The sequence below is a fragment of the Hordeum vulgare genome, chromosome 7H (assembly GCF_904849725.1).
Source record: "Hordeum vulgare subsp. vulgare chromosome 7H, MorexV3_pseudomolecules_assembly, whole genome shotgun sequence".
NCBI lineage: Eukaryota > Viridiplantae > Streptophyta > Magnoliopsida > Poales > Poaceae > Hordeum > Hordeum vulgare.
The window spans coordinates 434,350,364-434,422,452 of record NC_058524.1 but is presented as its reverse complement, the minus strand read 5'-3'; the positions used below and the strand labels follow the sequence as shown (position 1 = coordinate 434,422,452).

The following is a 72,089-nucleotide window of genomic DNA, read 5'->3' as shown; positions in this document are numbered from 1 at the left end:
GGCCCTGTTGAGCTTGCCGATCATCGCCCCCCTGCAGTAGGTGTGCTCGCCTTTTACAACCTTGGGCTTGACGTTGAGCACTTTCAGCCACAGGTCAAAGTGGGTTTGGACCCGCAAGTAGGCCTTGCAGACCGTAACGAAAGCGAAAAGGTGGGTGATGGAATTCAGGGGGAGATCGTGGAAATCAAGACCATAGTAAAACATGATCCCCTGAACGAATGGGTGAAGTGGGAATCTTAAGCCTCTAATGAAATGAGGAACAAAAACCACTCCTTCCCCATCTCTAGGGGTGGGGATGACCTGATCCTTCTCAGGGGCGTGATGGACTATGTTCTTTGGGAGGTATCCACGACTCTTTAACTCCAAAATGTCTTTTTCAGAGACATATGTGACCTCCCACTTGCCCTTGGAACTGGCGTTGGCCACTGTCGGACTGGTGAAGGGATTCAAGAGCTCGGGAGGAGAAGGAAAGCTGGCATGCTGGAGATTTGGGGGCAGGGAACGGCGATGGTCAACAAGATCTGAGGTGTGTGAGGAGGCAGAGGTGGCGTTTTTTACCTTATATAACTCATCAGAATACTTAGAGCCTCGCAGCTGCACCATAAACTCCACCACTTCCCCAACAAAATCGTAATTATGGGTGCGTGGGATAAACCTAAATCATAACCATATCCGTGGAAAAGGGGGGCATGATCTCCATGATGGGACGTGTCAATACAATGGTCTCAAACCGCTATTTAAAAAAATGGGCCCTGGATAACTACGGCCTTTCAAATTAGGAGAAGATGCTGCTCGGTGTTAAACGGTAGGCCTCACAAGTCGGAACACTCATGACATCATCAATGGAGGAGGAATTCAGCATTGGAGGCTAGTTCAAGGGCTACTGAGGGAGTCCGGGATTAGGGGGTCCTTGGGCCGCCTTCTTGTCCATATGGGCCGGACTCTCTGGCATGTTCAACCGTTAAGACCCGTGTTGGATTCCAGGTGGACTCTTCCGAAAACTTGGCGTGCAATCCAAGGAGATATAGGCTTCGACATACTCCCTCTCTATTGTAACTGACTTTTTGTAAACCCTGACACCCCTAGTGTCTATATAAGCCAAGGGGTCATAGCTTGCAACATAGCTTAAGGTGGTTACGGTTAGGGTTTAGATGACAACATTGATCTCGTGGTAGATCAACTCTGTACTCTGTACTACCTCATCAATAACAACAAGAGCAGGACGTAGGGTTCTACCTCCATCAAGAGGGACCGAACTTGGGTAAACATCGTCCCCATTGTCTCCTATTACCATCGACCTTAGATCCACAGTTTGGACCCCTACTCAAGATCAGCCGGTTTTGACAACAACACATGTGCTTCCTTAAAGTTTTAAGTAATCTCTTTTCTTCATGCTGTGAAAGGTTAGCACTGATAATAACAGTATATATCTTATTTTCATAAGGATAAGAATATTTCAAGGTATCAGGTAAAGCCTTAAGCTCAAACACGGGATCTCCTTTGGGTGGAGGAGGATCACCTAAAATATCAACTCATAAGTTGTGCTTAAGGATAGGTTGTTGATCAAGGAATATCATATCTATTCCATTCCTTTCATTCAAATGCATATCATTCTCATGGTCTAGTAAATATTGTTCTAGTGGATCGGTAGGAGGTACATCAATAGAAGCAAGACCAATTATTTCATCCTTATTAGGAAATTCCTTTTCATGTGGTTGTTCACTAAACTTGGAGAAATTAAACTCATGAGACATATCACCAAATCTCACTTTGACCTTCTCGGTAGCACAGTTAATTTCAGCATTAACAGTATTCAAGAAAGGTCTACCGAATATGATGGGACAAATGTTATCTTGTTTTGAACCAAGTACTAAAAAATCAGTGGCGTACTTGACTTTTCCACATAAGACTTCAAAATCTCTAACAATCCCAAGTGGTGAAATAGTATCACGCTTTGCAAGTTTAATAGTGACATTATATCTTCAATCGAAGAGGGTGCTATATCGTGCATAATTTCTTGATATAATGTAAAACATATAGCACTAATACTAGCACCAATATCATAGAGGCTATGATAGCAATGATCTCCAATTTTAAATGAGATAACATGCGTGCCTACCATTGGTTTATTTTTATCCAGTTCATCTCGTTTGATTCTATCAGGTTTTGCAATTCTAGCAGCTTCATCACAGAGGTAAATAACCTGCTCATCAATGTTATTAACTAGGAGATCTTTAACTATAACAACATTAGGCTCAACATTTATTTGTTCAGAAGATTTAGGTGTCCTAACATGACTTTTATTAACCACTGTTGTAGCCTTAGCATGTTCTTTAATCCTAACTAGAAAAGGAGGTTTCTCAATGTAAGTAGTAGGAACAATTGGATCAACATGGTTAACAATTATTTCTTCCTTCTTAATTTTAATAGGTTCATCGGGTAATTTTTCAATGGGAGGATGATATTTAAACCACTTCTCCTTGGGAAGATCAATATAGGTAGCAAAATATTCATAGAAAGTAGCTACTATCTCAGAGTCAAGACTATATTTATTGCTAAACTCATGAAAAGGAGAAGTTTCCATGAAAGATTTAATGCAATCGAAATTAAGCTTTACACCTGACACTTTACCTTCATCGAGTTCCCAATCTTCAGAGTTGCGTTTATTTTTTCTAGAAGATCCCACCTGAATTCAATAGTCACCTTCATATAGGAACCAGGAGCACAAGAATCGAATAATGTTTGATCATCATGAGAAATCCGAGCATAAATTTTTGTATAATCAATTCTCTTGAGAGCTCATGGTTGGGGCAAGTATGCATGATGGATTTAAGCCTCCCCCAAGATCGAGTGATACTTTCTCCTTCACGAGGTTAGCAATTATAGATAAAATTCCAATCATGATGAATTAGATGCATAGGATAAAACTTCTAATGAAATTCCAACTTCAAGCGATTCTAATATCATTCAATAGCATGTACCACATTAGTGCTTTTCCCTCCAAAGATAAAGGGAAAACTTTCTTATTAACCTTGTCTCTGGGTAGACCTGAAAGCTTAAACAATCCACAAATCTCATCGACATATATCAAATGGTAATCCAGATGACTTGAACCGTTATAAGGATTAGCCAACAGTTTCTCTACCATACCCGAAGGAATATCATAATAGATATTTTCAGTAGTTCAGTAGGTTGAGGAAAATTTTCCTCAACTTTCATTCGAGGCGAAGATGCCCCGAACAAGCCACTCAAAGGGTGACCATTCATAGTGACAAGCAACGGTAAATTTTAGCACGTGTCGAAAATGTTTCCTTACCAATTTCCAGTAACCAAAGGCGCTTCACTCCCCGACAATGGCACTAGAAAAGAGTCTTGATGACCGACAAGTATAGGGGATCAATTGTAGTCCTTTCAATAAGTAAGAGTGTCAAACCCAACGAGGAGCAGAAGGAAATGATAAGTGGTTTCTAGCAAGGTTTTCTCTGCAAGTATTGTAAGTAACAGTGATGGATAGTTTTATAACAAGATGATTCATAAGAAGTGAAAAGTAACAACAGTAGAAAAGGTGCAGCAAGGTAGCCCAATCCTTTTTGTAGCAAAGGATAGGCCTCAAAGTACTCTTATATAAAAGCAAGAGCTCCCGAGGACACATGGGAATTTCTGTCTACTCATGTTCATCATATTGAGTTGATTCGTGTTCGCTACTTTTATAATTTGATATGTGTGTGGACCGGAGCTAAGGTGTCAATCTTACTTGAAGAACCAACCAACCAACCTATGATTACCCCCTCTCGCAATCATCCGCAACTATCAAAGAAGAATTAAGATAAACCTAACCATAGCATTAAACGTGTGGATCCAAATCAGCCCCTCATGAAGCAACACATAAACAGGGGTTTAAGCTTCTGTCACTCTAGAAACCCTTCTTCTATCTGTTACTTCACAATGACTTCCCTTAGTCCCATAACATAGTGAAGTTGCATCTAGAAGATGTTCACATGACACCATTAAGAGAAGTAACAACATACATATCATCAAAATATCGAACGAATACCAACTTCATATGATTTCTTATAACAAGACTTCTCCCATGTACTCAGGAACAATAGTTACTACTCACTCCTCATCAACATGTTAAAGATTAGAGGTGTAATAATGAAAATTAAGGATCTGAACATAATATCTTCCACCAAGTAATCCAATAAGCATCAACTACAAGATGTAATCAACAGAACTAGTAACCCACAGCTTCCAATCAAAGGTTTTGGGACAAAGATTGAATACAAGATATGAAATACAGTTGGAGATGAGATTGTGCTAGTGAATATGTTGATGGATATTGGTCCTCCCATGAAGGAGGAAGCGTTGGTGATAACGATGGCTTCGATTTCCCCCTTCCAGAGGGAATTTTCCCCGACAGAGTCTCTGTGCCGGAGAGCAAAAGGGCCTCTGCCCAGGTTTCCGCCTTGAGATGGTGGCGCTTCGTCCCAAAATATTTTTTATGATTTTTTTTCTAGGTCAAAACACGTCATATAGTAGAATATGGTCACGAGAGGGCCAGCAGGGGCCCACAAGGCATCACGGCGAGGCGAGGGGGTGGTCGTGCCCTGTTGCCTTGTGGACAGCAGGTGGCCCCCCTCTGGTATATTTCTGGCCCAATAATTTTCAAATATTCCAAAAAAAATCTCCATGAATTTTTAGGTCATTTGAAGAAAGATTATTTTTTTGTCTTTTTCTCGGTTTCCCGGTCCAGAATTCTAGTTTCCATATATTTACCTTTCACTGATGTACCTTGCATATTGAGAGAGAAAGGACATAAGAATTGTATGATAATAAGAGATAATGGATAGGAATAACGCAAATATTAATAGTAATTCATGGTGTAAAATGGACGTATTACTCGGTTACAACGAGTTACTAGGGTTTTGGCTTGGAGTTTGTCAAGGGAAAACTTGGTACGGCCGAAGTAGGAATTCTTGGTGGCACCAAATTTGACTTTAGCGGTTTCGACAAAAAAAGTTGTGGAAGAATTGTTGAGGATTTTGGGTGGCTAATCTCTAAGCACTTGAGCAACCAGATCATCATAGATACCTCGTCCCCTTTTAATACAATTGGATTTCCTATGGACTCGAATGTGATTTTTCACATAAATATAAAATGTAGAGTCTTGAAGCTTTTGCCAATTGATGTTCCAAGCATCTAGGGAATCTCCTCATAATCCTAGTCAATCCATCTTTTGAACTTTTCCCGAAATATACTTGATAGATTCATTAGTCCAATGAAATATATATTGTCATTAATTACCAAAACCACCTAGGTAGATGGTGTGCTTTCAATCTCCCCATTTTTGGTAATTGATGACGACATATAGATCAAAGCTTCGACATAAAATATAATCAATGTATAGCATCGTCACTTTGAGAAGTATGTGATAAGCAAGAGCTCCCCCTAAATTTGTCCATTATTTGAAATTTGCGTTTGAATGCAAATGCATCATCGATTAGGATCATGGGTTACTCTTCCATGTCACATAGATCTTGGTGGTGCGCATAAATGATATGAATGGATTGCAATGCACATAACACCAAACATGAGTAGATGATAATCATATGAATCTCACAAGGATAGGAAATAGTAACATCAATCACAAAGCATATGATCAAACACAACAAAGTTTAAGATGAACAAAAGGTAGGCCAAATGTTTTCAAAGTCAAAGAGAAGCATCAAAATCCACTCTCTCCCTCTCTCTCTTGAAGCCCTATGATCTATAGAACTTCTCCCCCTTTGGCAAAAACTTACCAAAAAGCTCGAAAGTATAGAGCTAAGTGTCATTATGGGCATGATCTCCCCCATGGGGCAATGAAGCTGCTCCAGTAGTCGTGGAAGGAGTCGATATGAGAGCAGCAGATCCTGAGCAGGCTATAAGCTGCATCTGGTGCAGGCACTAAAGGTCTCAAACCCTGAGCAGGCACAGCAGCAGATCAAGCCTGATTCCTGAACCGAGTCTTCACTGACAATGTAGGGCTCTCATGATCATCATCTCAGTTGGGCAAAGGAACTCCATCTACCTCTTGCTTCAGTTGGTTGACCGTGGTGGTCACCTTAGTCACCTTGTTTTCAAGGTCATGAAACTTCATCTCCACAATCCTCTTAAGGCTCTTCTGGTTCAGCAGCGGCTCATTGATATTCTTCTCCATACCCTGAATGGTACTGACTAGATAGGCCATCTGATCGCTCTTTCTCTTTAGGACTGAGGCACTAGTGGCTATGGTTGCCTTTGCCTTTGCAGTAGATGAAGTGGGATGAGATGGATCCATCACCATGACATTATCCCCAAAATTTGGCTGAAGGGGCAGATGTGGTCGATCAAGCAGATAGAGGCTCTTTCTAACTTTGGAGTTGATGAGCATCTGAACATATGGAGCATATCCACATGATCTCTTCTGATCGGCAGCAATCCTCTTGACGGTCTCGGCAATGAGATCCATCACTCTGATCCTGGTGTGGTTGTCCATGTGATGCAACATGTTGATTGAATATACACGCATCATATTATCATCTCCAGATTTGGCCATCAAGGTGTGCCTCAAAATAGTGTTCGAGGTAGTAAGTCCTGCTTGCAGAAAGTAAACTGACCCAAACTTTGTGAGTCTTCACATAATCCTTTGGGATGGGATTGTACATGTTTGCCATAGAATTGTGATTCATCTTCTACTGTGAGTAGACATCCAAATCTCTCTCCTGCATGTTTGGGACTCCTAAGATGGTAGCCCACTCATGAATGGTAGACTGGTACCTGGTGCCTTCACTCATCCACACTATCCTTCCATATGGATAGAAACATGCAGTGGAGTAGAATTGCATGATAAGTTCATCATTCCATGCAGTCATTTCCTTGCCCATGAACTCGTCAAGGTCTATCATCTTGAAGATCTCCTGGACATGGGGGAAGTAGTCCTCATTTGACTTGATGTACTTCTAATCAACAAACCTCATATCACTTGCTACAGGGTTCTTGTCAAGCTAGACAGTCTCATAGGAGTCATGCTGCTCCTCGGTATGAAAGCAAGCATTAACATTAGTCCTTATCCTTACACCATAGGGATCACTGGCTCTCCATCTCCTAAGTCATTGATCCTTCCTCTCCTTCATGTTTTCTACCACTCGATGATCATCATTACGGTCTGGCACATGAGATATAAGCTTCCTCACCACAACACCATCCTCATCCTCATGAGTTGGAGGAGGTGGGGCATCCCTACAAGTTGTGCCCTTGTTCTTATCTGCCGCAGAAATATCTCTAGTTGTTCTCTTGAGCTTTGGGGCTTTCTTGGCTTTGGCAGGTGGCTTGCTTGGCATAGCATCAACCATAAGTTTCCTCCTATTGAAATTCTTGGAGAGAAAGGAAAACTAAAAAGCTTCTCAGAGTAGGAATTTGATCAATCGCTATCAATGCCAGGAGGCAGATCCAGATTCGTGGTAACAAGAACCTTTTCTGAGAAGAGTCAAGCGAGGATGGGGAATGGGCCAAGCCGATCCGTTGTTGGCTCTGAAAGTGCATTTTCTAGTTCGAAAGAAGCTGAATCCGGGTGCAAATGGGATTCCAAATGATTATTCATTCTATCAACAATATTTCCCGAACTGGCCCACTTCCGTGTAGAGAGGAAAGTAGGAGATTTATCGTAAGGATTATACGTGATTTTCCCATTATGTCCGACAGTGAAGGCTGTGAAGTTTCAACAGCCTGAGTTAACCCTGGTTCGGTAACCTTTCTAGCGCCCAGGTATCCACTTTTGACAGGAGGTTTAGCAGCAGCCTCTTCCTCATCTTCCTCTTCGTGAGCATACTCCAGAGTGGAAGGGTGCACAATAGCTTTGACAAACCTTCTCCTTTGCCTCTTCTACCCTGACTTCTTAGCCGAGACCATGGTTCTCCATGTTCCACTTGGTTCCTCTCAAGATAGAGACAACCGTCTCTTGGTAGCAACTGAATGAGGAACCTTTCTAGCACTAACTCTTTCCTTTCTTTCTTGATGGTTCTTGGATGTCACTTCATCTAGAATGAAATTTGCATCCTCCACATTTGAGTTCCTTGGCTTCCTAGCCCTTGTGGATGCCTTGGGAAGGTCATGGGATCTAGGAGTTCCTGGGTCCTCAGAGCTAGCCTCTGGACTAGTGTCTATTTCAAGGTCCACACTCTCCTCTTTGAGATCATGTTGGTTGTCATCAGATCCTGGCATGATTGAGCATTGGCCCTATGAAATAGATATGGAGGAGTAGAATGTATGTGCATCAAAAAAATCAGAAGTTTTTGCAAGTTTGACCTCAAAAAGTTAGTCTTAGGTATTCACAATATGAAATTCGATTCCACCGAGTTTTAGGTTTTAGAATACCCTAGGCAACAAACAATAGCAACACAGACTTGGACACACATATTCGGTTTCACCAAATTGCGACTCGATCTCACCAAAGTTGTGCTTAGAAATCAAAAAAGTCATTTCGGTGACACCGATAGGAACTTTCAGTTTCACCGAGAAGTCCTTATTTTGTGGATTAACCCACGTCGGTGACACCGAGACGTTTCGACTCGGTGACTCCGAGATTGCATATTGTGGAGACCTAAAATCTGGAATTCTTTGTTCGACCTATTCTAAGGAGTTTTTGAGTGGATGGGATCATTGAAAAAACGTGGCTAGAGATGCAACAAAACCTAATGCACATGAATTAAAGTTTGGAGCGCATGAGGGGTCGAAGATCTACCTAACTTGGTGGATCTTTTCTAAGGTGGCAACGACGGTGAAGATTATGTTGGCGGCAACGGATTCTTGCACAGAGGGCGCGTGGGAGAAGACGGAGATCGTCCAGAGACACGGGCGGCAACAGGAGTGGAGTACGAGATTCCTGGGTTTGAAGGAATTTTCAAAGTCCTGACCCCCGGATTTATATACCCACTTGCTGCTGGTGACACCGAGAAAGTGATTTTGGTTCAATCAAGATGAATAACTGCATGTTGATAGAACTACTCGACGGCGTCGAAATTTCTAGATCAGTTGAACCGAGGTAGAAAGCCAGATCAACCCAAGTGCCTCAGTGGAACTTATTTTGCAGTACTGGTCACACCAAGAAACACTTGGGAGGTTTTGGAAGTGAGCCCTTATTGAATCGGTGGCTCCGAGTGCTCCTCATCCGGAGGGTCCGAAAATTGCATGCTCAAATTTTGTGATGAAGCATGAATAGAATTTGAGACAAGAAATCATAGATATCTAGAGGGGGTACCTAGGAATTCTTGTACATCCAATTGGCCAGAAAAATACAAGCCAAAAAATAACAAGAATTGGATGTCCTCGAATGAAGAAATAAATGCATACCAACATGCTTAGACAATAAGATGTCAATTAGAATATGTCAAACATGCAAAACCACTCTAGTATCTACCAAGCACTTTTGAGATGATGGAGGCATCTATATATAAGTACATTGACTTAAGTAGCCAAGCAAGAGTGCTTGATCATAGGTCATACTCATCGTTTAGGCACAAGTGGAGTTGCCACTTTTAAGTAAAGCTTTCAATGTGTTCACATCATTTGAGATGCTTATACTCAAGTCATAGAGTAAGGCTCCCCCTTGATGTGATATACCCTTTTAGAGGGATAAACTAACCTTGGGTTTTGTCGTGGAAGACTTCATGGAGGTGAAGTAGTAGTGGATGCTCTTTGTTGATGAAGATTATCTTGAATTGGGAGCTATCCTTGTTGTTTCGTACTCTTCTCACCTACATGAGTTAGTCACACACAAGGAACAAATACAAGGATATCTATGGACATGGAGTGAAGCACATGTTTCATGATGTCCATTGATACATTAATTACCTTGTCCCTTGATTACCAACGAGGGAATTTGTGACTACTTTAACTATTGCATAAGGTTGGAGTTGATTGCAAATAGTCTTGCCAAAAATGAGTGTGAGTGAATTTTCTTGCCGGAGTCACCCCTGAAGAACTTCTCTAGTTTTTCTTCTTAGGGACACACGTCAACTTGATGGGGATCCTTGGAGTTGAAGTAGCACTTTATGAAGTAGAGTTAGTGGTGGCTTTGGGAATCCACTTGACCATGGCTTGAGGTTCTTCCTCAAATGAGTCAATCTCCTCTTGAAGCTTGTCTTTTCCCTTGATCTTGTGGTCTTGTGGTGGAAGATCATCTTGAGATTTTGTTCCCTAAGAGAGAGCGGGGTCATACTTCTCCTTTTGGGGAACAAACTTGGTCTTGGGGTATTGATCTTCTTCCCATTCAACTCCATCGGCGTTGAACTTTTGTTCAAAACCAACACCTTGGTTCTTCCGGTGCCATCCTTGCTTGCGCACAATCTCCTCAAATTGCTTACTTCTGGCAAGACTCCTCTAGACACCTTTCTCTTTAATTCCTTTCAATAAATCATTTTCTTGATCAAGTGTAACTTGGCTAAGAGAATCATTAGTGGAATCTATAGAACTACTAGAAGCAACATCATTTGATTTAGCATTTTTATTGTTGTTACTAGATGAAGAACCTCTCTTTCCTTTGTTACTAGTTTGCATAGATTTAACTTGTGGAACAAAAGTAGACAAAGTTAATTGTTTGATAAGATAAGAAGAACTCTTCTTTCAAAGATCGCCATTTATAGCTTTAATAAACTCATGCTCTTGTTCTAAATTTAGCTTCTCAGAGCGTAACCTCTCATGAGTTCTTAGAAGCTCTCTATGATCTTCTTGACTAGATTCATGAGATAACTTAAGAGTTTTTGGTTCTTTAGTTAGGTGCTCAATCTCCTTCTTATCATCACCACGTGACTTATCTTGACTAGCATGATTATTATCAAGTTCATTTTGACTAACATCACTAGTTTATCAAAGAGAAAGTCATCATCTCCTAATAAGTCATCCTCGTCACTATTAAAGTCAATGTATTAGGGTATGATACCTTGGGTACTTTAGCCATGAAGCAACTACCAATTCCTTCATTTGGTGAATCAAATAAATCAATGGAGTTGGAGGAAATAAGTGCTAGTCTGACAACACTTTTATCTTGACTATAGTTGGAGTTGGAGTGGTAACTTTTCTCGGATTAGTTGTCGAACTCAGAGTCGGATACCCATTCACCAACATTAATTTGATGTCTTCTCATTGTGCAGATCTAGGTGTACTTGTCCTTCTTCTCCGAGTCCTTGCTTCTCTTGGAGGATCTTTGTTCATAACGATCTTCTTTACTCCTTCTCTCTCTTCGAGGTGACTCATATCTTGAGCTTCTTCTTCTAGGTGACTCTTATCTTCTCTTGGAGGGAGCCTTGCACTCATTGGATAAGTGTCCAGGTCTTCCACAATTGTAACAATTTTGGTCATGACTAGATGATCCCTTCTCTTCATATGTTGAGTTGGAGCTTCTCTATTTTCCTCTATTTTGTAGAACTTGTTGAATTTCTTGACCATGAGGCTTATCTCTTCATTTTTAACAAGGTTGTCGCTTGAGGTAGAGGGAGAGTAACTTGTGGCTTTGTATGCCCCACTTGACTTGTTATGGAGCTCCTCCTTGTCTCTGAGTGACATTTCATGACCAACAATCCTTTCAGTGACTTCCGTAGGCTTGAGATCTTTGTAGTTTGGCATCATTTGGATCAATGTGCACACGGTGTCATATTTTCCATCCAAGGCTCTAAGGATCTTCTTGATAATGAATTTGTCGGTCATCTCTTCACTTCCTAAGCCGACAATGTCATTTGTGATGAGTGCAAGCTTAGAGTACATTTCCGCGAATCTTTCACCATCCTTCATCTTGAACTTGTCAAGTTAACTTTGTAGCACATCCAACTTAGATTCCCTCACGGATTCGGTTTCTTCGTGCATATCAACCAAAGTATCCCAAATTTGCTTTGCATTCTCAAGATGACTATTTTTGTTGAACCCTTCGGGACATAGGCACTTGAATAGAATGTCGCATGCTTGAGTATTGTATTGCAACATCTTCAATTCTTCTGTGGTCGCTTCATGATCTGTTCCTTTCCATCACCAAAGAATTCACCTTGCAATCCAACACGAACAACAGCCCAAACGATGGGGTTATGACCAAGAATATGCATTTTCATTTTATGCTTCCAACTAGCAAAGTTTGTACCATCAAAATATGGACCTCTACGGTGGTAATTCCCCTCACTACAAAGATCAAACACAATGAAGGCGTGATGATTTTTGGTGTGGTTTCGACAGGTGGTGCTATCGTACGTACACGTTGATGGAGACTTCAACAATAGAGGGTAACGACTGCGTCAGTCCATGAAGGGCTCCACCCACAAAGGGTCCACGGAGAAGCAACCTTGTTTATTCCATCATGGCTTACGTCCATGACGGACTAGCCTCACTCGGGGTAGATCTTCATGAAGTAGGCGATTTCCTTGCCCTTACAAACGTCTTGGTTCAACTCCACATGATTTGGAGGCTTCCAAATGACACCTAACCAATCTAGCAGACATCGCTCTCTCAAAGGTAATAGATGTGGTATGGATGATGAACTCCTTCTCTTGTGCTTCAAAAGATAGTCTCCTCAACACTCAATCACTCTCTCACAGAATTTGGCTTGGTAGAAGAGATTGATTGGGTGGAAAGCAACTTGGGGAGGCTATAAATCAATATTCATATGGTTGGAGTGGAAGATCTTGATCTCAACACATGAGTAGGTGGTTCTCTCTTAGAAAATGAATGGTAGAAGTGTTTGCTTGTTCCGAGTGCTCTCTCTTTGAATGATAGGGAGGTGGAGGGATCTATATATATATATATATATATATATATATATCCAAAAATCCAACCGTTACAACATTATTGCCCAACTTGGTGGAACCAAAGTAAAAAAAACTTGGTTGCATCGACTAGCGCAAAATTCTCTAACTTTAGGCTTTTCCGTGAGACCGATATACAACATCTCGGCGAGTCCAATTCAGTTAGCCTAGGCATCTCCAGTGAATCGGTGGCTCCAAGATATAAAACTTGGAAATTCCAAAGTTGAATACCTCGTATCCAACGAGTTGGTTACAACTTTTTGGCTGGACCGAAGTAAAACTCGGTTACACCGAGTTGCTAGGGTTTTGCCTTGGAATCTTTCTAAGGAAAACTCAGTATGGACGAAGTAGGAATTCTTGGTGGCACCGAATTTGACTTTATGGGTTTTCATAGAATATTTTGTCGGAGAATTGTTGAGGGGTTTTGGTGTCTAATCTCTAAGCACTGGAGCAACCACATCATCATAGATACCTCATCTTCTTTTTATAGTATTGGCTTTCCTATGGACTCAAATATGATTTCTCACATAAATATATAATGTAGAGTCTTCAAGCTTTTGCCAATTGATGTTCCAAGTATCTAGGGGATCTTCTCATAATCCTAGCCAATCCATTCATTGAACTTTTCCTGAATTATACTTGATAGATTCATTAGTCCAATGAAATATATGCTCTTATTAATTACCAAAACCACCTAGGAAGAAGTTGTGCTTTCACATAGACCGATTCTCTCTAGAGGACGACTCCATGGATTCTCATTTTCACACAAATGTTCAGGCAGACATTTTCTTCACCATCATCATTCCAAAGGGTCTGTCTATTCATCACTACATTGATTTGGAGCATATTCGCACTCACCGGTGAAATATACGGGTTCTATTGAACTCACTGAATCATCCGGCCTTGCTGCTCCATTTGCATTCCAGCATGATTTCAACCATGCCGCCATCCATTAGTTTTATGTCACCTATTTCTTTGGTCCTAACAGACCGTCATCTGGATGACATCTCACACCGAACTCACTGCTACTTATTTTCAGTTTGTCGCCGCTCTTGGTTTTCCTCGCACTGGGTTCAAGACCCATAAGGATGATCCCAACCATAAGCCCAAATCCATTGATGCATGTGGCTATCTTCTTAAAGAGTTGGGTGACATTTCTAAGGAGGATAAGACTAAGGATGTGAACCAAGTCTCTATTTGGAGATCACCCTACTACATGACGCACTATCTATCCCAAGATGGGTGACAGGGTTTTGCAACACTTACTGTATTGATCTGATGTCTCGCTTAGGAGACGCTTCTGTCGGTTGATAATTACACGTGTGTATGCCACTCCAGTTGTGCACCACATGTACCCCTATGGACCCCATCAGCATGTATTTTCAATAGCACGCCTTCGTCTTGTACCTTATCCCGCGATCCTTTCATCCAAATCGGCACCGCAAGGGAGACGCTTGCACGCATCATGCACGCGCCCGTGCTCGTCGTCGGACTGCTCTCGCAGCCGTCGTTTGCCGGTGAGTAAGGCCTTCCCTGACCCACTTCGATCCATCCTCCTTTTCTTCACCACCTGACTTATCGTCGGCCAGGCAATCGGCCACCCGATCGCTCCCATCTGTCATTCGTGCATCTATATCAGGATCATTGAGCCACCACCCGACCTCGATGATAGTGCCTGAGATCCGTGCGAATCGGTCGTCATTCCAGCGACGCGCAGCGTAGCGCAGGTCCTATCCATCGATATTATCAGTGTTGGGGGAGCCCTCCCCGATGGATCCGTCCCAACCCCGCGCAACATGTTTTTTGAAACAAAACTCTTGTTGCAATAGTCAACGGTGTTTTTGAAACAAAGCTCTTATTGCAAAGAGGGATCATACGCAAAGATGCTTTGCAACGTCAGCAATGTTTTTGAATCAAAGCTTTGTTGCAATAGTCACGATGTGTTTTTGGAAAGGGCACCGCTCTGCGCCGGCGCACCGGCACGAGCGCTCCCGCCGGTCGGGTTCGATCTGACTGCGATAGCCGTCAGATCTGGCATCTCGTCCCCACTCTGCGCCGGCGCACAGCCCCCCGCGCCTCCGACCTTCTGTCGCACGAGCACCCCATCCCTCCCCCCCCCCCCCCCCCGTCGTCGCCGCTCGTCGCAGCACCCTCATGCCCTCCCCCCGTCGCTCGCCGCTCGTCGTCGTCGATGCCGCCGGTTTCAAGCTTTTTCACTTTGGTTGAAACTTTTCCATGTCGCTTGAAGCTTTTTCCACAACGATTGAAGCTTTCCGCATGGGCGTGCGCAGGGGGGTGCGCAGGGAGGGTACGCGAGAGGGCGACGGCGGCCTGCACAAAGGGGAACGCGCGATCCGCGCGGATCGGACGAACGCAGTGCGTCCGGCCGAAACGGTTCGGTCGGCGCCATGTATAAATGTTTCCCTTTAAAAAAGGAAAACTCTTGCTGCAACAGGCATCATTGTTTCTGAAATAATATGCTTATTGTAAAGAGGGGTCACTAAGCAACCTAGATCAGACGGCTTGCGGGATGATGGATCCTTTACATAGTTCCACGGGCCAATGTGTAGCACGTCCTCTTTTGCCCTGCAAAAAAAATGCGTACAAACATTGCTCTGTTTTTCACGCGTGTTCATGTGGGCTCGACTAGCACCAGCGGAAAAGAAAAGACGTTGAAACGTTCAAAATGAAGTTGATGGCTATGTGCGAATTCAACGAGAAGACCGCGCACGAGAGCATGTTACGTACGGGCCTTGATTTGACGTATCTCATTGTTCATGACCCCAACCTCACGAGACGTCCTGCTTCCTAGATTCCTTTCACAGCTCAAAAAATAATTTACATGTGATAATGCTACAGTTTGCAATGAAGGAAATCTGGCATATAACTGCAATTTCAACGGACTGACCCGGACTGACCCAAACGAACGGCCCTTTTGTCCGTTTTTCTATTTGGATCGGCCGCCCGTCCGACGTCCGTCTTGTTTTAGATTTGAGACGACAGTACGGCCAACCCATCGATCCATTTCTTGTCCGCACACAATTTTTTTTTAAATCCGTGGCCATAGATTATGTCAGCGGACATGTCTCATGTCGGCACCATGCCAGCGCCGACATACAATGCTGGTTTCAAAAAATGTCACTACACGGTTCATGATGGCGCACTCGCCAGCGGCCGACACACATGCCAGCACACAAAAAAGGGATGGGACTTGAGTTCGATCACGCCATCGCGGCCCCGTGGTCATGCCACCACACTTGCCGGCATAAAAAAAAGATGGCGCTCGCCGCCATAGATCACTCGTTGTTGAACTTGAGCATGTCGGCCTGCATCTTCTTGAACCACGGTCTCTTCCTTGACAACACGGTGTTGAGATCCACCTTCATGATCTCTACCCCGGTCATCATGCTCGCGAGAGTCACTTCTTTCGCCTTGGTCTTGGCGATGGCGGCCTCAATCTCTAGCATCTTGGCTTGTTTCTCCGCCTCCATCTCAAGCATCTTGGTTTGCTTCTCCGCGTCCATCTCAAGCCTCCTCCTTTGGATCTCTATGAAGGCGTTCATTTGCTCTTCTTTGTAACGCTGGCGCTCCTCCTCCCTTGAGTCCTTCTTGCTCATCATGTCCTCCACGCTTGCGATAAAGGTGTTCGACGCTGCATTCCGCTTGTCCTCCTTCTTGGAGTTGGTCTTCCCCTACGGTCGTGCCTTCTCGCCGTCCAACCTCCTCCACGACTTGCTTCCCCCCCCCCCCCCCCACTCAACTTGAGGGCGGCATATTGTGCCTTGAAATTCTCATCGTCTTTGATGACACTAAAGCAATGGGAGGGGTTGGAGCACTTGCCATTGTGTTGGACCTTGAATGCCTCCAAAGCTTGGAATGCATACATATGTATTTCATGCAAGCATATTGGCAAATGGTATGGAAATGAACACGCAAGCATAAACTTGATGACACCAAATAGGGAAGCTTGCTAGCATACCATGCCTTGCATGCCAATGCCGCTCACCGGACAGGCCTTGACGCACTCAAGAGTGGCACAAAACTTGTTGCACTCTTGTTGGATCACCCTCCATCGCTTCGAAATGGACACCCACCGCGCGTGCTTACTATTTGGTACGGCGGAAATTCTTGTGCTCATGAAACTCATGGTGGACACGAATCCAAAAAGTTAAATGCTATTGTTGCGTCTTAGGGTCTTGCCCAATCTCTCTTCAAAACTCGCAAAGAAGCTTGTCCTCGGCCGCCGTGTATGCCTTGGTCCGCCTGCTCTTGCACTTCGGCTTCGCCTAGGTGGCTTGGTTGGCGAGCTCGTCCTCGAACAAAGGCTCCCCTTCGATGTCGCACTCGTCCTCTTCCTCTTGCCCGTAGTCCTTCGGAAACTCGTAGTCGAGTGGGAAGTCGTCCAGGTCCATGCCAACCTGATCACACATGAAGGCCGCCTGATCTTGATCAAAGGTGGACGACGTGAACGCCCCTCGGCTGTCCTGGCTTTGTGTCCCGTCGGGATCATAGCCAGCGGCCGGTGCACCACCCTCGAAGATCAAGTTATGCATGTAGTCCTTGTCGCTGGCGGCCGGCATTCCATCGAACACGTTGCGTGCGCCCGACAGCACGTCGGCTGGCATCTGCCGCGCATGTTTCCTTGCGCCTTCGGATGACGAGCCACCGGCCACCGGTATGGCGTTGAGGTCGATGTGCGCGGGCACGGGCGTGGAAGGCACCACCACGCTCACCTCGGGCGAGCACTCCCCAAAGAGGTGGGAGGCCTGCGGGTAGACGTGGAAGCCGGGCATCAGGGTGCAAGCCGATGCGTGGGGCGAGTCGGGTAGCACCATCTGAGGGAACGTGGATGAGTCGGTGTTGGCCGCGGCCACGGCGGCGTTGACGAGGCCGTGCTGGTTAGGGTTTAACCCTAGCATATAGAGCGCCTCCCTCGTTGCCACCGTGACGCGGGCGTTGGTGACCTCCTGCTGCGCCGCGGCAGCGACGGCGGCCGCCTCGATGGCTTCATCCATCGTGTCCGTCGCGTGCCTGCGGCCCTTCCTCTTGGCTGACTCCCTTGCGCGTTGTTCGGGCGTCAGCGTCTTCTTCGGCTTGGGCACGACGACGGTCTTGCTGGGAGCGCGAGGCTTGACTCTGCCGGAGGGGGCGGTCGTCATGCCGGACGAGGCGAGGGAGGCGAGGTCCGCGGCGGCGTCGAGGTCGTCGTCCATGGCGGGGGTGGGGCGGGAGCGCGCGCGGACGGAAGGTTTTTTGAGGGAAATGGAGGGAAATGGTGGAGGCTGCCACCGACGAGCGACCCCAGGGGGAGGAGAACGCGAACGCCTGTCTCGTGTCCGCGTCGGCGCAAATCCGGCTCAAAAATGGGTCGGGAATGGGTCGGCAGGCGGACGCCAAGCGGACGCTCGTCCGTTTGGAGCGGCAATTTGGGCCGACTTTTGTGTCCGAGCCGACCCAAATAGACGCTAGCAGACGAAATGGGTCGCTCCATTGAAGTTGCTTAACCTCTGTTCTATATTTTAATACAAATAGTTTTTTGATCATTCCGAGATATAGTGTGCATAAGTACCGTGAGCCTTCTTTGGACCAAAATACCCTTGACTGGTTCATGGGAACGCAGCAGCAGGCATACACGTTTTGTGACCGAGAGAGTAAGAGGAGGGGTAATTCTTGCCTAAACGAGAGCATCAACTCACGTCTTGTGAGTTGGTGCTCTCGTTTAGGCAAGAATGAGTACCAAGACGTGAGTTGGTGTTCTTGTTTAGGCAAGAATTGCACGTGAGTTGGTGCTATCGTTTAGGCAAGAATTGCCCCACCTATTACTCTCTGTGTCACAAAACGTGAATGCCTGCTGCCGCGCTCTCGTGAACTAAGGGCTATTTTCGTCCAAAGAAGCCTCACGGTACTTATGCATATTATATCTCGGAATGACCAAAAACCTATTTGTATTAGAATATGGAATGGAGGTTAGAGAAACTCCAACGGGACGACCCATTTCATCCGCTGGCGTTTATTTGGATCGGCTCGGACACAAAAGTCGGCCCAACGCGCCGATCCAAACGGACGCGCGTCCGCTTAGCGTCCGCCTGCCGACCCATTCCCGACCCATTTTTCATCAGAATTCAGAATTTGCTCTGTTCCTCTTTATAATGTGTCTTTGTGCATCGTTAATACTCAATAGATTGCATGCATTAGAGTTGAAAGAACTGTCCTAAGGCATGACATGGTCAATTCCACGTCCAGAAAAAGGGTTCCACTATAATCCTTAAAGCGGTGTCCGATCAAGAGACTTGGATTTGACATGCTTTCTTTTGAAATGCCTAGATCTTTGAATGACATCAACGTTGTTAATCGGTCACCGCTCATGAATAAGATTGCAAATGATGAACTGGCACTGGTGGAGTTTGTAGCAATTGGCCATACATACAATTATGTCTACTATTTTGCAGATGTCATCTAGCCAAAGTGCCAAACATTTGTGAAGCCGTTGAAAAAACCGGAAGGTACAAAAAAATCTAGATTTCCACGATGCTCAGGCGGCGGCACGGAAAGTTTTTGGGATCAAAAGATCTTTTGGTACATCATGCACGTTTGTATGATCATGCATAACATGATCATCGAGAATGAGCATGGCCAAGATTTAGACTACTCTCGTGCCATTCAACGTGCCCAGACGCATAATGATCTGTAAAAGGATCTAATCTTGGAGTGGTGGACATGAAAAGGCCGACAAAACAAATGATGATTTGTATGTTTGATGTTGTAGTGTCGAACTATTTATTATATTGGAAGATAAACTATTTGTCAAAAATTCAACTATTTATTATTGATTATTATTTATGTGTTTGATTTTAAATTAGTTTTGTTTGGAGTGTTCATATATTGTTTGTGATGCGTACGGATTTTTTTTTTGCAACGCCTACTGGAGCGACTCGCGCGCGTAATTTTTTGCGACGGCCGCTGGAGCTAGCGCTCTCCGACACGCTAAAAGTCGTTATTTCGACGTTGCAAAATGTTTTTAGCACGCGCGGCGGTTGCGCCGGCTGTTGGAGATGCTCTAATGAGAAAAAGAAAGAGAAAAGCTTAATTTGAGAAGTGGGAGGTAGAGCTCTTCTTCCATCCATTAGTTTCACTACATATATATGCACGGATGCCATCTTGTATATTTGGCTTAGGCTAGCCTTTGGTTGTTTAATTTCCGCAGTGTTAATATATACTAGATCAAGAAAACAAAGGTACATGGATATCAATCTCCCAAGTGGCATCTGACATAAAAGCAAGCGAGCAGAGAGTAGCACGTAGCAAAAGAATATGAGTTGCATGACATAAGTATGGGTGGGTGGCAGTGCCACCTTGGGCTGCAAGCCGTGTTCACCGGTGCAACTTTACGATGCGGCGGCGCGTGATTTGCACGGCCAAAGTTAAAAGCTGGTTCGGTGTAGCAACACCAATTAACAACAGCAGTGGAGAGGGGAGGGTTCCTTTTTTAGGTTAAAAGAAATGCGAAGAAACAGAGCAGAGCATGATCAGCGACCTAAGACAACAAGCTCTAGTGCGCAACGAGGCGGAGGAAAGTAAACAGGAGCTCAGTTTATTCTTTTCTTTTTTAGCACAACAGTCTAGGCTTTATTTTTTGGGTCAATAAATGATCAACGGGATACAAATAGGATCTTACGGCCGACCAAGCCGTGTATGTCTACCTTGATCCGATGCAAACCTAGCTAGGTTGTGGGCTTCATAGTTAGAGCATCTTTTTTCATGGACCAAAAAAAAAGGGGGTAAGAAAAGACCTAGGCGTTGCTATTTTCTTGGTAACCCTTCCCTCCCATCCTTGCTGCAATGTCGTCAACGACATTCAGACAATCCGAAGCAATGTGCACTTCTGAATATAAAAGGTCCACGCCCAGGGCAAGGCCTTGGCGACAAGCCAATGCTTGCCGGATCAGTTTATTCAGACAAACCGGATCCTCCTCCAGAAAGAAAAGCAGAGAAATGGGCTTTCGCACAAGGAGGTGATCGGTCGGCCTTGGGATTTCTCTGGGCTTTAGCCGTGCCGAGTTGGACTTGGGCTTAGAAAAGACCTTAGCGTGCACGCACCGAGTGGTTGCCCATGGTGATAAAAACGCCTACTTTTTTCACTTAAGAGCTAGCAGAAGGAGGAGGAAGAATCTGATCAAAGCGCTAAGCCGGCCGGAGGGCAGCTTAACAGAAAACACAACCGAGATGGAAAGCCTGACAAATGCTTTTTACTCAAATCTGCATACTTTCGAGGGAGTACACAATATGGATAGAGTGCTTGACACAGTTCCATGCAAGGTTGATGCAACGATGAATGCACAGCTTAATGCACCCTATTCTCAAGAGGAGGTGAAGAAGGCTCTCTTTCAGATGTTTCCCATCAAGGCCCCTGGGCCAGACGGGTCTCCGGCACATTTTTTCCAACCTCACTAGGAGGTTTGTGGGGAGGAAGTGACCAAGGTAGTTCTGCGTATTCTCGAAGGAACTGAATCGGCAGAAAGCATCAACGAGACTATCCTAGTGCTGATTCCAAAGGTGAAAATCCGACCCAACTGACTCAGTTTCGCCCCATCAGCCTCTGCAACGTGCTTTATAAAAATTGCTTCAAAAGTGATCTTCAAACGACTGAAAGAGATCTTGCCAGAAATATATCACCGGAACAATCTGCTTTTGTCCCAGGTCGGTTGATAACTGACAATATCATTGCAGGTTATGAATGCCTTCATTTCATGAAGAGAAATAGGGCCAAGAAAAATCAGCACTGTGCCTTGAAACTCGACATGATGAAGGCTTATGATAGGGTGGAATGGGCATATTTGAGAGCCATCATGTTGAAGCTGGGCTTCACACAACGATGGGTGGATGTTGTCATGAGCATGGTGACTTCAGTTAAATTTTTAGTGATGTTTAATGGCAAGAAACTTCAGCAATTTACACCGTCACGAGGAATCCGGCAGGGGGACCCAATTTCCCCATACTTGTTCTTGTTAGCAGCAGAGGGCCTTTCGTGCCTCCTAAAATCTCAACTTGAGTCATCCAATCTTCGTGGTCTACTTGTAGCTGCCTCGGCACCTCCAGTTAACCACTTGTTATTCGCAGATGACAGCCTGCTATTTTTCAGGGCCAATGTTACGGGAGCAAATGAGGTGAACCAAGTGTTGGATACATACTGTGAGGCGTCAGGACAGCGCATCAACCATGGTAAATCATCCATCTTTTTCAGCAAAGGGGTTCCTGAAACTGTAAGAGCTGAGATCAAAGGTGTGTTACAAGTACCAAATGAAACACTTAATGAGAAGTACCTGGGCATGCCATCTGATGTTGGATCTTCAGAAAATGGAGCCTTCAAATTCTTGAAAGATAGACTTTGGAGTAAAATCCAAGGATGGATTGAAAAAACTCTGTCTACAGCAGGAAAGGAAGTTCTTGTCAAAGCGGTGGCACAAGAAATACTTGTCTTCTCCATGTCGTGCTTTAAACTCCCAAGAGGTTTATGTGAGCACCTAAACATAATGATTAGAAAGTTCTGGTGGGGCAGTAGAGAGGGACGCCGGAAACCCAACTGGGTCTCATGGAAGGACATGACACAACCCAAATCAATGAGTGGACTAGGGTTTAAAGACTTTGACCTATTCAACTTGTCCATGCTAGCGAAGCAAGGATGGCGGATATTACAACAACCTGATTCTTTGAGTGCACGCATCCTGAAGAGTGTCTACTTCCCCACAACATCGATTCTGCAAGCAAGTGTTGGAAACCATCCAAGTCAAATCTGGAGGGCAATCATGGAGGGGATGGACGTTCTAAAACACGGGTTGATCAGGCACATTGGCAATGGCACCACTACAGATGTTTGAGCAGGAAATTGGATCCCTAGGGACGAGATGATGTGCCCATACGGAAGTAAGGTGCTAAATCCGCCAGCCAGGGCTGCCGATTTTATAGATGCAACTTCAGCTACATGGAATAGACAAAAGATTGAGAAGGTGTTCCTGCCCATTGACATTCCAGCGATCATGTCTATCCCGTTGTGCACCAGGAACATCAGCGACTACCGGGCATGGAATTTTGAAAGGAACGGCCTCTTCTCTATCCGATCGGCTTACAGGATGCTAGTAGCTACTGGTCAACGCAGAGAGGCCTGGCTGAATGACACTTCAAGTTCGTCAAGCTCAAGCAATGATGCACATTCGTGGAAAACTCTATGGAACACAAAGATACATGCAAAGATTTGCATGTTTTTGTGGCGGCTATCGAAACTTTCACTACCTACCGAGGATGTCAGAGCACACCATAACATGACAACCTCTAATGCTTGTGGACTCTGTGGCTCTCGAGATTCATGGAGACACTCCCTCTTCGAGTGTTCAATGTCCAGGTGTGTCTGGGCCCTAGATCAGGGCAACTAGGTGGAACGAATTATATCTAACACAGAGCCAAATCCAAAGCAATGGATTTTCACAATGATGGATACATTATCACATGCCGACTTCATCCATTTGGCAGTGACAATGTGGGCCGTTTGTTATGCACGAAGGAAGGCCATCCATGAGGGATCTTTTCAGAGTCCGCATGCGACCAACGCCTTCATTGTTAGATTCATCTCGGAGATAGAGTTGCCGAACTCGAATGCTCGGGCTATCCCTCAGGTGGAGCAGCAGGTTGGTGCAGTTCAAGCAACCCGGGAAAGGTGCACCGCGCCACCAATGGGACAGGCCAAAATCCATGTGGATGGAGAAGTATTACGATCAAGGGGTGATTCTGCGGCTGCAGTTTGCCGGGACGAATTCGGGAACTATCTCGGCAGCTCTTCGTTGGTGGTCGTGTGTGTTACCGATCCTGCTACGTTGGAAGTTTTAGCCTGCAGAGAAGCTTTGGCCTTGGCAGAAGATCTCCTACTACAGAATTTTACCATCTCATCAGATTCCAAGCAGGTAGTGGAAGACATTGCTAAGGGGAACCAAGGCCAGTACGGGGCTATCATCACGGAGATCAAACACTGAGCATCAATTTTTAATTGTAGTTTTATTTTTGAAAGCCGGAATGTTAACGACGAAGCACATGATTTAGGTAAGTATTCACGTTCTCTCGGTCCGGGGCGCCACATTTAGCTGGCTAACTCCCATGATCCGAATTGTATCCCACCCCATATGGACTATGATTAATAAAGCTTAGCTTTCCCCTAAAAAAAAAAGTTAGTATGTATGTCCAATCACATGTTGAATTATTATTTTGATGATGAGAGGATTATTAGTCCACACGCTGATATTGACAAAATATCAGGAATACAGATTCTTACTGGACTATCAAAATATCAGGAATACAGATCCTTACTGGACGCATCCTCGTGTGCGCGCCAAATTAGATTTGATGATCGCATTTAAACCATGTATCTATACTGGGGCATGCTTTTAGGAAAACTCTACTACTGTATATTTCATCATCGATTCATAAATACGAGCGCCACAAGTTCCTTCAGACCTCAGATAGCAAAGCAACAAGCGGTAGAGCGAACACCGATGGCGAAAGGGCGGAGGAATGTACGCATCCCAACTAGGGACGCGTCTGTCTATAATAATTCATCGTCCTTCGGACCTCAGATAGCAAAGCAACAAAGCGCTAGACCGACGACCGATGGCGAAAGGAAGGAGAAATGTACGCATTTCAACTGGTATGAGAAAGAAAACTACACGCCCACCATGCTCACAAGAAAAGGCTTCATTTTTCCTCGACTCCAACACCACCACTTGCAAACACTATGAGCGATGGATGGATGAGGCATGGTTTGGAACGGCTCAAAGCCTACCATAAAGCCCCCAATTCACTACTCAAACCGCAGTGATGTCCAAGGATCATTCGCACACAGGAAACGGTTCCATTCCTTGCGGTTTTCCAAATATGATGATCCTGCTGCAGGCTCAGCAGTATCATTCGGGAATAAATAAACAAAGAAGCTGCCCCTTTTTTATTTTGTTTTGTTTTCCCAAAAGTACTGTAATGACTCTTATCACAAGGCATCGTTTTCATGGACAAGGTCAGCAATACAAGGAAGCAGCAACAGTCACTTTCATCCAAAATCCCAACCATTTCCATTCCTTGCCATTCTATTTTAACAAATACCACTAGAATTCCACCAAATATCTAACCTAAACAAACACCACGTAGGTCCATACACGGATTATAGCAATTTGTTGTTCAGGTCAGACAGACATCACACACAAAAATGATAAATAATCCATAGACTTTCTATTTCTGAATGAAATATTCATAGACCTGTACCTGTGGATTATATTAATCCACTGACTCAGGGCATGACAAGAGTGTGTGTGTCCAGCCTAAATCATGTCTACCATGTTCGCCAACCAATCCTAGTTTTGTGCAGCTGCCAAGCGCACAGGCCAATTAAGCATGTTCCTCCAACATTATGCAATCTCACATGCAAGCAAGTAACAATACCTATTTATATGCCTAAACAAACAATAAGAATTTGTAGCAAGATACATGGCCTATATACTACTCCCTCCGTCCCAAAATAACTGTCGCAAATTTTGTATGCAAATTTTATACTCCCTCCGTTCCTAAAATAAGACCTTTTAGAGATTGTACTATAAACTACATACGGATGTACATAGACATATTTTAAAGTATAGATTCACTCATTTTGCTCCGTATATAGTCTTATAGTGAAATCCTAAAAGGTCTTATATTTTGGAACGGAGGGAGTACCAAATTTAATACAAATATTACACTAAAGCAGCAAACGCTTATTTTGGGAGAGAGGGAGTACTACTCATGTGTGCCTTTTGAAAAAGAAGCAAACTTTTCTCCCTTTCCTGTGGAGACAGTGCCCACACACAAGGTGGTGGCATATTCTGCCCACACACAAGAAGGTGGCATATTCTGCCCACATCCACAAACTTCTCTATCTAACTTTCATTTCATGGACTAGAGCCTGTTGCTTCAAGATTTTGAGGCTGTGGCTATGTATCAAGTGCGCAGCGCCATCCGGCAACGCCAAGCCAAGCCAAGCAATGATTGAGAAGTTATATTCACATAAAATTAGCATCCTGACCAAGTCGTTACAATAAGAAAGATGGGGGCAGAAGAAAAGGAGAAAAAGATCTATCACAGAGCTATTGATATAACAAAAAGAATGGGAGGTGAAAAAGTCCTCTCTGGATGTTGTACTGCCATTCGTCCAATACTCAGGAATCAGCCTCAGGATAAGTGAAGTAAATTTCACCATCCCATACAGCGTCATCCGCCAGCCAAAGCATCCTCGACAGCAGTCTCTCGTCTATCTAAGAAGAGACACATGTCCCTGATCTAGCAGAGCACCTCTAACCGGTACCGGTACACGAGCGAGTGATCGTCCATGGAGATAGCTCGATAACATAATGCTGATTCGAAGCCAAGCTCAAAAGTCCAACACCGTCGAAGTGAGGTTCATCAATGGTCCCAAAGCACTAGGAGCAAACTTCCTGGCAAAGAGGTAGCACACAGAGGTGTGCTTCGAGTTGTAGAGGCACTGCGTACCGTTGTTCCTGATGGCCTTGATGAAGTCCACATTGATGTTTCCAGCACCATATCTCGCTGGATGCGGGCCTCCTCTTGACCAATCAACCCATGTGATGGTCCTGTTGGCGTTGAGCGACCCATGGAACAGATGAAGATAGGTTGGTATGTAATGCTCGTCCGGGTAGCAAGATGGCCTGCAATGCTTCCGGAAGATCGAGTAGTACTTGAGGTCCGCTACGACACGGACGGCCAGCTCACGGTTAAGCTCGAACCACTCAGACCCTTTCCTCCATTGCTCTGGCAAGATGTGAGGGGCCATCCGGCGGTTGTAGCGGCCAGCGCTCTGAGGAGTGTCGATGTTGTAGGACTCAACGAAGCTGTGTTCCGAGTTTATGAGATACTCATAGACGGTTGGGAAGTTGAACACCGGAATGCAGCTCTCCGAGAGCAGAACAAAACGCTCGTTCGAGAAATCCAACAACGCATTGGCCAGCAGGCGCTTCTCAGCATCTACCAGGGTTATCGATCCCCAAGACACTTCCTGCATTGGCAATAAACAAGGATCAGAATATGTAACGGAACTAGCCGTTGATCAGGGTACCAGAACCGCACATGGAGGGCACTCACACTGTTATTAAATACTAAACGAATGCACACATCGCATCGAAATTTGAGGTTGACACTTTAGCCCAACATACATAAACATAAAAGAAGAAGAGAAAAGCAGATTGCACCAATAAATAAACTCCCAACCATAAGACATCCTTGACTAATTATTTAAGCAGAATACTGTAGATTAAGCATCTCTAGAGGCTAGAGGTGGACAGATTCAAGCAGAATACTGTAGATTAAGCATCTCTAGATCACAATATTAGCAACATTCGTGAGCACCACTAGTTGGAGAATCCATCGAGTAGTTTACCCACCATCCTGGCATGGGGTCAAGCAAGCATATTCCCCTAGAGGCTAGAGCAAATACATACTACACATATCCCAATCATGAATCAAGTTGAGCACATGGCAACCACCAACTAGCACGACAACGGTTGTCCGACTCACTCCACCAAGGCACCAGCTAACGAATCAATCAGCCACAAATTTCACGGTTCGTTCAACTAACTAATAACAATCTGATTGTGCTACGACTGGATAACTGAAATTTTCACTACTGTAAGTTAAGTTAAGGTAAATTATGTTTATGACGGAAAGAAGAGAGTGTGAGAAGGAGGTTGATTATAGTACCTCGCTGGGGATCTGGCGGCCGTAGAATGGGGACGTCTTGGAGACGTTGAGCTTGTAGTCCGGTATGGTGTGGAGGTAGACGGAGAAGAGGCCCTGGTGTCCCCGGAAGAAGCGCTCCCAGAGGGGCGCGAAGGGGAGCGGGCCGCGGGTCATGAAGAGGAAGGCGACCTTGGGGACGCGCTGGAAGGGGAACTCGTCGGCGGTTGGCACGAGGGTGGCGCGCCAGAAGAGCTCCTCGTCGGTCATGGAGTGCGCGAGTTGGGGCGGGTGGACGAAGGCCTTGAATCCGGGGCCGCAGTCGCCCGTGGCGCCGCGCCGGTCGCAGGAGCTGTAGGTGGCGGTGGGGAAGAAGAGCTCGGTGTGGGAGTTGTAGTAGTAGCGGGAGACGTTGGCGCTGACGGAGAGGCCGATGACGACGCCGGCCATGAAGATGACCATGGCGGTGACGAGCTTGAGCAGGCCCGTGGACCAGTCCTTGCGCGGCGTGTTGGGGAAGTAGTCGCCGTCCTCGTCGCCGCCGCCGCCGCCCCCGCCCCCGCCCCGGGACTTGAGCATCGGCTTCGTGTCCCCCCACATCGCGAGGGCCGGCGGAGGAGGAGGATGATCGAATCCGGACGGTTCCGCCGGCGGCGAGATCGAGCAAGATGGCCTGGGGGAGCGGGCAAGATGGGGCCTTTTCGGCGCCGGAATCCGCAGGGAGGCCCCGATCTGGCGGCACGCAGTTCACGGGAAATCGCAGCCGGGCCGGGTGGATCCGCGCGGAAAGGGCCTGGGAAGATGGACGACACGCGGCGAGGGCCCTTTATGGCGGCGAGCGACGCGAGGGGAGGGGAGGGGAGGGGAGGGGAGGAAACGCGGCAAGGGGAAGGCGGGGGGTGGCACTCTTTCTTTCTGTGTTTCTTAGTGGGTAAGGAGGGGGAGGGGGAGGAGGAGGAGGGAATACGCGTGGCGGAGGAGGAAGAGGTCGCTGTCGATTCCGATCCAGCTCCGACTCGAGTCGGGGACGGAGCTGGAGGCCTCGTATTTATGGGAGCTGCCTTGCCTTCCTCGTCCTCCTCCTCCTCCTCCTCTTCTTCTCCGAGTGGTCGTCGCGGAGAAGAGGCCGACGCCGAGGCCGCGGGGGAGGAGTAATTGTAATTGTAATCGATGATCTTACTATTTCTTCGTCGTCTACAAATAAATGACTGAAATCGAGTAGTAGTAATTGTAATTGATTTGGGTGGGAAGAAACGGTCTGGAAGACGCGCGGGCCCACGGTGGCGGAAGCGGCGCCGGGCGGCGACTCGTACGTAAATCCCCCGGCGACGCGCCGGTTCACGCGTCGTCGCGGCCCCACCCGTCAGCGGCGCGCGCGCGGTGACTGGTGAAAGTTGCTCTTTCTTTTGGCGGCCTGGAACGGACGGTCGGCCAGCGACGTGGACGGGGAGACGTGGGAGGGCACTGCCGCGTGGGGGCGCGGGACGCGGGTGGGCCGCACGTCAGTCGCGGAGCAAGAGGCACGTGATGGTGATGGTGATGGTGAAGAGCGGGAGCGGCTGCCTGCCGGTTGGTTTTTGTGCCGTTGGGTGGTGCGGTTCGAGCCGACCCGCCTGGCTCCGGCCAGCGCCGCTCCAGTGCAGTTCGTGAGGCGGGACGGTCGTTGCGTATCGGATGCTACCTAGCTTAATCCATTCCGCCTCCCAAAGAATGCATACTCTACTTGGGGACAGCCACATCGCTGTTGGATCCTGCATGGATCCGACGTATCGGTGGGTGCAAGGCATCCTCATAATCATCATCATCATCAGCAGCAGCAGTTGGCCGTTTGGCTTCATCGGGAATAAGATGACCCTGTACGCCATTGCATATCCTTCACAGGCTAGCTTTAGCATTAAAATGGGGGAACCATACATGGCATCCAATCATTCCACTAAACCCTCACACCCTCGCATCATTATGCTTATGCATGGTGCGACGAGGCCAACTCATCTCTGTAGTCGACCAAGCACGCCGCATGCATTAATTGGTAACTTGTTACGACCAACCAAGCACAAGCTCGGGGCCTCCATGGAGAAAAAACTCAGGCCGGACCAGTGTCTCTTGCGGACAAGCAAGCGGGCAAAGCATGTTTCGAAGTAAGTAGGGATCAGTTGGAGCGAGTCAGCCGCATGCACGTGCAGTGCATCTTCTGCATAGCAGGCTGGTTTGTAGGCGCAAGGGGAGTGACCACGTCAAAACGGTCAGACCCGACCATGCAAATCGCGTTTGCGGTCAAATTATGCGACTGACCAAAACTGCAAGCACGATAGGGACGGGACACGGCTGTCAACGTGGCACAGATTATTTACAGGCAGCCGACTGACCGTCGCTATAACACTTCCGACAATCCAGTTTAGTTCCATATCAACCAGCGTTTATTATGATATCATCAAGTCCAGCTGTTTCTTGACCGAGTTTTCCATGACACGCGAGAGAGAGAGAGAGAGAGAGGGGCTATCATTTAACTGGTGCCAGGGGACAAAAATCAAGCGTACATTGGGTTGGGTATTTCCTTAGACTGCCACATGGCGTTGATGACTCCTCTTTTTGTCCTTTGATGTTTGTTTTACAACCGGAATGGAGAATTTGACATTGGGCAAAAGCTCTGCTACTCTCTACACATGAGGTGAGAATGCACATCTTGCTCTTGTGCCGGTGGAATCGCCATTGGACGTGCTGCACTGCAGGCACGTAACTGAGTCACATCTGTTTTTCCACCTGCTCTTCAACTGCTTAAAACTAATCAGCTCTTTTTTACACACACACACACACACCCTTTTATCTGTACATGTACAAAATTACTGCCTGAGATACAGGCAAACAAGTTATACACATCATGTGCCGGCCCATAATTCTATGTGCAACATCCATTCACCCGCAAATGTGTTCTGACTCTGATCTGTGGTGCCAACAAAGTGACAAGGATGCATACCAGCAATGTATCCCCACTTTGTCCGTAACGGTGCAATGCGTCCCTTTATGCAGGTGCTTTTTATGTACATCACGCTTCTGCTCAGGGTTTTTTCTTTTCGCGGAACACTTTTGCTAGGTGAAAATCGCAAAGACGATGTCACGTTGCAACATACAGTGGTTACCTGAACAGAAAATAAAACATTAGTCTTCGTTGAAAGCAAGCCGGTGATCATATGGACTAACATACTGGACGCAAACAATCAACTACTCCCTCCGTCCCTAATTAACTGTCGCAACGATCAGTGTTAATGGCGAATGGCGAATGGACATGTGAATGCATCAAGTCAATTAAATGGGGCAGGAGGGAGTAGGAGTTATAGTTAAAAAGCTAGCAGTCAATAGAAGATTTAGAGGGGTAAATACAGCAAAATGAAACCCTACGCATGGGTTCTCTCGGGGTTCGACAACATATGCGCCCGTTATGTACGTACTGACTTACTGAAACTTCTCACCCAACAGTCCAACCTACTCCCTCTGTACCTAAATATTTGTAGTTGGAAAGAATTAGTCTAGTTTTTTTTCAACTACAAGTATTTAGGTACTAGGTACAGAAGGAGTACATATGTAGAATGCTAGAAGATAGATGAAAAAATAGGCTAACATCTCAACATACCATCAAGAAGCTTCGCAGTTTGCATCATCATCCCCTTTTCTCGAATAAGTTTTGACCTTTCTGGAGAATTCCTTGACTGAGGAGTTGTCTGAAAATGTCAGGGGCGTGTCTTCAGCAATTGGATCCCTCACATAGAACAGTCTAATGGGTGCACTTCCAGTTCCATCAGTTGGAGGCTCTTCAGGTATATCACGGTACAAATGTTTGATAATGAAGAGAGCGGTATCATGATCTCGCCAGTAGTTGCTACAGAAATCAATCCAGAGGCTTGTTAAAAAAGTGAAATAGACATGAGGAAACACAAATGGAAACCAACATAACCGATGAATGAGCTCACGTATGAGATCCCAGAGCGGACAAATATGGATGTTGAAATGTTTTCTCCTGCAGTTACATTATTAAGACTGTAAGCTCTGAAATATTTGACTCACTGCAAATGCAATCAGAAAAGGCGAACTAGTTCAGTCAAAATGGAAAAGCCGAGGGGAAAGTGGGTCAAGTTGACAGGAGGGGACTGGGGACCCAGCGACATATTTATTAGCTTGCCAGTGGGTGCATGTTGTCCACCACCCGAATGTCCTGAGCTGCCTTTTGAAAATCTTAGATGAGAATTAAGAACACATGCGGGTGTGCGCCGAGCTACAACATGGCTTATGCGAAAGCAATTGCACAATACCATTCACGTGCACAGTGGAGCACGTTAATTTTAATGACTAAAGTAAGCAACACTACACACCAATACAAAGAGTAGAAGAACTGCAAGAGCTTAATAACCTGAAGCACATGATCAACTCGACCATCCGGTGAACCAGTCAGCCTTTCCATCATCATGGAACCATATGATCTCTCCTCCTCCTTCGTGCTCTCATCGTCCTCTAAATAACAACAATTGATCAGAACACTGCTTGTTTCTCGCTCAGAATGTGTAGAAGCTAACAAAAACTGATGTACCAATTACCTTCCGTGTCATTTTTGCTCAGTGATAACAAGGCAGCTACCGCTTTGACCTAAACAGAGCAAATAAACCAACTCATCAGGTAAGAGCCGCGCGCTTCTCTATCATTCACATGTATCGAAGGTTAATATATCAAACCCCACCCAGATTCACATAACTGTTTTAAAACTCTATGCACTAAATCCATATAAGCATATCGGAATAAAGAGCAGACCTTCAATGACTTGAATTGACGGGCAATAGCCTGAGAACGTGCAGCAACACCTTCTGTGAACTCCTGTAACATATCAAACCAAATTAGGTATATAAGAGACAAATCGGCCTCAAGTCAGAAACAGACATGCTCCTTTGTGAGTTCGGTTAAATGACATAAAACCCACCTGCACTCCAACATGTATCCTCTTTCCGCCTCTATGGTAGGGTATAACAACGGGGCGCTTGTTCACATAATCTTCACATACAAGTGGTTCAACTCTGCAACAAAAACCGACCTAGACTTATGTGCCATGTTCCCCACTTTGCAACAGATAAGTGCATTATATTCCAGTAAAATAAAGGAACATATCTAAAAAGCGACAAACCTTAGTCCGTTCTGGGACATTCAACAAAAGTGGTGAAGCTTATGTAACATGTTAATTCATACCAGATTGGCGTTATTTAGATCCATTATGATATTGCATCTTTGGACAGCTCTCTAAACACAAGGTTAAAACGATAATATGCAAGGAAGCTACAAACCTGTATGCTACAGGATCGAAAGGATGGAAAACATTGAACATCTGCCTGCAGCATGGCATTTCTTCAACAACGTTCTTGTCTTGCCAATAATCTTGTCCCCTGCCTTTAACAAAGAAGCTACGAGTTTCAGAAATAAGATAGCAGATCATCAACTGCCAGTTGCCAGGGGCAATGACAAATCATAAGGTGGGTTAAGGTTCCCCATAGACCTCTCCAAAATGAGTCATCAAGACACTAGTGATACACCAGGAACATAGATGCATAGAGGAAGACACCATCCATGTTAATAGAGCAGAGGGACACAACAATGCATCTATACAGAAGGCCATGATTTCAGTTCATTCAGAGGAAAAGCGCTCTGGAGGCATTGAGGGGCTGAAACACTGAAAAGAAAGTGTTGTGGAGCCCTGCATTTAGTTTTACAGCCTTCACTGGCCTTGGTCTATGGCTCTATGCTGTCCTAAACACAGCACAGATGATATTTTTTTCTAGTACTTTCTCAATACACAAATCTGTATCCAAATGCTGACAGTTTTGTAACATAAGATAAATACTGATTTATAAATACATGGTGATATAATTTAATCCTAAATATAGGAGTAGTACTGTGGAAAACTATATAAACCACAAAATAGTGTCAGCACTGCTGTGGCAAAGTATATTTTAGTCAAAAATGCTACTCCCTCCGTCCCAAAATAAGTGTCACAGATTTAGTACTAAATTAGTAAAAAAATTGTACTAGATCAACGACACTTATTTTGGGACGGAGGGAGTACATACCAACACCAATACGAACGTTCCTCAGCGACAAGAAGACTCCCAAAGGAGATCCAACAGCAAAGAATGTGTCAACCTGAGTATCAAAAAATGATGTGACGATGGTATAAACACATCAAAAAATAGAAGCATCATTGAACAATAACAAGGATAGTTTACCTTAAAATTTAGTTTAGTGTATCTAATACGTGGTCTGTAGGACTGACTTGTGCTACCTTGCCCTATGTTAAGTTTGCCTGATGCTAGGCTCACTGTATCATTAGTATCTTTATCTGGCAATAATATACATAAATATCTGATTAAACCTTCACAAATACAAGCATATACAGTATCCAAAGAAACTTCATGGAACAAAAGCAACGAGTTACCTTGATGAGACTGAACACTACTGATGCTTTGAGTCACTAAATCACTCTGCCGCTCAAGTTCCGCTAGTTTAGCTTTAAGATGGCTCACCTGCAGTCAACATAGAAATCTAGGCATCAACACAATATGCAAATTAAATTCGCACAGTTGGTGCTCCAAGATAACACCCTAAATTTTGGGTTCTAAAACAAGTTCTTCAATTTCGATCATATATTTGTGAGCCTTCTTATGCAATTAGATAGATCCTAGATGATAAGGATGTAGTAAAATTTAGCCAAATTCAATAGATCCACACCTCTTCTTCTAGTGATGAGATTAATCTGTCTTTGTCAGGGGCCTCATGGAGTTCCTTGGTGGATCTTGTAATGCACTCGTCAGCATCTTTTGTGCTTACAGCTGGAGCAGCTCCTTCAGTATGTGCCATATGATGATTTTCAACCTGATTTTCGACTTCAGACTGCACCCCATCAACTGGAATAGGTGATTCAAGTGCATCATCATTGTTTGGCACATTTTCAAGCACACATGGCAGAACAGTCTTGTATGTAAGTGAATGATCACTTCTGGTGCTCTCTTCATCCACATGATCTACATTATCTACACATGAATGCCCTGAAGTGGAAGAAGTATCATGCTCTTTTACACCAGAGTCATGAACATCAATTGTGTTAGGTCCTTTTCCTACTTGGCCTTCATCGGACAAAATTTCCATATTAAAATAATCTGTTGGAAATGGGGCGGAAAGGGATTCTTGGTGGCAAAGTATATCATACGTTAGAACACTTCCCAACGAATGGCCATATAATGATACCTGCCAAAAAAACAAGGCAAGCAGTTATTTAACCAACAGAAAAGAAGTGCAATCAGAATAAGAATTGTAGTGCAAGAAATGAACAGCAAACCTTTCCACTGTAACCAGGATTTCTCTTCAGAAATTTCATATACAGCTGGTTCAGCTGACCCGAAACCTGTTATAAATTTGAATTGTTAATCATTATCGTTTACTTAAAAAGACTTGGTGAACAGGGTGATGGTTCGACCCTTTCTACCTCCTAAAAAATGCAGCAAAAAAAACACGGCCATGATTTTTTTTCCCAAACTATCATGACACACAAATTTGTAACAAAAAAGAACTGATCTGACTCATATACTACTCCATGTCACAAATTAGCAGTTGGTTTATATCTGAATTTTCCTTGAAAAGCGACCACGCTTTTGTTTCATAATTACGTCACTTTGCTTTATCCTCCACCCAACATATGACATGAGCTTTGTGTGGGTTCCATGTTCTAATGTAGAAATTTTGAAGTAGAATATAAGAATCAAAAGATACTCGAACGCCAATTTTTGAAACTAGACTACTAAAAATATGTTCTACCACTAAAAAGAAATCAAGGAAACAATGGAAAATAACTAGAAATAGTGACGATAAAGAAAAATACCGAGTCAATTATATGCTGGCAGTAGATAGGACTCATGTAATATAGAACATCATGAACGGTGGCGCCTAATGCTACGCGAAGACCTTTAACTCCATCCAAAGTGATCTTCTCGACTGTGTTTTCACCACCGAGCTTCAAACTCTTCCTCCACTGCAATAATAATCATTGCTAGTAAACATAAAAGTCGCCAACATAGATGAAACAGGATTTCATATCAGGATGCTGCTCTGCAAGTGCAATATACTTGGCTACACACATAAGCTACAGTTGATGTAATTAACTAAATAACTATATCTGCCTGAACATATAAATGATCAATACCAATCTGCCATATAAATTAATGAAACATAGAAGTCACAATTCAAAAGTAACACGATGAACATGTTTAAGTTTCAGTGGATGATTAAGTTGTTTAAAATGAGATTGTATGTTGACTCAGCAAGCATGAACCAGGATACAAGCTTCCTTTATCATGCTATATAGCCAGGTCAACTGTTTTGTCCTTTGCAATAAGGCAATCAATGATGAATAACAATGGTAGAGATTTCCACAGATCAGAAGTGGTAACTTTGAGTTCCGAAAATCTCTTACCTGACAGGGAATGAATAGGACCCTCTGTGTACTTCTTTGATAAGGAGTTAAGTATCTATCGGCTAGGTTAGCGGTCACACGGCGGAAATCGACTACATCATCAACAAGATTAGCTTTCTCCAATCTCTGTCCGATACCATGAACCATGAATACCAAATGACCAACTGGAACCTATTAAGAGATAATAACATACATCAGCAACTAAAATTACTTCAACAGAAGACTTTTTGAAGTTCATGGGAATTTCCTTAAACGTGCATGTAAGGGGAAACACGGAAACCTTATATCTTCCATGAATGTGGCAATCACAGATGTAAGGTGGATGGCTAAGGTTAAGCAATTTGAAACTATGGGATAAATACTACTCCCTCCGTCCCAAAATAAGTGAACTAAAACCACGTCAAGTACATTCAAGGACAATTATGTACAGGTGCACTCTATTTCACTTAGCATATAATGCTCACATCCTTCTATGGTATATGTTTGGTTTGAGGAACCATCTCATACTCAGATGGATTGGGCCATCATGGGGCCAACCCATAATTTTGTTGATTCGACTACATTTCTAGTCTTTCTAACACCCATAATTTGTCTTCGAAAAAAAAACCATAATTTAGTGATTCGACCACATTTCTCGTTTCTCTAAGAGAATGAGTGCTCGTGAGGGGTGGTATGGTGATGAACTGATTCATTCCTTACCTCGAGCAAGCAAAGACACGGGAGCATTCTTCGAACCAAACACCCACTGGTATCTTACATGCTAGCCATATGTCTATATATTATTATAGAACATATAAGAAAATCTCTGATGACATGAAGGGTGTTGATAGATGCAGAATGGAATTCAGATGAGCCAAATATTCCAGTGGAGCATAATACTATAAACTATTTTTCTGCAATAAATGTGTATTATATAAATCCTTTGCTTGGGAGATAATATCATAAAGACTATTGTGACAAGAGAATAGATGTCTGAAACAATAAATACCTGAGAACAGTAATCATCTGTTTCCTCTTCTTTCTGTTGACGTAACTCATCCTGGCAGAGAATCAGAGAACAATTATACACAATGCAGACACTGAGGCATATTCACATAAATAAGAAGATAGCTCAAAGATTACAAAGAGAACCCCCGTAAAAGGTGGCAGGTTCTCATTCAGTCATTCTAGATTTGTCTAGCAGGTGACCGGTGCTGATACGGAATCTCAAACTGAGCAAGAACAGTATGATTGCACTACGAAATAAGCGCAAAAAAAGGCTTGGCTGCTTTTAGCTGCAAAACCTGATGCAACAATCTGACTAGTAACTAGTAAGTGACGAGATTACAACTTTCAGCTATGCAGTCCATAGTATGTATGTCCACAGTTCATCTTAAGAGCAAATAAGATGCAACTTTAGCATCTTTATCAAAATCCTGATATGCCTCGATGTCCAAACATCGTGGGCTCATAAACCAAACTAGATAATATCTATCGAGTATAAAATTAGGATGTATGATAATAACACCCCTCCACATTCTCGCCATGTGAACGGTAGCAGATTTAATAACAAATGGAGAGTACTGCACTTTATAGTGCCTTGTGACCTTCTGTTTTAGTTGAATTATTTATTGCTGAAAAAATAAAAGAATAAAAATTGATGATGTGGAGGACTTGCATGTGCTTGATTATGTGAAGGGCTTGCATGTGCTTGAAAATGGAATGTGGATGGCTTGCATGTGCTCGAAAATGGGATCATCTACTTAGAATTATATAGATGAGCAATAAACACTAAGATTTAAAAAGACAGAAAATCGTCCAAAAAGAATTGGCTCCTTTTTTGCCGCAAGAACTGATGCAACATCACAGCTAGTGAGTGATGAAATCAGGATGTTCAGCTCTGCAGTTTATAGTACGTCTATCAAACCTCATATAGTCCTTAGCCATCTCAAGAGGTGCTAAATCAAACTACATTCCAGTAGCCAACACAATAAATACAATACAACTTCAACTAATTTGCGAATCCTTCTTGATGTTGGATCATACAACTCTGCAGCCAAAGTGTAAAACAGATCGCAGACAATATTTTGTGCTCATAAACCAAATGGGCAATAAACATCAATATTTGACAAGACAGAATATAAACAGTTCAGGTATCTCATCATTTCGGTCGATAAAACAATTTTGACTTCTCTAATCCATTCATAAAGTGAGGTCAGGAGCACTTGATATACACACATAACATTACAACACTGTAACATGGTTGCTCACCTGGGTAGGATTTGCAGATCCAGAAGAAGAGAAACCACGCCTTAATTTGATTGTGTTGCTGCCTAGTTTAGGACCTGTATCAAAGACAAGCCAAGCTTCCCAAGTATCATCCTCTCCTGTAAAAAGGGCATGCAATCCCTGCACAAAGTATACTTCAGCCTTCATCCAACTTTTTCTATTTCAGAAGAGATTATTGGAAAATTACATACCGGTGTACTTCCTTGGAGATCGACCCGCGCAGCAAACAAGCCTGAAGGTTGAAATTTACGACGATGCCAGACCTATTTTGACAATGATAGGGTGTTCAACTGTTTTCTGAACCAGGAAAGGAAGTATGGATATTGAAAACCCAAACACTGTACCATGATAACTTTTATTCGACCGAAATGGTATATCCCCTCCCCCCCCCCCCCTCCCATCGCACATATAGTTAACTAACATTGTTTGCCATCATTAACATGATACCCGCTGTTCAGAATTAAGCTCACAACCCACTGAACTAATTTACACTCTGTAGTGAAACAGGTTTGGGTATTTTTTTTCTACAGCAGTGCTGGCCAAGTATTATTCCCGACGACTAGTGAAGCAAGTTTGGTTATGTACATTATCTAGTCGAAACTATAAGAGTACTATCCAGAACAGTGAAGACAGCGTATTGATCCCGAATATCACAGTTTACCCGATAATGTTGCTAAAGAATAAAGACACAGCACATTTACATGATAATGTTGCTAAAGAGTAAATACACGGCACATTTTCATACCTGGCACTTATATGCTAACTCAAGTTGTTCAGAAACATCTTCACGCAAGGGAATCCAATCAAGACCTCCTTTTCGAGCAAACCAGTGGCCTCTCAAAACGCGTCTATTCTCACCATTCCAATATACAGGGAAGCAATGGCGCCTCATCAAATCAACCTGCAGTATAATTATTGACCGGGTAGGAGCAATAAGTAACACCAGAATGATTGAAAACTATAGAATATATAAAAGGTTTATGATGGCTAGCTAGGGTGCCTCCTATGTGTTCCAGGGCTGGGCGGGAGTTCTTTCCCTAGCGACACGTGTCCCCGGTTTTCATCTAGTTTACTGCCGGTTTTTCCCCAGTGTTTGCTACCAGTTTTTATGGGTGTTGGTTTGGTTGGTTCACTGTCATTCAATCACCGCTTTGACTCAACGTCAAAAGGAATCCACACTTAGGCCGAATATTCTTCCTCTTTCTTCTACGTACTCTCGAAGACCTCTCCCGTTTATTCTTCCTCATCTCTAATCTCTCCCCTTTCTTCTTCCGCCGCCGCTCCCTATCTTCCTTCATGCCACCCACCGCCATAAGCGAGTATAGAAGGGCTTGCTCCCATCACCGGTCCTCATCTCTCCTTCAGCTCACACCCAAGGCCCATCTCCCCTCCTGGCGGTAGAGGAGCCCGTCCTCCATCTCCCCTCCATGTAGCCGAGGTAGAGGAGCCCGTCCTCCATCTCCCTCCTGGCGCCGGTCCCCCATCCCCCCTCCTAGCATGGTAAATTGAACCATTTTCTTTGGGAATCCTGTCTCGAACTACAGAAAATATCTTATAAACGCAAATAAAAACACTATTTTGAATTAAAATTGTTGTTGCATTTACACTGTTCTAGAGAATCTTATATTAGTACTGGCAAAATATTGTTCCAGTTTAACGTACAAGTTCACAACCACCATTGTTACATGATGTAGGCCATTAGCTCATAAGCAGAAAAAGATTGTACGTTAGTGCTACTTACAAAGTGTAGTATAAACTGTCGTTGTATCATGGTTGGGGTTGAATTGATCCCAACTTTTTTTCGAGAAAACGCAAGAGAGATTGCGTTCCATTGCATTGAACAGAGGGAGAGTTGCGGTTACATTCCTCCCAGTAGGCGGTTACAGGTTCCAAATCAATGAACATCCCATGTTTGAGGGGTTATGGCTTTAAGCCCTAGAGCGCCAGCGCTTGCCCAAAGGGCGGCCTCTTAATCTTCGTAAGCAGGGTGTTCACCGATGGGTGTCCTCCATTGAAAACATGGTCGTTGCGGTGTTTCCATATCATCCATGGGACGAGGAGGGTTGTGGTGCCAAGGCCCTTGCGCATGGGCATTGGGACGGATTGTCGTGCCGAATGCCACCAATCGTGAAGCGAGGGCTCGTTGTCTTGGTGGGGAGCATGGGATCCATAGCCAGCTTAGCGCTTCATGCCAAATCTGTCGAGCGAAGGGGCGGGTGAGGATGAGGTGGCACATGGTCTCGTGCACCTGGTCACAGAGGGGGCATCGCGCAAGGTGTTGAAGCCCGCGGAGGGCAAACCGGTCTGCGGTCCAGCATCTGTCGAGGTGGGCGAGCCAATAGAAGAAGCGGACGCGCGTCGGCGCTCAGTTTCTCCAAGTGAGCTTCCAGGTGGCGCAAGTTGTGGAGACGGCGAAAGTGGCTGTGTGGACCGACTTGGCGGAGTAGCCACCATTTGCACTCCATCTCCAGGTGAGGCAATCTGGCTCGCCAGAGAGGGTCGTGCCGTCTATCATGTGCCAAAGTTGGAGGTATTGTCTGATTTCGTTGATGCCCACTGTGCCATGGATGTCTTGCGCCCAACGATTGGCCTCTAGCCCCTCTGGACGGTCCTGATCTTGCGACGGTGCTTTAGGGATGCACGCGTATAGGAGCGGAGCGATTTCGCGGATGGAGCATCCGCCAATCCAACGATCCTCCCAAAAGAGGGCGTCCATGCCATTTCACAGTTGCATGACAGTGGAGGTGAAGAACAATGTGTGCTCTTTGTCGGAGAATTGCGGGTGTAGGCCCGCCCATGCTTCGCTGGTGTCCGTGCGGCTGAACCAGAACCATCGTGTGCACAGTGCAAGGCTGGTGGGCGCGAGGTCGCGGACGCCAAAGCCGCCAAGGGGGGTCGGCGGGGCAACCCGTTGCTAGTTGACGTGGCGGTGCCCGCCGTTTGCGTGAGCGCGCCCGGCCCAAAGGAAGCCTCGTTGGATCTTCTCGTACGGCTTGATGATTTTCTTGGGGGCGCCAGTGCTAGTAGTTGATGTATAGGGGTCGCACTGAGGACGGCCTTCACGAATGCAAGGCAGCCGTTTTTGTTCATGAGATGCGCCTTCCAGCAAGGGAGCATGTGGGCGATCTTGTTGACGACGGGCTTGTAGCTGGGCAGCGGAAGGCCGACGCAGCATCAGAGGAATGCCCAAATAGGTAATGGGCAGCTCGGCAATAGGGCAGCCCAGCAACTGAACAACGGGCGCAGCCGCATCCGCATCGCTGCGAATCAAGGTGGCCGGGCTCTTTGAGTAGTTGACCTGGAGGCCCGAGGCGCTTCCAAATAGCTGCAGGATGCTCTTGACGGCAGAGATGTCGCTCAAAGTTGGGTGACAAAAGAGGATCATGTTATCCGCGTAGAGGGAAACCGATGGCATCTGGCATCGTGGGTGAAGCTGTTGTAGTACGCCTAACTCGGTGGCTCGACGGAGCAGACGGCCTAGTGGTATCAACCGCGAGCACGAAGAGCTGGGGCAATAGCGGATCGCCCTGGCGAAACCCACATCTATGCCAAATTGGTGGGCCTGGTTCTCCATTGACGAGCACTCTGGTGCTTGCCGAGGAGAATAGGATGGCCAGCCAATCTAGGAACCGGGTGTCGAAGCCATATTGGCAAAGGGCATCGAACAGGAATGGCCATCTAGTCGAGTCGAAGGCGCATGCCAAGTCCAGCTTCAGGAACAAGCGTGGGGCGCCAAGCTGATGCAGCAGGCGGGCAGCGTGGGGCGCCAAGCTGATGCAGCAGGCGGGCAGACTGGTGTACGAGGATGAAGTTGTCATGTAGGCTGCGACCAGGGATGAAAGCGTTCTGACTCGCGTTGACGAGGGAGTTGAGCTTGGGGAAAAGGCGCAACGACACGACCTTAGCGATGATCTGGGCAACCAAGTGGATGAGGCTTATGTGCCTGTAGTCGTAGGGCCTGCGCGTTCGAGCGCTTGGGAAGCAGGATGAGTAGCGCCTGGTTGAGGCAGCTAAAGCCACGCCCACGCGGCTCGTAAAGCTGGCAGAAGACGTCGACGAAGTCCTGCCGGACGGTGGGCTAGCACGTGCGCAAGAACTCGGACGTGAAGCTGTCAGGGCCGGGGGCTTTGCGTGCAGGGAGCCGTTTAACCGCCTGCCAAATCTCCTCGACATAAAAGGGGGTGTCCAGGTCCTCCAAGCCGACAAGGGTGATGAGCTCCGAGAGGTCGAGGGTACAATCACGCGGCATCTCCAAGCCCAGGAGCGCGTCGAAATGCGCATAGGCCGCAACAGCCATGTCCGAGGGGTCGGTGATCACTGCCTCGTTGACAAGGAGGTCATGGATCTTGTTCTTCTAACCTCGATACATGCACTGTCGATGAAAGAACCACGTGTTGGCATCGTCGCCCTTGAGGTTCGCGAGGCGGGCGCGTTGTCGGGCAATGGTGCGCTCAAGGGAAGCCAGACCGAGATATGATGCCTTGATCTGCCGATGCAACCAATCTTCGTGCACGGATAGGTCGCGTTGCTCCTATGCAGTGTCGAGCCGGTGGAGTAATTCTCTAGAGATACCAGGAGCTTGAGTCGTACGTTGCCAGTCGTTCATGAGCTCCAGCTTGTTAGTTTGCATGCAGTGGCCCGTAGTCGGAGCATGAGCCGTCGGAAGGGGTCGGCATCATGGACGGAGTGCCAAGCCGCCGTGATGATGTCCTGGAAGCCGTCCATCCGGGTCCAGAATTCCTCAAAGTGGAACCGCCGGTGGGTAGGTGGCATCGGCGAGCAGTCTAGCAGCAGAGGACTGTGGTCAGACACGACGAAGGCAAGGCATCGTAGATGGCACTCCCGTGAAGCTCCTCCCAGTCCGCAATGCATAGGACCTGATCGAGATGGACAAGCGTCGGCGGGGATTACTCGTTCGACCAGGTGTATTGACGCCCCTTGAGGTAAACCTCTTTGAGCACGATGTCGTTGAGGACGCACCGGAAGCGCCCCATCATGCGGCGGTTCAGATGGCCATTGTTCTTTTCATGTTCGCGATATATGAGGTTGAAATCGCCATAGACCATCCAAGGTCCGGTGCAGTCGCGTAGCTCTTGCAGAACTACGATTTTGTCGGCGTCCTGTTACGGCCCATAGACAATAGTGAGCCACCACGGCGTGCGAGCACGGGAGGGATGGGAGACCTGGGCGGTTAGGGGTTTGCCGTGAAAAGAGGATCGGTGATAGACACCTCGCGGCTCTTCTAGGCCAACAAGATTCCGCCGCGAGTATCGAGCACAAGGAGGTACGCGTAGTCATCAAATTCCAAGCCAAGGGTCTCCAGGACAGTCGACGAGTAAATGAAAACTTTAACTGTTGCTAAGTTTTACGAGGAACTCCATTGTACAATATACAAGTTTCTCTATGAGTTTATCCCAGAAAGTAATTGTTGGATTAATAAGGAGAGAGTTTTCAAATAGAAGGGATGACCTCCTTACAAAATTGTTATTGACCTAGCATTGAAAGCCTACTTGAATTCTATGTCAGGTGTTACTAATGTGGATATGCTGCCGGCTTCCAGTCTGAAACTAAGCAAGTGCAATGGTAAGTAATATGTTTCCCTTCATATGTTGAATAGTTCACAGTTGCTTGAATGTACTATCTTATACTCCCTCCGTTCCATAATATAAGTCTTTTTAGAGATTTCACTAGAGGACTACATACGGATGTATATAGACATATTTTAGAATGTAGATTCACTCATTTTGCTCTGTATGTAGTCCTTTAGTAAAATCGCTTAAAAGACTTATATTTAGGAACGGAGGGAGTAATTCAATACAACAACTATGCCCTGCTTTGGCTTAGAGCCATTACCCCCCAAACATGGGATGTCCATTCATACGGACACTGTAACCGCCTCTTAGGAGGAATGTAACCTCAACTCTCTCGTTTCAATGCAATGAAACGCAAGCTCAATTGGGTTTTCTCGAAGAAAAAAAACTATGCCCTGCTTTATGATTCTACAAGTTCTACTTATAATTCAATACAATAACATATATCCACAAGTAACTAATTCATGTACACTTTCATGTTGTATAAGAAAAAGATAATGTGATTTCATCCCTGATTAAATTTACTGGTGTGATTAGCCAAATTGGTGTTGTTACTAATTAATAGTGTCTGGAATTTTTCCTTTTGTAATCGCTCCTACCCACTACCATATTGTTCCATGACTAAGATGCTAACATACTAAGTTTCTTCCAACAACCCAGCCTTACAGAAATTAGGTCATCAAACAAATCAATTCCAGTTTGATAACCCTACTTGATGTTCTACCAGTTCTTAATAAATTTGATAACCTCTGCTGCAGCGCAGCCCATAAAGTGTTTTAGGTTGGGGTCATCACCGATTATTTAGGCCAGACTGTTACAACAAAGGGGCACTAAGTTCTTTTTCTTATGGATAGTGATAGCGAAGAAACCGAGAAATGTTACAAGTCCTAACACCTAATTCAAATCTGTGTACTGAAGGAAACTTACAATTGATTATATGGTAATGATTCCCCTTAAAATATATTCTTGAATATACTACTAATATATCTGTTTCTTTTCTGACACTTTAGTTCAGCGGAACATGAATAATGCTAGTATATGTTATGCACATCGTTTTGCTTTAACCTCGCAAATTCAACATATGTTTCTATACAGACAAAAATCTCCTGCTACTATTGCTTGGCAGATGATTGACCACCTTACACTGAAGCAGTATAGTTGCTTAAAGTTGGTTTACGAGGTCTTCTCATTTATCAATCTCTTAGTGTTCCTCTGTTTTATTTTCAAATGTTCTAGGTTTCTCTTTTAGAAGTACATGTTCTGGATGACAAACTAAAGCATTCAATCAAGCACAGTTTGACAGTCGACTAATTAGGTTGTGGGGTAGCTGTGCTCATTTAGCTTTTTTGGCCTTACTTATTTGGTAGAGATGAGAAACCCACTGACTTGTAACTGATTGTTGTACACTTCTAAGTGCATATCCATCCTCCAACATTATACGTTACCTTCCATCTGGAAAGATATCCATTCAAGTAAATGGCATTCTCTATGGTACTGCTTTTCTTATGATGATCATGCTGCAGACTTCCTAGGCTAATACGTAGTAAGATAGTTTGATTCTGTACTTACAACGATTATAAAGTTAACTTCTCGCGGAGATATACGCATTGAATTTCTGTTAATGATGCATCAGATTTTGATAGCTATACAGAAGTTGGAAGTGTCAAAGAGTAAACAACTGATTGCAGATTAGAATTATGTTTTCATGGTCTGCTAATGTGTAATGAAAATTTCTGGAATCTGTCAAAAAAAGATTTCCTCGCAATCAGCTCTACCCCAATACCACTGCCACCTCTTCTCTTACTTTAAAATAAAAAATAAAAAACACACGCGCGGGGGCTCAGCCAAGGGCACGGCGTGCTGCCGCGCCTTCTGCCTGCTAGTATTGTTATATGGCTGTAATATGGTATTGATTTTTTTTTTACTTTCAAGTATGTTAGCTAGTGAAAAAATAATGTCATAACTGCATACACTATGTAGAATGTAATATGGATGATAGATACGTAAGTCTTTTGCAAATGAAGAAGAGAGCCTGGTAGCGTATGAGTAGTGACGGATATACTAGATAAAAATACCAACCTCATAGAGTCCACCTTTCACAGGAACGCCAACCCTCTCCTCCTCCACCTTATACAAATATTCAGAGTCTGACATATCAGCTTTAACCAAGGAACCTGTTGGCCCTTCACTGCATTCTGCATACTCCCTCCACCAGTACCCCAGCAGCGATTCCTCTCTCTACAAACCAGTAATACAATGATGATATAACAAATATGAAGATTATAGCCCCCCTTACATTATAAAGGGGATACAGACTAGAAAATAAACCAAGTCAAAGAAAATAAACTAGCACAGCCCAAACCTAGAATAACACAATGGAATCCCTTGTGCTGCCAATGTTATTGCTTCTAAGTGAACTGTATTTCAAAAGTTGCGGCATTGCAGCTAGCTATAGCGGAGTCACTACAGCTTATGTGATCTTGCGAATAAACATTCAGAAGTAAATAATCAGCATTAAAGTAGTTACCTCTAAGAAAGACGCCTCCAATGCCAAGCAGTCCCTCATGCTGAACCTGAAATAGTCTCCTTTCCCAACTATCTCCATCCGTGGAACTGAAGCAGAGAGCACTGCATCAACAGGCAACCACACAAGACCATCAAGGGTCAGTTCAGCAACAGGTTTAACTTCACACATCGTTAATTCAGCAGTTCACTTCACACGAACTATTAACAAACACTGTAAAGTAGCTTGTTGATGGCCGCTGCATGGATCATAAATTACGAGCCCAAGTAGCAGATTTAGGGGACCGCACAAACGTGTGTTTTGGCATTACATCACGCCATTCGTTAAGAGTCCAATCAGATGCTGGTTCACATGAAACCTACAACCCAATTAGCGTCAGGTGATCATGGGATCGGAGAACCAGGGCACCGATGGTGAGTACGACGCATCAGATTAATTAGCAGGCCTCTAGTATATGAAACTGGGTCGTTTGGAGTAAGCAGGAGGGGAGGGGGGAGGGAGGGAGGGAGGCACACCTCTGTCCCCGAGGGGGAGCTTGCAGAAGTACCAGCGGACGTCCTCGCCGTCGGAGGGGCTCTTGGTGCGAGCGAGGTACTTGCGGCGGGCGGCGCAGTGCTCGATCGCGTCCTCGAGCCTGGCGATGTTGGACGGCGTGTTCCGCAGCGAGTCCGGCGAGGCGCCCTCCGGGTGGGGCGCGTGGCTCGTGGACGCGTCGTCCCCCGGGGAGGTGCTCCGCGCCCAGCTCTCGTCCGGCCTCGCCATGCGCGCCGGTTCGAATTCGGGGGCGCCGGCGAGGGAAGGAGGCGGCGGTGGGACGGGAGTGAGACGGCGAGGTGGGTCTCCTCGCTCGCCGTGGGTCGGAAGGAAGGAAGGAACGGGACGGGACGGATCCGGATGGTTCCTCCCGGTCTGACTCACACGCCCAGCTCAACCGCCGGTCGTCTGCTCGTGTCACGGAAGCGGCGGACCAATGGTTCTGTCTACACAGTTTACGTTTCTTTTTTCTTTTAACACCTTGTTTTTGACAATAGAAGAAGGGACCCAACACTTTGGAAATCCAAAATTCGCCTCCGATAAGCACATGACTCCGCGCGTCAAAAATGCTTTTTCCAAATGTAAAAAATTCAAAAAAAATTGTGTGTTCTTGGTTACATTTAAATTCCTCCGTAAACTTTTATGTGGAAAACTTTAGCATTGTGACATGTGAAAAAAAGTCAAACACGAAATCTTACCTTCAGAAGTCATTGGCGAAGCGTTGCTATTCTTCGGAGCCAAAACAGTCCTCTAACACTTCATTTATAAAATACTTCCTCCTTTTCGGTTTATAGGGCTCAAATCTGAAATCTCATCAACCAAGGTGAACTGTGAGTGGATGACACTAGTTCTAACTAGCTAATGAAACGTTTCTCACATATTCAATTTTCAAGGCAATAAATATAGCATCCTCCCTTTCATTGGACTTGCATGATGCATGTAGAAAAAGATGCATGCATGGCCGCTAATTTGCTTTCCCTTATCTCTATGAATTAAACTAGCAAAAATGCCCGTGCGTTGCAACGGGACAAAATGAGTTGACATTCTTCGTTGTAAAGCAATTACATTTGGTAGAGATTAAGTTTCATGATGACATAAAAATGGATCAATTAAGAATAGAATTACTTGGGGTGCTAGTTCGGAACAGGGGACATGAATCCTAGTCAACTAATTTGGTGAACAACCCTATCTTTAGATAAGCATATTGATAGCAGCAATAGCATACTGATTTACTAATATGAGATGGCGTCCAACCAGATTGTTGTGCCATAGGAAGGATAGCTATACTAATTCCTCCTCCTTCCTCCGTCGATCTCTCCCTCCCCTCTTTTTATTACACAAAGACTGCTGGTAGTGTCGGAGGGGTCTTCAGGCTACTCCGTTGCTGCACAAGCCGGCAACCAATTTCTGTTCTTTGGTTCCTTCCTCGTTGGCAGGTGGTAGCAGCAGCCTGCACAAACCGGCAGCCAATTTGTATCAACTCGTAGAAGGGTTGTTCTCGTCGGCTTCTTGCTGAACCGTCACCCGTCGTTGTCGTCGCCCTATGCTACGTAGCAGGCCGTGGGGGTCTCCTGGAGTGTGCAGCCGTGGTGGCTGGCCAGAGCAGCAACACCCCCCTGTCGGTGCTGAAGTAGAGGACGTGCCATGGCATCGTGCTTCAGATCCGGCCAGCAGCCTCGCTGCATACCCGATTCACAAGTCCGCAAGCTCCGGCCCACCCCCGCCCCTGTACCATTCCCTCCCCATCCCTGCCCCCGCCCCTCTTCTCCCCATCCATCTTCCACCTCGCGGAGCGCAGCCACCGGACCACCGCGAAAGGTGAGGAGCAGGACGGGCGTGGGGGGCGTTATCCACTTAAAAGGACCGCATGATGAATACCCCAAACCATTGGGCCTTTTTTGCAAAACAAAAAAAATGATTCGTTTTGACTTAAAAGCGTACTGCGGGTTGATTACCTAAAACTATAGGGACCTTTTTGCAAAACGGTCGCGACGGGTTTTCTGACAAAAGCAATAGCCGCTTTATTATTAGGTAGAGATATGGTGTGAGACTCAAAGCACTTTAACTCAACTAGACTCAAAATGAGCCTAGTATAATGGAAATCTGAAATTTTGGAGATGAGCCCTATAAACCGGAAAGGAGGGAGTACCATCGCAATGCATTTTTAAAGGGAATCCAACAAAAACGAAAAACTACAGCCAAGATATTGGGTTTTGATTTTTAAAGGATACCAAACTAAAAAAAGAGAAACGTCATTAGATCCAAAGTAGCATCCACTCAGATTGAATCTTGTTGTCATGGGACGACCCACTTGGGTTAACGAGGTTGTCGTGGGTGCAGCACCTACACGCCATGGCTTCCGAATAGAGTTTGAAACTAATACCACAAGGCACGCAAAACAAGAGGAGGGAAATGGGTCCCTTCAGCCATAAAGGACGTTGATGGGGATGAAGGTAGGGCGAGCACTTGAACAATATCATGTCACATTTCTTCAAGAATCGACGAGTTTTGATTTACACATATGTGTATTTTAAAACAACATATGAATACCGTTTGGAACTGAAAAATAACATAGGAATCTTACATTAGAGTATGGAAACATAGGAATTGATATTCCATGTTCCTTCGGAATTCCTATGGAATAGGCTATTTGTCATAATGTAAAAACTACAAATGCGGGAATTAAAATGTCACGTATCTTGAATCTTATCATATATACCTAAGGATGGTCATAATGGAAAGTCACTTAGACTAGTGTCATGTATAGAGTACAATTTTGCAACACTCTGAACACGAGGCAACTCCAATGGGACCATCATGCATGGAAAACGACCCACCACAACATTCAACTATGCATAAAAAATGTTTCCATTTTAATTAGTCTTCTTACATTAATAAATATTGTTACAACTACATACATGACGCTAATTATTCAAGGTCATTCCACAAATGTATAGGATAGCAAGGCTATGCTTTAACTCATTGTCTTACTGAATTACTCACACATAACGATTCGACTGCAAGATAAAATCACCAAAGAAGACATAAAGATGAATATTTCATTGATAATATGTCCTACAATGGTTGTATGCGATACAGGATTACAAGTATGAATAATTTGGAGGGGGGTGTTGCGGTGATGGTGATGGTGGGGACTATTGCGATGAGATGGGGAATGGTGGCGGCTAGGGTTAAAAATGGCTTCTGTTTTTTGTGAATGGTGTTCTCCACGCTCTCATGTTGAGATTCTTGTATTGGCCCTTTTATATTAGTTGGAGAGTTGGACTTCATGGAGCTGTCATCACTTGGTAGGAGCACGTGCGATCATATCTGACGTCGTCTTGCGCTCTCGATAGATGGTTGTGCCTCTAATTTCCTTAGTTCTTTTTTTCTATTTTCCTTGTTTTCTTCTAAGTGATGATTTATCTTCATGTTTGGTATATTTTTTTCCTGTGTAAACAAATTAAACCAATGATTTCACGGTATCTCTTATTCAGTATCTCTTATTCATTAGTCATTAAGTGGCAACGTCGGAGTAATTTTCTCGAGATTTTTCAAGATTATTCGGTTAGAACAACTACGTGATGAGCGTAAAAATGCCACTCGCCATCTGGCTGGGTAAGCAACACTAGTAGTGTTGTTTCTGGTGGTGATGGTGGTCATGCCGTGCATGATGATCGATGACGATGAGACGACGACGATGGACATTTTGTGGTAGCAAGGGCTTGAAAATCTTGATGTCTTGTATATTTTGATGATGTGGTATATACTAACCCCTCAGGCTGGTGAGGAACTTGCAATGGTAGGATTACATATATTTTTGGATGTGGTGGTAGGATGGCGTTATATTAGCTATGATGAACTTGCTTTGCCTTTACGATCATGCATGTTTAAGTTTCTTCCATTTGTGTGTATTGTGTTGCTTTGCTTCCTACTTGAATTGTTACTCTTCTGTCATGGTAGACGCATTGGTATGTGCTGTACACATGGAGGGTTCGAGGGATTTACAATTTATGAAAACACATGTCAAGGACAGGTGACCCGTTACACAACTTCTCCAAAGGATTTAAGAGTAGACATGAGGCAGATGATGCTTACTTCAAATTTGTGCTCAAGCAGAAGAGTAGTGTTGAAGTAAGCAAGCCTTCTGGTCAGTTTTGGTTGTCTGGGATGAAAAAAAAATTATTGTTTGGTTCATCGTGATTGTAGTGTTGTCTTTTTTTATGTATCACTAGTGGAGAAATGACTAGCCATAACATATGTCGACGGCGCGTCATTTCTAAGCGACACCAAAACTATATTTTTTAGACAGCGCTCGCGTTGGACAAATTTGTACGACAGTGATACAAATTTTAGTGTTGTCGTCGCAGTTATATCTCATGACATAGGTAATTGCATATATTTTTTTCTTTTTCTAGTACAGATTGTGCTCGTGTGGCTCATAAGCCCACACTAGCACTAGTCCATTTTAATAGCCCTCTTGTACCCAGTAAAAAAAACCTTAGATCACATTTCACTCGCCTTGTTCACCCTCCTCTCCCCTCCGACCCCTCTCGCCTGCCGCCGCCACCTCCCGACCCCGTCGCACGTCATCGCCGGACTAGCGTGGCCGCCACCACCTCTGGGCCAGCAGGTGAGATCTACCATTCCCCTCGCGCATCTTCTTATTGTAACACCTGTTACGCCTCCCAGGATCTAGACTGACCCCATAAACCAACACTAGTCTTTCATGCACACTTTATCCTCACTCATGCGCATCCGGGGCCAACTCCACGATCGGTAACCCATCCTAAAATTACTCCAAGGCAAGCACGCTTAACTTTGGAGTTCTTTTCGAATGGGCTTTCGGAAAAGAAGGAATTCCTTGTTGATATGAGTAGTCTATCATTCATATTAAGCGAGGCTCTCACATACACCCCCACTCAAAGGAACCTACGTCCTCGTCGGTCCATCAGAAACGTTCTCCTTAGCACATGTATGTGTGTCCAGTCCGGCACATGTGCCATGCCATGTGCCACAACGGGCCACACGCGCCATGCATCACATGCCCGCACACCTAACCCATGCATGCTCATGTAACCGCGAGGGTCGGCTCTGATACCAATTGTAACACATGTTACGCCTTGGGGGATCTAGATTGGACCCACAAACCAACATATGTTTTCAGTGTTTATGTTCTGTGGGGATCTTAGTGCTAGATATGTTTTGATTGCTTTATATTAGATGGTTTTGAGAACATATGTCTCAATCTTGCAATGTTTAGGTAGTAGTTGATTTATAATTGCTACCATAAGTTTTAATTTGCTTGTGTACGTAATTTAAAACATGACATATGGACAATTCTACAAGCAACAACGAATTGGTGTATGACGTGGACAAGTGGAATACGAAGCTCTTACGACATTCAAAGTGGCACATCAAAAACTGGAATAATACAGTGTCTTTGTGAAGAATAAAAGGGATAGTATGTTGCTACTTGTGAGTTGCGTTGGGATTTCCCCCAAAGAGGAGGGGATGATGCAGTACAGTAGTGATAAGTATTTCCGTGAGTTATGAAACCAAGGTTATCAATCCAGTAGGAGAACCAAGCAACACTATGTAAACAACACATGCACACAAACAACAAATACTTGCAACCCAACGCGTAGAGGGGTTGTCAATCCCTCAACGGTATTGAGATAGATTAAATTGCATAGGATTTGATAAATAGGTCTAACTAAAACATAAACTGAAATAAATAAAAGAAAATTGCAGCAAGGTGTTTTTGGTTTTTAATATATGATAGAAAATAGACCCGGGGGCCATAGTTTTCACTAGAGGATTCTCTCGAGAAAATAACATATGGTTGGTAAACAAATTATTGTTGGGCAATTGATAGAAAAGCAAATAATCATGATGATATCCGAGGCAATGATCATGTATATATGCATCACGTGCAAGATTAGTAGACCGACTCCAGCCTGCACCTACTACTATTACTCCACACATCGACCGCTATCAAGCATGCATTTAGTGTATTAAGTTCATGAAAATTGGAGTAATGTATTAAGAACGATGACATGATGTAGACAAGATAAACTCACATATGAATAAACCCCATCTTGTTGACCTTGATAACAATGATACATGTGTGTCGTGTCTCTTTCTGTCACTGATATTGAGCACCACAAGATCGAACCCATCACAAAGCACCTCTTCCCATGGCAAGATAAATCAATCTAGTTGGCCAAACCAAACCAATAAATCAAAGAAGAAATACGAGGTTATAACAATCATGCATAACAAAGTTCAAAGAAGACTCAAATAATAGTCATGGATAGATCAAATCATAAACTCACAATTCATCGGATCCCAACAAACACACCACAAAAAGAGTTACATCAAATAGATCTCCAAGAACATCAAGGAGAACTGTAACGCCCCGGACACACCCGCCGGCGGTCGTTACTCCTGGCGGGATCTAGACTGGCCCCACATATCAATACTAGTCTTTTGTGCACACTTTGTCCTCACTCATGCGCACCCGGGATCAACTTCCGGTCGGTCACCCATCCTAGAACTACTCCAAGCCAAGCACGCTTAACCTCGGAATTCTGTTCGAATGGGCTCCCGAAAAAGAAGGAATTCCTTATTGATATGAGTAGTATATCATCCCTAATAAGCCAATGAAAGGACGTTGATGTTGCCTAGGGGGGGTGAATAGGCGATTTAAAATAATTACGGTTTAGGCTTGAACAAATGCGGAATAAAACTAACGTTTAATTTGTCAAGCACAAAACCTAAAACAACTAGGCTCAACTATGTGCACCAATAACTTACGCTAAGCAAGATAAACAACTAAGTGATAGCAAGATATATGGCAAGAAACAATATGGCTATCACAAAGTAAAGTGCATAAGTAAAGGGTTCGGGTAAGAGATAACCGAGGCACGCGGAGACGATGATGTGTCCCGAAGTTCACACCCTTGCGGATGCTAATCTCCCTTGGAGCAGTGTGGAGGCACAATGCTCCCCAAGATGCCACTAAGGCCACCGTAATCTCCTCACGCCCTCGCACAATGCAAGATGTCGTGATTCCACTAAGGGACCCTTGAGGGCGGTCACCGAACCCGTACAAACAAGGTTGGGGCAACAAGGCATGGAAAGTAATTCATCACAAGATGTAGCAACATTGTGAGTAGATAAATTACGAGGACTAGCACATGGCAATATAACTTTTTGACTAGAAGTAGTGCTAATGTCCACATGAGGCTCACTCGATGTTACCTTGGTAGTAATAGCCTCATGAGATAATTTTAGCACATTATGGGATACTAGAAGATCATAATGAGAGCATGTGAGCATTACATGATTTTCTTCCAATTTCCCATAATTGCTAGATAGCAACTCGAGTTGAGCCCTTAGCTCAACATTCTCCTTTAAAATGGATGCTTCACAAGAAGTAGAATTAGTAGCACAAGCATCATTATTAACAATAAGAGGAGAAGGCAACTTGGCAAGCTCTTTAGCATATGAAGCTTCAAGTTGAGCATGAGACTCGGTGAGTTCGATGAGCGAACTCTTAATAGCCTTTGAGCCATTTTCAAGGTGCTCATAGTCCTCAACGAGTTTAGCATGTGCAACTTCAAGCTTATCGTTTTTAGTTCTAAAATCATTAGCCACCTCGAGAGCTCTATCATGGGATTCCTTTAATCTAGATAATTCTATAGCAAAGGTTTCCTCAAGAGATTCCTTGGTGGCTTGTTCATTTTTAAGAGCTTGAGATAGCTCCGCGATCTCGTTAGCGTATTCACGCCCATGACCTTCCATTGTCTCAATGGTGGCCTCATGCTCTTCGAGATGAGCTTCCAACTCCTCAATGTATTTCTTGCCCTCAGTGGCAATAGACATGGTTTCCAAGAAGTCAGAACAAGCAAGTTTATTCTTATAAAGAGATTTAAAAATCATTTCACCCTTAATTTTTAAGGATGTAATATTATCACTCTCTTCATCATTATTCTCATCCCCATTATCATCGACATCATCATCATGAGATATATTGGGATCCAAAGTAGGAGATACCTTTGAAGCCTTAGCCATAAGGCAAAAGTGAGTCACAATAGATGATGATGTAGGATCCCTTGAAGCATCATTCAAGGCCACATCTTGTTCCATGGAGTGATGAATTTCCTCTACATTGTTAGCACAACAACTCGAGGAAATATATACATTTTTATCATGGCAACAAGATATAGGAAGCATATCATCATGAGATTTAGTCAAGCAGTTTTTACATGATATGCAAGGACTATCAACACAATCATGTTAAAAATTTAGAGTGCTCGAAGTGTTAATGCCCAAAGATGAATCATTGAAATAATATAGTGATGAAGGATCATCAACAATAAACCCACTCTCATCGTTGCAATGATCACCACTACTCACCATATCATTACCTTGTGGCAATCCAAATGTAGGTGAAGTAGATGAAGTTGAGAAGACCACACGACCGGAGGTGGAGGGAGAACAATCATTCCCACAAATCTTGGACATACCATATTTATCTTGAAGCTTTGTCCACAACTCATGAGCATCCTGGAATGGCATGAGTTGAAATATAACTACATTGCTCAAAGCATCAAAAAGCACATTAGAAGCTTGAGCATTGAGATAAGAGTTTTTCTAATCCTCTAAAGATATATTTTGAGAATCCTTTGGAGGAGAAAAACCCATATCTACAATTCGCTCTAAATTTGGGTCCAAGACCCGAAAGTGATTAAGCATGCGAATTACCAAAACATCAAAATTTGTGCCATCGAAACTAAGAGTGTCAGTGAATCCTAAACCCCTAGTCGACATCCTTACTCTCTAGGTGGTTAAACCTAATAAAGAGAGACCTAGCTCTGATACCAATTGAAAGGACGTGGATGTCGCCTAGAGGGGGGGGGGTAAATAGGCGCTTTAAAATAATTACGGTTTAGGCTTGAACAAATGAGGAATAAAACTAACGTTTAATTTGTCAAGCACAAAACCTAAAACAACTAGGCTCAACTATGTGGACCAATAACTTATGCTAAGCAAGATAAAAAACTAAGTGATAGCAAGATATATGACAAGAAACAATATGGCTATCACAAAGTAAAGTGCATAAGTAAAGGGTTCGGGTAAGAGATAACCGAGGCACGCGGAGACGATGATGTATCCCGAAGTTCACACCCTTGCGGATGCTAATCTCCATTGGAGCGGTGTGGAGGCACAATGCTCCCCAAGATGCCACTAAGGCCACCGTAATCTCCTCACGCCCTCGCACAATGCAAGATGTCGTGATTCCACTAAGGGACCCTTGAGGGCGGTCACCGAACCCGTACAAACAAGGTTGGGGCAATCTCCATAAATTAATTGGAGGCTCCCAACAACACCACAAAGCTTCACCACAATGGCATATGGCTTTGAGGTGACCACAAATGCTCGGGGCAATTTCCACAACTTAATTGGATACCCCAACACTTGCCCGGAGCTTTACACCACAATGATTGAGCTCCGAGGCACTACCAAGCTTCTAGGGGTACCAAGTACCCACAGGTAATAAGCTTCTCAACTTCTCACTTCCACGTATCACCGTGGACAACTCAAAACCATGCACCAAATGCAATGGAAGGGCACACGGAGTGCCCAAATCCTTCTCTCCCAAATCCCACCAAAGCAACTAATGCTAGGGAGGAAAATGAGAGGAAGAATGAAGAAGAACACGAAGAACTCAAAGATCTAGACCCAATGGGTTCCCCTCACTTAGAAGAGAAAGTGATTGGATGAAATGTGGATCTAGATCTCCTCTCTCTTTTCCCTCAAGAACTAGCAAGAATCATTGGAGGGATTGAGAGTTAGCAAGCTCGAAGAAGGTCAACAATGGGGGAAGAACACGAGCTAAAGAGATAAGGTTCAATGGGGAAGAAGACCCCTTTTATAGGTGGGAAAAAATCCAACCGTTAAGCCTCACAGCCCGCACAGAGCGGTACTACTGCTCATGGGAGCGGTACTACCGCTCGGTAGGTTCACCAACCATGCTGAGGCCACAAAAAACAGTCCGACGGAGCGGTACTACCGCTAGGGAGCGGTAGTAAAAAATTACTACTGCTCCGAGGGCGGTACTACCTCTCTGGGGATGGTACTACCGCTACAAGAGCGGTACTACCGCTCGCACCAGGAGCGGTACTACCGCTGGCTCGAGGAGCGGTACTACCGCTGGATACTGAAACTGTTGTAACTTTCGCATACGGACTCCGAATTCAACGAAACCAAGTTTGTTGGAAAGCTAACGACATGGGCTAACACAATATTGATAGAAATATCAATAAGAAGCAAGTGAGAAAAGTCCCATAAGAAAATGGTGAGAACCCTTCTTCGAATAAGACCGCTAAAAACTCCCAACATCGAAAACATCATTGAAGATGCATATGGACTCTGTTTTCGATGAACTCGAGCGTGTCATGAAGATGACCATAAGCTCTAAAACTCACAAAGAGAAATACCAAACAATAACCAAGAAGTATGATGCAAGGATGCAAATGGTTTGAGCTCTCAACGAACGATACGATCAAGCTACTCACTTGAGAGCCCCCCTTGACAGTACGTCAATCTATCCTAAAACAGAAAAGGCAAACCTATACCTTGCACCTCGTCATCTTGAGCTAGATGACGATGATCTTGGCTTCCTCAAGATGGACCACCTTTCTTGCTTGCGTTGGCTTGATGAAGACTAGTTGATTGCTCCCCCATACACACTATGGGTGAGCCGCTCTTCAACATATATTCACAAGTCCATTGCCACCATCCTCCACCACTTGACGTCATCCTCCATGGGTTGTATGAGATCTTCCTCTTGACGCAAGCCCATGGAAACACACCTAACCCCACATAGAACTCTCAAGAAGACCATGGGTTAGTACACAAATACGTAATGGACAATGCTTACCATACCATGGGATCACTTGATCCCTCTCGGTACATCTTGTACGCTTTGTGTGTTGATCATCTTGATTTACTCTTTGTCTGAGATCTTGATCAACCATGTGTATCTATGACCATTCTTTGGATAATACCTTGAATACCATCTTGGTCATCATATAAACTCCTTGAACACAACAGACGGACTTCAAGAAGTGCCTATGGACAAATCCTATAAATATAACTTAAGGCAACCATTAGTCCATAGGAATTGTCATCAATTACCAAAACCACATATGGAGATATATGCTCTAACAATCTCCCCCATTTTGGTAATTGATGACAACCACTTCAAGAGAGTTTATATAAGGAAATAAGCATAACCAAGCACACACATACAAAGCAATAATGCATGCGTGCAAGATGTAAATGCTTACGCAATAAAAGCAAAACCCTCTAAACATATCCAAAGTAAACTCTCTAAACTTCTCCCCCATTGGCATCGATTGCCAAAATGGACGAAAAGTTTAGAAAGCCAATATATTTGGTGGTCCTCCAAAAAGTGTGTACTTCTCAGCAAATGAGTGCAAAGAAATACACAAATACAATGATAAGTAGTTGGAGGAAAACAAACTATATTGAGGACCCAAAGATTCCAAATAAAAGGATCGTATGCCACAAAGACATACAAAAATAGAGGCAAGCAATCAAAAGATACCAGATGGAACAAACAACCATATGGTCCTTCGAACCACATGAATAAAAGATATTATGATAAAGGCAACAGAGTGTTTTATCAAAACTAGAGAATCTCCCCATGATTTGTGCACTAATAAGAGATTTTTGTATTTGATACAAGTGCACAAAATAGGATCGTTGCTCCCCCAAAATTAATAAAAACACACAACGAGTGCAAGAAGATAAATGAGACAATAAGCATATCACTTGCACAAAACAAATGGTTGAGCAACATGTAAAAGAAGCAACTTAAGAATAGGCTCAACCAAAATAATGTGTGTGAGTCATGGCAAAGCACTTGAGAAGACTAAGATAAGGATGAGCATTACTCATCAACATAGTCTTGATGAAATGGGACACAAAGTGCAAGACATATCATTCCGACACACACATACTAGAAAATGGGTTCACAAGCTTACTAATAAGCAAAATAAGAACCACCGCTTGTGACAACCCACGGTGAAGATAGGAAATAAGAACCTTGTCAAGAGGAGGGATACCAATCGAAATGGCAAAACCCTCATCAAGACAAGCATGAGGAAAGATAATCTTCACGGCCAAAGAGTGCATCAAGATGTAGGAAAATAAGATACGCACTCAAGACAAATCCTTTCACGAAGCCACCAAAAACTGAAAAAGGAGATGCAACGGTGGACGTGAAAGAAAAGAGGATATCAATTAGAGATGTAACTTCTCTCATGTGTAAAAGATTCTAAGTAGAAGACAATCATGATGATATATATATCCACAAAGAAGGATGTACACACGAAATGGTTACAAGAAGGAACAAACGAGATATCCAAAAGGAAGTCATAAATATATCAATAAGATCTTTGCTTGGACGCATAGCACATGGCCTAATATTTTCTTATTGTACAATATGAACTTCCAACATACGAACATCAAAGACATCCCAACTAGCAATAAGACATCATCGTTCGGATGCTTTGAGAAAGGAAACAAGTATTACAAGAATGAATCAAGAGATTCATGCCATGATGCAACCTGGAAAAGAAAAGACATGTTTGGGCCTTTGCAAGAAATGAATGCATGAAGTAGATACTTGTTACCAAGACAACATTGGATTGATGTAGTAGATAGTTGTTAGTTGATCATCCTAACTTGGCTCCAATAACCACATGGTCTCAACACCTTCCTTATAGGTGAGCCGAGCATCCAACGCATCTCCAATTGTTCCTAGAACAACAAAACAAACAAAATGGTGCCCAAGCTCATTGGGACCAAAGAGTTAGAAAACCAACAATACATAGGACAAACTCCACATACATATGTGCACATATATATGAATTTGAATTTCATGCACACTTTAGCCAATTTATGACAAGGTGGAGTTTCCCCTATATATTGGGTCAAAGAAATAAAGCAAGCAAAAGAAGCTATATATAGTAAATATGCATGCTCAAGTCTTTCAAGAATCAACTCAACACAAAGTTGATAATACACCAAAAGACAAGGTATCAAGTGATAATAAGATACCAAACGAAAAATTATCACTTGAAGGATATCAATTAAAAGATACCTCAAGGAATGAGATATCCATTTACACATGCCAAATAAAAGGAAACAAGATACCAATTGAAGGAAAACAAACATGAGGTATCTAGTTTCCAAAAGAGAGCTAGGTTCCAACAAACCAAACCCTCAACAAATTTTCATGATGGCACAAAGCATCATAAAGAGCAAGACTTGCCTCCCATCAACACACACTTGATGGGGATCAAAATATTTTATGATGGGCGAATAAAGAGAGTGTTCTAAAGAAAATAGGATAGCTCCCCCAAGGGATGTGCATTATATAGAATTTGCATATAAATACAAAATGCACAAGATGGGATCATCACTTTCTCTATATCTATAAAAACACTAGACATGTTAAAATAGATCCACAAGAGGCAAGGAAGACAAACGAAACACAAAATCCAATGTAAAGACGATTAGCAATTCCTACCACATGATGGGAATACCAATTGTCAAGGACAAGAAGTATTTTGGAAATGATACTCATTGGTAGATTGCAAATATATCCAAGATCATCTTTACCCATAAAACGCAAGCAAATGACACTTGTAGAGCAAACATGCCACCTAGGAACAAGATAATTTACAATATCAACACTAAGTGGCAATACCTCAAATGTACACATTCTCTAGGCTTGTAATATGCACATAGCATATTACTCCCCCATAATGTGATAACCCAACAATATTAACAAGTGGTAAATTAAAACAAAAAAAGAGATAATTAATGGACCATATAGAATTTGAATTTCTCATGAGTAAGACATACCACATAGAAACTGGATAATCTTGAGATATCAATCCTAAGTGGTATTCCCCATGTATACACATTTATAGGATAGTGAGGTGTGCAAAGCACATCACTCCCCCACAATGGGATAATCCATTAATCTCTCACAAGAGCCAAGAAAGATACAAACAAGATGCAAAAAGGCTCAATACAAGACTCACATGTACATGATATGCAAATCAACATACACATACTCGATTACTCAACATAAGCAAGTTCGAAGCACAACATGTACAAACACATGTAAGGTACAAAACCACAACATGCAAAGGGGCAAGCAACTAACAATGTAAACAGTTTAAGTACAAGTTACCGTAAGGAGGCACATTGGATATAAGATAGAAACTCGATAATCCAAATGACTTGGCTTGAGAAAATATGAATGATGAAGATCCCTTAATTCTTCATTATGTATCCAAGTCTCTAATGTCCTCCACAAACACCTATTGATCAAGTTTGAGCTTGTTGGTCCCCAACCACGTTGAGTCCTAAGAGGTTAGTCACAATAGGCTTGACAACCCAAATGATACTTTTCTTGACACCACTTTGAGTACCAACAAACTTGGCAAACACATTGCCAACCTTATCCTTCCCAAGTGAATAGATATCATCAATAATGATTGGGTTGGATAAATTACCTCTCGTGCAAGAAGAAGCGAAGTGACCATTCTCATGACATAAGTAGCAACATCTACCCTTGAATTTCTTCCCTATTGATTTCTCAACATCAGGAGTGTTGGCTTGGGTCTTCTTGGGAAGGGGCCTTTCTTCAACTTGTAGTTGAGTATGTGAGTGCACTTGTGGCCTCTTTCCTTGTTGCTTGTGACTTTGGTGCTTCTTCTTTAGTGGGCAAGATCTAACATGGTGCCCTTCAGTTTTGCACTTGAAGCAAATAATCTTGGTCGAATTCTTGACTTGTTCTTGGCCCTTCTTCTTGAAGCTTTTGGACTTATTCTTCTTGTTGGAGTTGAATCCAAGTCCATATTTTTCATTTGGGGATTTTTTGCCCACACAAGACATTGTTGAGTGTGGACATTCCTTCATGACTCTTTTCCAAGTCTTTCTTCAAGGAAGTGACTTGGGCCTTGAGCTCTTTGATTTCCTCTACATGATTAGTATCAACACAAGTACTAGAGGAAGTATAAGCTTCATTGTTAGAGCAACAAGGCATGGAAAGTAATTCATCACAAGATGTAGCAACATTGTGAGTAGATGAATTACGAGGACTAGCACATGGCAATATAGCTTTTTGACTAGAAGTAGTGCTAATGTCCACATGAGGCTCACTCAACGTTACCTTGGTAGTAATAGCCTCATGAGCTAATTTTAGCACATTATGGGATACTAGAAGATCATCATGAGAGCTTGTGAGCATTACATGACTTTCTTCCAATTTCCCATAATTGCTAGATAGCAACTCGAGTTGAGCCCTTAGCTCAACATTCTCCTTTAAAATGGATGCTTCACAAGAAGTAGAATTAGTAGAACAAGCATCATTATTAGCAATAAGAGGAGAAGGCAACTTGGCAAGCTCTTTGGCATATGAAGCTTCAAGTTGAGCATGAGACTCAGTGAGTTCGATGAGTGATGTCTACTACGCAACCTTCTCCTTGTAGACGTTGTTGGGCCTCCAAGTGCAGAGGGTTGTAGGACAGTAACAATTTTGCCTCAAGTGGGTGATCTAAGGTTTATCAATCCGCAGGAGGCGTAGGATGAAGATGGTCTCTCTCAAGCAACCCTGCAACCAAATAACAAAGAGTCTCTTGTGTCCCCCAACACACCCAATACAATGGTAAGTTGTATAGGTGCACTAGTTCGGCGAAGAGAAGGTGAAACAAGTGCAATATGGATGGTAGATATAGGTTTGTATAATCTGAAATTACAAAAACAGCAAGGTAACAAGTAACAAAAGTGAGCACGAACGGTATTGCAATGCGTGGAAACAAGGCCTAGGGTTCATACTTTCACTAGTGAAGTTCTTTCAACAATGATAACATAATTGGATCATATAACTAGCCCTCAACATGCAACAAAGAGTCACTCCAAAGTCACTAATAGCGGGGAACAAACGAAGATATTATTGTCGGGTACGAAACCACCACAGAGTTATTCTTTCTGATCGATCTATTCAAGAGTCCGTAGTAAAATAACACGAAGTTATTCTTTCCGTTCGATCCATCATAGAGTTCGTACTAGAATAACACCTTAATATACATATCAACTAAGACCCTAATGTCACCTAGATACTCCATTGTCACCTCAAGTATCTGTGGATATGATTATACGACATGCATCACACAATCTCAGAATCATCTATTGAACCAACACATAGAACTTCAAAGAGTGCCCCAAAGTTTCTACCAGAGAGTCAAAACGTGTGCCAACCCCTGTGCATAGGTTCCCAATGTCACGAACCCGCAAGTTGATCACCAAAACATACATCAAGTACTCACATGAATCCAACGTGTGCCAACCCATATGCATAGGTTCCCAATGTCACAAACCCGCAAGTTGATCACAGCAGATAGACACGTGCAAGACATACATCAAGTGTTCTCAAAGACTCAATCCGATAAGATAACTCCAAAGGGGAAACTCAATTCATTACAAGAGGGAGAGGGGGAAGAACATCATAAGATTCAACTATAGTAGCAAAGCCCATGGTACATCGAGATCAAGACATCTCAAGAACACGAGAGAGAGAGAGAGAGATCAAACACATAGCTACTATAGTTGGATCTTATGATGTTCATGGAGATCGCCGGGATGATGAACATGGCCACCGAAGATGTATTCCCCTCCGGCAGGGTGCCAGAACGGGCTCCAGATTGGTTTTTGGTGGCTACAGAGGCTTGCGGCGGCGGAACTCCCGATCTAGGTTTCTTTTTGGGGGTTTCTGAATTTATAGGAATTTATGGCGGTGGAATTGCGTCAGTTGGGCCTACGAGGAGGTCACAAGCCTGCGCGTCACCACCGGGGGGGGGGTGGCGGCGTGAGGGCTTGTGACTCCCTCGTGGCCCATCTGCCCTTCTCCCAAAGCTTCGGGGGTCTCTTTTGGTCCAAAAAAATCATCGTAAAGTTTCATTCCATTTGGACTCCGTCTGAAAATGGGCCAAAAACATGGAAAAAAAACTAGCACTTGGCACTGAGTTAATAGGTTAGTCCCAAAAAAGATATAAAATAGCATATTCATGCATATAAAACATCCAAAATTGACAAGATAATAGCATGGAACCATCAAAAATTGTAGATACGTTGGAGACGTATCAAGCATCCCCAAGCTTAACTCCTGCTCGTCCTCGAGTAGGGAAGTGAAAAAGAATGAATTTTTGATGTTGCATTCTACCTAACATAGTTGTCCTTTGTAATTTCTCTCACGTGACATGAATGTTCATATCCGTTAGATTCAAAACAATAGTTTGCTATTGATGTGGAAACAATAATAATTCAAGCAAACTAGCAAGGTAATCATGAACTTTCAAAATAACAAGGCCAAAAGAAAGTTATCCCTACAAAAGCATATAGTCTGGCTATGCTCTATCATCATTGCACAACGAATTTAAATCATGCACAACCCCGGTATTGGCCAAGTAATTGTTTCACACCTTTACTTTCTCAAACCTTTTCAACTCTCACGTAATACATGAGCGTGAGCCATGGTTTTAGCACTATAAGTGGTGTGGAGTGTGGTGGAGGTTGCAAGACAAAAAAGGAGAAGATGATCACATTAACTAGGCATATCAATAAGCTGTGGAGATGCTCATCAATAGATATCAATGTGAATGAGTAGGGATTGCCATACAAATGATGCACTAGAGCTAGGAGTATGTGAAAGCTCTTAAAGAAAACTAGTGGGTGTGCATCCAACTTGCTTGCTCACGAAGACCTAAGGCAATTTTGAGGAAGCCCATCATAGGAATATACAAGCCAAGTTATATAATGAAAATTTCCCACTAGATATATGGTGGTGACAAAATGAGAGACTCTCAATCATGAAGATCATGGTGCTTAATATGCACAAGTGTGGAAAAGTGGTAACATTGTCCCTTCTCTCTTTTTCTCTCATTTTTTTTGGTGGGCTCTTTGGCCTCTTTTTTTTGGTGGGCTTCTTTGGCCTCTTTTATTTCCTCACACGGGACAATGCTCCATCAATGATGATCATCGCACTTTCAACTCAAAACTCAGAGCAACGATGACTCTATATGGAATGCCTTCGGTAGTGTACCATGGCAATGATCTAGCATGGCATAGACATTAATGGAAACATCATGCTAGCTATCTTACGATCATGCAATGGCAATGTAGACGTGGTGGCACATGTCATGGTGGTAGTTGCATGGCAATATATCTCGGAATGACTTTGAAAAAGCCATAGTAGGTAGGTATGGTGGCTGTTTTGAGGGAGGCTAATGGTGGGTTTTGTGCACCGGCGAAAGTTGCACGACACTAAGAAGATAGTGATGGTGGAAGGTGAAAGTGCATCCAAACCATGGACACAACATTAGTCATGAAGAACTCATATACTTGTTGCAAAAGTTTTATTAGTAATCGAAACAAAGCATTCAACGCATACTCCTAGGGGAAGGGTTGGTAGGTATAAACCATCGCGAGATCCCGACCGCCACGCAAAGGATGACAATCAAAAGACTAATCATGCTCAGACTTCATCACATAGCGGTTCACCATACGTGCATGCTACGGGAATCACTAAATTAAACACAAGTATTTCTAGATTCACAACACCTTACTAGCATAACTTCAATATTACCACAACCATATCTCAAAACTAATTGAGAGGAATCAAACTTCTCTAACTATTCAATGCACATGAAGGTGGAAGTTTTCGTATCCCTTTGGATAACTACCCTTTTTGAGACTAATTTCAAAGCATAGATCAACTACCAAGCCATGCACCGCTGCGCTCTAAAATATGTAAGTGAAGCACATAGAGCAAAAGTATCTAGCTCAAAAGATATAAGTGAAGCACATGTGAGCTGAATTGTCTACCAAAAGATATAAGTGAAGCTCGACAAAATCACGGTGAGTGCATGTCTCTCTCTCTGGGTGTGCAGCAAGGAAGATTGTGACACAACAAAAATAAAAGACTCCTACGATACAAGACGCTCCAAGCAAAACACATAACATGTGGTGAATAAAAATATAGCCCCAAGTAACGTTACCGATGGATCGAAGACGAAAGAGGGGATGCCTTCCCGGGGCATCCCCAAGCTTAGGCTTTTAAGGCATCCTTGAATCTCTTGGGGTGCCTTGGGAATACCCAAGCTTGAGCTCTTGCCACTCTTTATCTCTTTGTCCATAAGAACTTCACCCAAAACTTGAAAACTTCACAACACAAAACTTAAACAGAAACTCGTGATAACATTAGTATGAGAAAGCAAACCACCACTTCTCTTGGTACTGTAGAAAACTTGAATTCTACCTATATTGATGTTGGGCTACTGTATTCTCACTTTTCCATGGCTAGTACCCCTCGATACTATCCATAGTTTCATCAAAATAAGCAACCAACACAACAAAAACAGAATCTGTTAACAGCAGACCAGTCTATAGCAATCTGTATATTTCGTATACTTATGGTACTTTAGAAAAACTGAAAAATTACGAAAGTATGAAGAAATTGCATAGAAATCAGCAGAAAAAAAGAATAAACTCAAAATCTCTTACAGAATAAAAATTAAAATTCTTTTCGTGATTAGAAAGTTTCTGTCTTTTTCCAGCATGATCAAACAATCATCACCAAGACTAATCATAACAGTTTTGCTTGGCACAAACACAAAAAGAAACACAAAAGACACAATCATAACAGAATTATGATGGTGTGGAGAAAACAAAACAGGAAGCAAAAAAGCAAAGAAAAATTTATTCATTGGGTTGCCTCCCAGCAAGCCCTATTGTTTAACGCCCTTAGCTAGGCATTGATTTCAATGATGCTCATATAAAAGGTAAGGATTGAAACACAACGAGAGCATCATGGAGAAAATGGCTAGCACATTTAAGTCTAACCCACTTCCTATGCATAGGGATTTTGTGATCAAACAATTTATTGGAGCAAGAATCAACTAGCATAGGAAGGCAAACAAGCATAGCTTCAAAAATTTCAACATATGGAGAGGAAGCTTGATACTATTGCAATAAGTAGAAGCATATGATCCTCTCTCATAGTAATTTTCAATAGCATCATGAATGAATTCAACAATATAACCAGCACCTAAAGAATTCTTTTCATGATCTACAAGCATAGAAATTTTACTACTCTCCACATAAGGAAATCTATTCTCAAGAATAGTGGTGGGAGTATCGTAAAAGACTTGAGCACTACAAATTGTGTCCACAATGAAAAAGCAAGGTTTAGCAAAAGGGTTCTCGAGAGTATGACAAGTTTTATAATCCCTCTTCTTTAAAGCACAAGTGTCCTCACAATAATCATCATAGATAGGGGGCATGCTTTCATCAAAATGATTTTGATCATTCAAAGTGGAAGAACTAAAAAGATCATCTTCATCAAATAAAGCATCCCCAAGCTTGTGGCTTTGCATATCATTAGCATCATGGGTATTCATAGAATTCATGCTAAGAACATTGCAATCATGCTCATCATTCATGTATTCTATGCCAAGCATTCTATGTAATTCTTCTTTCAGTACTTGAACACAATTTTCCTTCCCATCAGGCTCACGAAAGACATTGAAAAGATGGAGCATATGAGGCATCCTCAATTCCATTTTTTTTGTAGTTTTCTAGCGAAAGAACAAGAAACAAAAGGATTCGATTGCAAGATCTAAAGATATACCTTCAAGCGCTAACCTCCCCGGCAACGGCGCCAGAAAAGAGCTTCATTGACGGGATGTTTGTGCCGCTTACCTAGCCTCCCCGGCAACGGCGCTAGAAAAGAGCTTGATGTATACTACGCAACCTTCTCCTTGTAGACGTTGTTGGGCCTCCAAGTGCAGAGGGTTGTAGGACAGTAGCAATTTTCCCTCAAGCGGGTGACCTAAGGTTTATCAATCCACGGGAGGCGTAGGATGAAGATGGTCTCTCTCAAGCAACCCTGCAACCAAATAACAAAGAGTCTCTTGTGTCCCCAACACACCCAATACAATGGTAAGTTGTATAGGTGCACTAGTTCAGCGAAGAGAAGGTGAAACAAGTGCAATATGGATGGTAGATATAGGTTTGTATAATCTGAAATTACAAAAACAGCAAGGTAACAAGTAACAAAAGTGAGCACGAACGGTATTGCAATGCGTGGAAACAAGGCCTAGGGTTCATACTTTCACTAGTGAAGTTCTTTCAACAATGATAACATAATTGGATCATATAACTAGCCCTCAACATGCAACAAAGAGTCACTCCAAAGTCACTAATAGCGGGGAACAAACGAAGATATTATTGTCGGGTACGAAACCACCACAGAGTTATTCTTTCTGATCGATCTATTCAAGAGTCCGTAGTAAAATAACACGGAGCTATTCTTTCCGTTCGATCCATCATAGAGTTCGTACTAGAATAACACCTTAAGATACATATCAACCAAGACCCTAATGTCACCTAGATACTCCATTGTCACCTCAAGTATCTGTGGATATGATTATATGACATGCATCACACAATCTCAGAATCATCTATTGAACCAACACATAGAACTTCAAAGAGTGCCCCAAAGTTTCTACCAGAGAGTCAAAACGTGTGCCAACCCCTATGCATAGGTTCCCAATGTCACGAACCCGCAAGTTGATCACCAAAACATACATCAAGTACTCACATGAATCCAACGTGTGCCAACCCATATGCATAGGTTCCCAATGTCACAAACCCGCAAGTTGATCACAGCAGATAGACACGTGCAAGACATACATCAAGTGTTCTCAAAGACTCAATCCTATAAGATAACTCCAAAGGGGAAACTCAATTCATTACAAGAGGGAGAGGGGGAAGAACATCATAAGATCCAACTATAGTAGCAAAGCCCATGGTACATCGAGATCAAGACATCTCAAGAACACGAGAGAGAGAGATCAAACACATAGCTACTGGTACATACCCTCAGCCCCAAGGGAGAACTACTCCCTCCTCGTCACGGAGATCGCCGGGATGATGAAGATGGCCACCGGAGATGGATTCCCCCTCCGGCAGGGTGCCGGAACAGGCTCCAGATTGGTTTTTGGTGGCTAAACAGGCTTGCGGTGTCGGAACTCCCGATCTAGGTTTCTTTTTGGGGGTTTCTGAATTTATAGGAATTTATGGTGGTGGAATTGCGTCAGTTGGGCCTACGAGGAGGTCACAAGCCTGCGCGCAACCACCGGGGGTGGTGGTGGCGGCGTGAGGGCTTGTGACTCCCTCGTGGCCCATCTGGCCTTCTCCCAAAGCTTCGGGGTCTCTTTTGGTCCAAAAAAATCATCGTAAAGTTTCATTCCATTTGGACTCCGTCTGAAAATGGGCCAAAAATACGGAAAAAACAGAAACTGGCACTTGGCACTGAGTTAATAGGTTAGTCCCAAAAAAGATATGAAAATAGCACATTCATGCATATAAAACATCCAAAGTTGACAAGATAATAGCATGGAACCATCAAAAACTATAGATACGTTGGAGACGTATCAATGAGCGAACTCTTAATAGCCTTTGAGCCATTTTCGAGGTACTCATAGTCCTCAACGAGTTTAGCATGTGCAACTTCAAGCTTATCGTTTTTAGTTCTAAAATCATTAGCCACCTCGAGAGCTCTATCATGGGATTCCTTTAATCTAGATAATTCTATAGCAAAGGTTTCCTCAAGAGATTCCTTGGTGGCTTGTTCATTTTTAGGAGCTTGAGATAGCTCCGCGATCTCGTTAGCGTATTCACGCTCATGACCTTCCTTTGTCTCAATGGTGGCCTCATGCTCCTCGAGATGAGCTTCCAACTCCTCAATGTATTTCTTGCCATCGGTGGCAATAGACATGATTTCCAAGAAGTTGGAACAAGCAAGTTTATTCTTATAAAAATATTTAAAAATCATTTCACCCTTAATTTCTAAGGATGCAATATTATCACTCTCTTCATCATTATTCTCATCCCCATTATCATCAACATCAACATCATGAGATATATTGGGATTCAAAGTAGGAGATACCTTTGAAGCCTTAGCCATAAGGCAAAAGTGAGTCACAATAGATGATGATGTAGGATCCCTTGAAGCGTCATTCAAGGCCACATCTAGTTCCATGGAGTGATGAATTTCCTCTACATTGTTAGCACACCAACTCGAGGAAATATATACATTTTTATCATGGCAACAAGATATAGGAAGCATATCATCATGAGATTTAGTCAAGCCGTTTTTACATGATATGCAAGGACTATGAACACAAACATGTAAATTTTTTAGAGTGCTCGAAGTGTTAATGCCCAAAGATGAAGCATTGAAATAATATAGTGATGAAGGATCATCAACAATAAACCCACTCTCATCGTTGCAATGATCACCACTACTCATCATATCATTACCTTGTGGCAATCCAAATGTAGGTGAAGTAGATGAAGTTGAGAAGACCACACGACCGGAGGTGGAGGGAGAACCACAAATCTTGGACATACCATATTTATCTTGAAGCTTTGTCCACAACTCATGAGCATCCCGGAATGGCATGAGTTGAAATATAACTACATTGCTCAAAGCATCAAAAAGCACATTAGAAGCTTGAGCATTGAGATAAGAGTTTTTCTCATCCTCTAAAGATATATTTTGAGAATCCTTTGGAGGAGAAAAAACCATATCTACAATTCGCTCTAAATTTGGGTCCAAGACGCGAAAGTGATTAAGCATGCGAATTACCGAAACATCAAAATTTGTGCCATCAAAACTAAGAGTGTTAGTGAATCCTAAACCCCTAGTCGACATCCTTACTCTCTAGATGGTTAAACCTAATAAAGAGAGACCTAGCTCTGATACCAATTGAAAGGACGTGGATGTCGCCTAGAGGGGGGGGGGGTGAATAGGCGCTTTGAAATAATTACGGTTTAGGCTTGAACATATGCGGAATAAAACTAACATTTAATTTGTCAAGCACAAAACCTAAAACAACTAGGCTCAACTATGTGCACCAATAACTTATGCTAAGCAAGATAAACAACTAAGTGATAGCAATATATATGACAAGAAACAATATGGCTATCACAAAGTTAAGTGCATAAGTAAATGGTTCGGGTAAGAGATAACCGAGGCATGCGGAGACGATGATGTATCCCGAAGTTCACACCCTTGCGGATGCTAATCTCCGTTGGAGCGGTGTGGAGGCACAATGCTCCCCAAGATGCCACTAAGGCCATCGTAATCTCCTCACGCCCTCGCACAATGCAAGATGCCGTGATTCCACTAAGGGACCCTTGAGGGCGGTCACCTAACCCGTACAAACAAGGTTGGGGCAATCTCCTTAACTTAATTGGAGGCTCCCAACAACACCACAAAGCTTCACCACAATGGCATATGGCCTCGAGGTGACCACAAATGCTCGGGGCAATCTCCACAACTTAATTGGAAACCCCGACGCTTGCCCGGAGCTTTACACCACAATGATTGAGCTCCGAGGCACTACCAAGATTCTAGGGGTACCAAGTACCCACAGGTAATAAGCTTCTCAACTTCTCACTTCCACGTATCACCGTGGAGAACTCAAACCGATGCACCAAATGCAATGGCAAGGGCACACGGAGTGCCCAAATCCTTCTCTCCCAAATCCCACCAAAGCAACTAATGCTAGGGAGGAAAATGAGAGGAAGAATGAAGAAGAACATGAAGAACTCCAAGATCTAGACCCAATGGGTTCCCCTCACTTAGAGGAGAAAGCGATTGGTGGAAATGTGGATCTAGATCTCCTCTCTATTTTCCCTCAAGAACTAGCAAGAATCATTGGAGGGATTGAGAGTTAGCAAGCTCGAAGAAGGTCAACAATGGGGGAAGAACACGAGCTAAAGAGATAAGGTTCAATGGGGAAGAAGACCCCCTTTTATAGGTGAGAAAAAATCCAACCGTTAAGCCTTACAACCCGCACAAAGTGGTACTACCGCTCATGGGAGCGGTACTACCGCTCAGTAGGTTCACAACCATGCCGAGGCCACAAAAAACAGGC

General features: G+C 43.8%; 3 protein-coding genes across 5 annotated transcripts; all 3 read right to left on the bottom strand.

Annotated features, from left to right (window-relative positions):
* Positions 1 to 17,089: 17,089 nt before the first annotated feature.
* Positions 17,090 to 17,596, bottom strand: LOC123413183. The gene has a single exon (XM_045106132.1). The coding sequence runs from the start codon at positions 17,594 to 17,596 to the stop codon at positions 17,090 to 17,092; it is 507 nt and encodes a 168-aa protein (XP_044962067.1).
* Positions 17,597 to 25,853: 8,257 nt separating this feature from the next.
* On the bottom strand, positions 25,854 to 28,572 carry LOC123407827 (glycosyltransferase BC10-like). Its single transcript, XM_045101053.1, has 2 exons — positions 27,582 to 28,572; positions 25,854 to 26,880 (listed from the first exon to the last, which is right to left on the bottom strand). Exons 1-2 carry the CDS (start codon positions 28,155 to 28,157, stop codon positions 26,239 to 26,241), a joined length of 1,218 nt encoding a protein of 405 aa, XP_044956988.1. The 5' UTR covers positions 28,158 to 28,572; the 3' UTR covers positions 25,854 to 26,238.
* A 1,379-nt stretch (positions 28,573 to 29,951) lies between these two features.
* On the bottom strand, positions 29,952 to 47,410 carry LOC123407405 (phospholipase SGR2). 3 transcript variants are annotated; one of them, XM_045100529.1, is made up of 23 exons: positions 46,953 to 47,410; positions 46,441 to 46,541; positions 45,993 to 46,151; positions 39,068 to 39,223; positions 38,514 to 38,585; positions 38,305 to 38,442; positions 37,043 to 37,093; positions 36,055 to 36,225; positions 35,464 to 35,613; positions 34,924 to 34,989; positions 34,317 to 34,832; positions 34,024 to 34,111; positions 33,815 to 33,927; positions 33,659 to 33,731; positions 32,879 to 32,981; positions 32,521 to 32,614; positions 32,355 to 32,417; positions 32,144 to 32,192; positions 31,960 to 32,060; positions 31,523 to 31,569; positions 31,186 to 31,431; positions 31,012 to 31,052; positions 29,952 to 30,694 (listed from the first exon to the last, which is right to left on the bottom strand). In XM_045100529.1, exons 1-21 carry the CDS (start codon positions 47,197 to 47,199, stop codon positions 31,188 to 31,190), a joined length of 2,802 nt encoding a protein of 933 aa, XP_044956464.1. In that variant the 5' UTR covers positions 47,200 to 47,410; the 3' UTR covers positions 29,952 to 30,694; positions 31,012 to 31,052; positions 31,186 to 31,187. The 3 variants fall into 3 exon arrangements, 2 of the variants coding, with proteins under 2 accessions (XP_044956464.1, XP_044956463.1); XR_006612595.1 differs by having other exon boundaries at positions 30,954 to 31,052; XM_045100528.1 differs by lacking the exon at positions 31,012 to 31,052.
* Between the last annotated feature and the right edge of the window lie 24,679 nt (positions 47,411 to 72,089).

What these genes read in the sequence shown, in the direction of transcription:
- LOC123407405 (XM_045100529.1), bottom strand. Translation starts at nt 47,199, where the DNA reads ATGGCGAGGCCGGACGAGAGCTGGGCGCGGAGCACCTCCCCGGGGGAC. An exon ending in TGAAAGGTGGACTCTATGAG is followed by an intron (nt 39,224 to 45,992) that starts GTTGGTATTTTT and finishes ATTATACTGCAG; the next exon opens with GTTGATTTGATGAGGCGCCA. An exon ending in GCCAGCATATAATTGACTCG is followed by an intron (nt 34,990 to 35,463) that starts GTATTTTTCTTT and finishes AATTTATAACAG; the next exon opens with GTTTCGGGTCAGCTGAACCA.
- LOC123407827 (XM_045101053.1), bottom strand. Translation starts at nt 28,157, where the DNA reads ATGTGGGGGGACACGAAGCCGATGCTCAAGTCCCGGGGCGGGGGCGGG. An exon ending in GCCGCCAGATCCCCAGCGAG is followed by an intron (nt 26,881 to 27,581) that starts GTACTATAATCA and finishes TTGCCAATGCAG; the next exon opens with GAAGTGTCTTGGGGATCGAT.
- LOC123413183 (XM_045106132.1), bottom strand. Translation starts at nt 17,596, where the DNA reads ATGCCCGGCTTCCACGTCTACCCGCAGGCCTCCCACCTCTTTGGGGAG.